The sequence below is a fragment of the Nuphar pumila genome, chromosome 16 (assembly GCF_984573655.1).
Source record: "Nuphar pumila chromosome 16, dmNupPumi1.hap1.1, whole genome shotgun sequence".
Lineage (NCBI taxonomy): Eukaryota > Viridiplantae > Streptophyta > Magnoliopsida > Nymphaeales > Nymphaeaceae > Nuphar > Nuphar pumila.
Genome location: NC_143264.1, coordinates 59,357,094 through 59,429,182, shown reverse-complemented (window position 1 = coordinate 59,429,182; position 72,089 = coordinate 59,357,094). Strand labels below are relative to the sequence as shown.

At 37.6% G+C, this 72,089-nt stretch overlaps 2 protein-coding genes across 3 annotated transcripts in view; both read right to left on the bottom strand.

Moving 5' to 3' along the window:
* The window catches only part of LOC149813292 (putative LRR receptor-like serine/threonine-protein kinase At1g63430), a 9,325-nt gene extending 8,547 nt beyond the window's left edge, over positions 1-778 (bottom strand). The window contains exons 1-2 of the mRNA XM_089992242.1: positions 542-778; positions 90-228 (exon numbers count right to left, since the gene is read on the bottom strand). Coding sequence (XP_089848368.1) covers positions 90-228; positions 542-647 — 245 coding nt within the window. The 5' untranslated portion in view covers positions 648-778. The remainder of the gene's footprint in view (positions 1-89; positions 229-541) is intronic.
* Positions 779-36,067: 35,289 nt separating this feature from the next.
* On the bottom strand, positions 36,068-58,345 carry LOC149813291 (uncharacterized). 2 transcript variants are annotated; one of them, XM_089990704.1, is made up of 7 exons: positions 58,250-58,345; positions 57,921-58,085; positions 55,069-55,595; positions 53,073-53,265; positions 37,956-38,020; positions 37,654-37,864; positions 36,068-36,523 (listed from the first exon to the last, which is right to left on the bottom strand). In XM_089990704.1, the coding sequence occupies exons 2-7, from the start codon at positions 58,056-58,058 to the stop codon at positions 36,167-36,169; spliced, it is 1,491 nt and encodes a 496-aa protein (XP_089846830.1). In that variant the 5' UTR covers positions 58,059-58,085; positions 58,250-58,345; the 3' UTR covers positions 36,068-36,166. The 2 variants fall into 2 exon arrangements, with proteins under 2 accessions (XP_089846830.1, XP_089846829.1); XM_089990703.1 differs by lacking the exon at positions 58,250-58,345 and having other exon boundaries at positions 57,921-58,118.
* Between the last annotated feature and the right edge of the window lie 13,744 nt (positions 58,346-72,089).

The window sequence follows — 72,089 nt, the reverse complement described above, 5'->3', positions numbered from 1 at the left end:
AATTAAATTCAAACACACAGAATCTACGGAGAAATTCAGAAATCAAACACGCAGAATCTACAGAGAAATTTAGACGCAAAGTCACATACAGAGATACAACGCTTCTGTGATCTGGCCGGCAAACAATGCCAAACCAATCGCAAGGATCTTCATCGAGATCATTCCAATTCGATAAACGTGAGAGGGGGTCGTCACATATTGATTTCTTGAAAGTCAACAATGCACTCACTACAAAATTTCCACACAGAACAATCTCTATTAGAACCGTTTACACGGAATTATTGCCCATTCTCCAACACCAAATTACTTTAAAAGAGGAACAGAACGAAATTCTCCAAACAAACTCATACTTCGCAGTGAATAACATAAAAAATCTCATCCCAATGTACCAAATGCACACGATTTCTTCAAATAGTACAGAAGGATTTAATTTCCGAAATGATCTAAGCAAATTCAAGAATCTATCACAACCATGAATCAATTTCAAGAGTACCAAAAACACAATCAAGAAAAAAAGATAGCGGGAAAGCAAGAATCATACCCTCACTCATGACAAAGGAATCAATGGAAGGGAAAAGAAATCCCGAAAAGGCTGCAATAAGAAGAAACACAGCAGCTGATCCACCCTTCTTTCTCTCTCTACCCATTCTGAACTCCGACTAGAAATGGAACTCTCCCTCTCTAACTGAAGAAACTACCAAAACCCATCTTCAGAAACCAGTCAAAAAAAGAACAAATTTCACTCTCCCTCTGTCTTCTGTCCTCTCTCTGTGCAGACCACGAGTAGAAAAAGGCATAAAGGAAGAAAGAGTTTAAGTACCTAAAACAAGAGCAAAGAGAGGAGTGTGCTTTAAAAAACAACTGTTGACTCTCTCTCTCTCTTATTTTTTTTTTAGTTTTTTACCTTTGGTTGGATAATTACTGTATGGTTGTATAACTGGTAGGGTCCGCCTAACCTCAGCTTTCTAGAGTCCGCAATCACATCACACGTTGGGCCCTACAACTGACAGGCTCACTCCTAAAATGGAGAGTGATCAGGTGCTTAATGCACAAATATTTTTTGCAATCATATTACACTTTAATCTTTTCACAGCTTTCTTTGCGAAAAATAAAAATAAAAAAAAAGAGAGAGAGAAAAGGAAGGTGAAGTTGCCCCCAAAAAGGTAAGAGATAGTGGAAGCGATATGGGCTTCTAGACAGACGATCTAAGTTAAAATTTTGGGAGTACGGGTCGATTCAGATATATAGTTGGATCAGGTTGGTTCGGGTTTGGGTACATAATCTGGTTGGGTTCATTTGGGTTTGGTTTTAAAGTATGAAAAACCATTTGGGTTTGAGTACATAATCAGATCATGTTCTTTCGGGTTCGAGTCTTTATTTACAATACTCAAGACCCAACCCGCTTTCATTTCAAATCTATATTTTGGACTAGTCTCAACCACACTTGTTCACCAATATGGTTTAGGTTGGGTATAATTGGTTTGGAACATTGGGTCGGATCAGGTATACCCAACCCAGTTACACCCCTAAGTGCACTACATCTTCAAATTTTTTTTTCCTTTTAAAGAAAAAATGTAATTATGAGGTGAGTTGTTATGAATCATGCTAAATGTATATTGAGTAAGGGGCCCATGAATTGCAAAACTTGAACATCAAATGATCAAGATTTTAACTTTTTGTCATAAGTCATAATTCATCATTAAGCGAGGAGGATTGTTTTGAGACCAAGTCGGCGACCATAGGTACGACAGGCTAAGTCCAAGCAATTAGGTCTCCCATTTCGGCGGTGATTTCTTTGTCATAAAAAAAAAAGTTGGTGAAGTTAATTTGTTAAAGGTAAAAGACAAGAATGCCCTTTCATTTTTTTTTTTTAAATGTCCTCCACATCTTCAAGTTTTTTTTTCTTTTAAATGAAAAATATGTGATTATAAGGTGAATTTTTAACCATGGTATTAGCATCATCCTCAGTATATCTTGGCTAAGGGCCCCATGACATGAATCGCAGATCTTCAAGATTAGATGATTAAGATTTTAACTTTTTGTTAGGGGGTCCTCTCTCTAAAAAATAATAATAATAATAATAAAATTTGTTAGGGGTCATAATTGACCGTTAAGCAAGGACCCAATGAGGATTGTTAAAGGTCCACCGGTTCTTTTTAGCGAGTTTGTTAGCTTAACAAATTTTCAATTAGTCCGCTCAAAAGAAAAAAAACAAATTTTCAATTAGCCTTGCAGCGATTTTGTAAGTCAATATTTTGACACTGTTAATAATTGTAATTGTTTTCTTATCAGCATTGCAAGCATTGATTCTTTGAGTTGAGCCAGTATCTTTATAAAATAGGTACGGACAATCACTAACTCACCAGCCCATCTTTTGAAGTTTTTGAGTGAACGCTTCCAAGTTGTCTCCAAAACTTGAACAAAGAAAAATGTTTTATCAGGAATACAAAAATCTAGAAAATTCCGGATATTCTAAAGAATCGTCAGGTTTGTTTCAATTTCCCAGAAAAAAACTAGCAATTCCTAAAGTTTAAGCACTCTTAGGCTGTGGTATGGGAACACAGTTTTGGATTGCATGGGCGTTGTTTTTGGGAATTACCAATGCAACAAGGTGTTTGGGAACACACCACCTTTTTGGCAAAACATGGGTGATGGGTAGGGATGGCAGTGGACCGGGGGAAAGCGGGCCCTGCCCCGCCTCGCCCCGTTTGGACCGGGTATGAAACGGGGATGGAGGCGGGGAGGAAGGTTAAAATTCATCCCCGTTCGGGGATGGAGGCGGGGATGGACATACATTTTTCCCTGCCCCGCCCTGTCCCCGACCCAATTTTTTTTTTCGCAATGTGGGGGCACAGCCGGCCATTTCTCATCCACCCACCAGTCAGGAAATGGCCGAGATGGTGTCGCCCATTTCCCCTACCGGTGGGTGGCCGGAGAATAGCCCTTTGTGGGCCTCTTCTTTTGTGTGTTTTTGGGTGGCAGATGCATTAGCATCATGGTCTTTTTAAAGCTTCTTGACAAAAGATGGGCAACACGATCTTAAACTACGATATTGTCTCTACGCAATTAAGAGAGTTGTTTACCAACGGCTTGCTAGTGCACCTTGTGTTGGGACGTTGCAAGTTCAAATCCCAATGGTAGTGTTGTATAATTGGCAGGGTCTGACTAACCATAGCTTGCTTTTCAAAATAAAAATAAAAAAGAGTTGTTTCAAAAAGTTATATTAATTTTCTTCTTTTTTTTAATAATCACCAAGAACCAGGTCACTTAATGAGCGCACCTATACTTGCCAGGCAGGTGGTGTACCCAAATCTAAAGCTACCGGTCGCCTGTACCGACCCAAACCCGAACTCAATTTTCACCCAAAACGATTTCAAGTAATGTGCTTTTAACCCATACAGATTTACAATTTCAGCCATATCTAGACTTGAACCTGAACCCGAGTCAAATCGGGTCAAGTCCTTGTCCAATTTTTGGTCCTGATTAAAAATTAAGTTGGTTTAAGACCCCACCCATTTATGTCGGATCCAGCATTTATTTAAGGTTAATAGTAAACTTGGTTTTATTAAAAATAATAAAACATAACAGAAAGATAAGCCTTAGGGCGATGAGCGGCCAAAATAGGATGCATCCATCCCAGGTCTTGCATCGGCCACTTAGGAGAATATATCTGTCTGTAAGCTAGTAGAGCGTTATAATCAGATGTAGATATGATGTTGATTTTTTTCTATTAAAATCCAAGAAATATCTGAATTTGATGGACATCTTGTTAAGTAATAAAAATATGGATTTAATAAAAATATATAAAACCAGAAAATAGAAAAGAGAAAGGAAGAAAAACATCAAAATATAGTGGGTTGGCAAAAGGCTTATATCCAACGAAAAAAGCTCTCACACCCTCTTTCTTTCTCATTTATTTATACAGTTGAAGATTCAAAACAAGAAACCATAAGATAATGATAGATTGAATATCATTTAATCCATCAAATCTTCAAAAAATTATAACTGCAGATCTTATTTAGATTTGGAGAAAACATTTTGTATCTTGGTCATAGATTCCAACATATCAAAATCCATTTACATATGAAAAGGCAAATCTGGTATGAGTTTGTCACCATCCCAATCAAAATCTAAATTATAATCCGTTTAGCCAACATCCAATTAGTCCAATATGGTACTAATCACATCTGATTCTAATCTGAACTGTTTGCAGCCCTATGTGACATTGACATCGTATCTGTTGATAAAATCTTTGTGGACATCATTGGCAATGCACATGGAAACCCACACTCTCTTTGCACTTTTAAATTGGACAAATGCAGTCTAACTATGAAAAAGGTAAACCACTTCAATTTTATTTTATTTTTTTTAGAATTGAAACCACTTCCATTCTGGGAACTAAAGAAATGTAACCACCACTTGTCACTTGGAGGATAATTTTTGTCCAAAATAGGAACTAGGTGACCTAAAAATTATAGTAAAATGTATTACACATTGTTATATCTAATGGTCATCTTATTTTGCTAGCAATTCTCTTATGAAGGTAGGTAACTTGAAGAATAAAACTAGGACATGCAACCAGCTGTTTAAATACGGGTTTTGAAAATGGATCACTTATAGGCCCATGATCCTACTCAAATAGGATCATTTTTCCAAAAAAAAAAAAAGAGAATGATATAGATGTAGGATATAAATAGATCAGATCCATTCTATATCATTTCTAGTGCAACTGTGATTTTTTTTATCATGGATCAGAATACAAATATTTCACATCCAAAATATCCACGGGGTTGTGATCTTGATAAAATATCCTCTGGATTGGATCCTGATCAAGATCCAGTCGTTGAAAGAGCAAGCGCATTATGAAGAAACTTAGGTGGATCCACCTGGAACAGAATCATCAGACCCGTTGACTGCCTTACAAAAAAGAAACAATATATAAAATTTAGTCCTAATAAAAAACAAGGTTGGCCATCTTGAGAACAAAGTTGGAAAAAAAAAAATGAAAGGGGGCTTGGAGTAGAATTGCCGCAGTTGGTTGAATGGAATAAAATTTAAACTTCATCCTCATGAAAATTTATAACTAAGTTGTCTACGTTACATTAAATTCTGGCATTCATGTAAGGGGAATCTTGACAACAATTTTTTGTTTTTTTTGAAAGGCAAGCTGAGGTTAGGCAGACCCCTATCAGTTATACAACTATAGCATTGGGTTTTGAACCTGCAACGTCCCAACACAAGGTGACGTGCACTAGCTGCTTTTACCAGACAAGCGCAGCCTCTCTTGGTAACTTTTTTTTTTATTTAGTACAGGTGTTCATTTCATTTTAATAGTGGGATATCAATGTGAAGGCTCATGTATAAGGTACCGTTTGATTGCAGGTAAAAGTAAAAGTTTTAAGAAAAAAAAAATCTTCTAGAACATGTGGGACCCACCCACTTTTTCATGTCTAGCAACTGACCCTTTTGTCAGTTTTGGCCTGTTTTTATGGGGAAAAAAAAGGTCGGATGCAGTGACATTCAACTTTTTTTTCTCAGTAAAGCCTTTATCCTACTTTTTCTTCTTCCAATTATTTCTCATGTAAGTGCTAGTGCAAACATTTGTTGGTACGTTAATGGAGAAGGAAAAAAAGTAAGACAAGGCAGGGTGGTTGTGGGGTCCCACCCAGGGTTTTTCTTGCTTGGGCAAGGATTCTTTGTCATAAATAAAATTGCAATTAACATGTTAATTTCAAGTTTTTTTATCCCTACACCCAACAAAACCAAATAAAAAGGTGTTGATGATAAGAGACCGAATAGTTTTTCCTTGAATAAAAAGGTTCTTGATACCAAGGGGGGCTCGACTTGTCTGGTAGGAGCAGCTAGTGCATGTCAACACAACTTGTGTTGGGTCGTTGCAGGTTCAAAACCCAATGGTATATAGTTGTATAACTGATAGGGGTCTGCCTAACCCCAGCTTGCCTTTTAAAAAAAAAAAGGGGTTCTTGATATTGGTATCCAGAGATCTGAAACAATTATAAAACTGTTTGGTGGGCGTTTTAAAATAAGTTTTCCTTATAAAGTTATCAAAGAAAGTGTATTTTTTTGGAAGTTGGTCTAAGTGTCCAACTTGAAGAGTCAAGCAGAATGGGACAGGTCCTCCCTTTGCTTTCCAAATAACAACTCCATGTGCTTCCTTAAAAGCAAAGGACTGCTTCTTGTACCTTTTGTTCCAATACGTCCCCACCCAATACAAGGCTTCACTTTTCATCTACCCACCCATTGGTTGTTAAATACCAAATACATCTTGTTACTTGCACTTCGAGTGGATTGAAATGCAAGAAAAATTAGTAATCCGTTACATTTTTTATGACGAAGTTCTGAACTCCTGGTAGGTCACGGACATCGAACCCCTGAGCCCACCAGTGAAAAGTACCTGCACACCCGATAGAAGTCGAACCTTGGACGAAAGGGCCAAACACTTTCTTCATAAGCCCGCCGCTACCACTCGGTCGACCTAGGCGGGTGTAGTATTCCGAAACATTATAAGCAACGAACTCCATCCCCCAAAACACACACAATTAGGCAGACGTGTGGATATATAGGGATGGCCATCTGGCCGGGTCCGACAAGCTGTCAGGTATCCAGCCCTTTTCAGGCCGGATGAGCCCAACTAAACTTGGACCAGTCCCAATCTGATTACTTAATCAGGCCCGAAATGGGCTGGGCCCATGCGCAAATGCACAGAGCCCATCAAACCAAGCCTGTTAATTAGGGGTCAGGCTTGAGCCATATTATAACTGGGCCGGACTTGGGTCATAATATAGATCTGGCTTGTGGGGCTCTTATTGTGCCTGAATCAGGCCAGGCTGGCCCGATGGCCATCACGGACAGTCAGGGTATGCACAGCTGAGCTGATGGATGTAGATGAGACCATGTGAAGGTGATAACAATGATATACATTTAATGGTTCTAAGCCACCCACGAGGGTTCTGCCAGCTGGTAGAAGTTACTCCTAATCATCACCAAGCTGAAGGGATCGACGTTACAAGTTCGAAACTAATAAATGTGAATCTTTTGCCAGGCTGGATGTACTCCTTGATGAAGACAAGGGGGACCTGAGGTTTTTACACCAACAAGATCATGGTGGTTTTCCCCGTCATAAAAAAAAATAAGCCTTGTAATATTTTTTATCTCCTAATATCATTGCATCTAAAACACTGTTAAGAATGCTAAGAAAAAAGTATGTTTAACAAGTGATGGTGGATGGATAGATGAAAATATATACTTGTAATTTTAAGCTTAACGCTAACCACCTTTCATTCCCCGGTAAATGATGATAAACATTAGCTAAATCGCTCTCTCTGTGACCAGGTTAAGATATGAGAATTTGTGGATCAATCTTCAGTACAATTTTAAACCTACAACTTGAAAATTTATACACCAAGAGCAGAGATTCTCCGGAAGTAATAGAGTTCTGCTTGGCAACATGCTATTGGGCGGCGGCGGTTCCACTTATGCGGTCAAATCAATACGTTCTAAGAAAAAAGATTACAATCCTAAATATTTTAACAGTAAATGAAGCCAATTTTAGTTTTCATGCCATTGGCTGACCTAATATTAAGTATTAACACTAATATAAAATTATTCTCCTTGCTCTCAAATTATTCCATTGAGCAAATGTAAGATTAAACTCACATAAGTTTGACAGACATGGGACTAAACAGGTCGCAAAACTTGAATAGCTGAAAGGGTCCTAAATTTGTTCTTCACTCAAGTGCAAAGAATGAACGGTTAAAAACAAAGCAAACTGATAGTGTTTTGGGTGCCATTCATCGCATGAAAACATCCATGTTATATTCGGTAACTGGAGGACGCCGCCCTTGAGAATCCAGCCCATGAAGACTCCTGCAGAGCCCCTCTACCATTTTTTGTTTGGTCTTATCTTTATCTCGCCGATGGTCTTATCTTTATCTCTTAGTCTCCTCCTTTGGTTGGATATATGCTCATTGTGTTCCCTATATAAAGAAACGTCATGTATGTGGCTAGGCATTCGGCTGGTAATAGCATAAGGCAGTTTACCTCTTCTTCTCATAGATGTAGGCTCATATGGCCGAACCACATTAATCGATATCTCTCTCATGTGCGTGCGTGTGCAGTTAGGTTTTCAACATGGTATCAGAGCAGGTTCGTGATTCTTGATGGTGTTCGCTGGTTGTGGTCTCTCATGATAGAAGACAGAAGATCGAGTACCGACAATACAATGAGAAGATCGACAACCAATAATGATGGAGCGTCATCATCTAATACTGAGGATGCAAAGGTCAGTTACCATGATCAAAATCACCAACACCCTCTTCTCAGAAACTGATTACCTAAGTTGGGCAAAGGTTATAAAACTCTTTCTAAGAGGAAAATCCAAAGTTGGATACATCACTAAAAAAAAACATGAAGCCTAATCCCTCAGATTCCACCTAGGAAAAATAAGAATCTGAAAACGATATGGTCATGAGTTGGATATTAAACTTCATGGAACCGACCATTGCTAGAAGTTTCTTGTTTATAAACTCCGCAAAAGAAATTTAGGATGTAGTTAAAGAAATCTATGGTGAACAGTTCAACCTTGCAATAGTATATGAACTGCAGTTTGAAATTGCTAAGTATAACCGCGAAGACAAGCCCTTTAGCGTATACATTGGCACACTTAAGGGAATGTGGGATGAATTGCTCTAATATCATCCCCCAACAAGTGACATTCTTGAAAACAAGAAACGCCTCTAGGAAGATAAAGTTTTTAAAGTTCTGGTCAGCCTTCGGCCTGACTATGAGAACTTGCATAGCCAAATTTTAATGTTGACACCCCTACCATCATACAACATTGTCTGTGCCATGGTTCAACGTAAAGAGACCTGCAGGAAAGTTGCAAATCCAGAACCAAAGCACAAGGAAGAGCAATCTGAACAAATGGCATTTCAGGTAGGTTTCAAAAAACATCTTACTCATGTTGAGACAACCTACAGTATTATCCAGGACTGAATCAAAACAAGGCCTAAAACCAAATGCTCCTATTGTAAGAAAAGTGGTCACACCAATGATTGTTGTTGTGATATCGTTGGTTGGCCCAACCGTGACAAAGAAATGGGTACAAAAGGGGATTCAACTAATTTTGTCACTAAAGATTATTTGACTCGGTTCTTCTAGCATATGACCAAGACTAATCTGGCCACCGCGTCACCAGTCAGTGATGTCCCTGCAGACCAGTAAAGTAAGATTCAAACTTTTTTCTCGTGTCTCTCAAATAATGAATGGATTGTTGATTTAGGGGCCTCGGACCACATGACAAACTGTGTCAACAGTTTGACTAATTCTGAAAAACTGGTATATATGGCAGATAGATCTATTATGATGGTCTCTGGAGAAAAAAATATTAAACTTATCAATCATGACTCTATGGTTCTTATTGTCTCTAAACTTGCAACTAACCTGATATCTGTGAGTAAGATTACAAAAACTCATGATTGTTTGGCTATTTTTTCCTCAAAGGATGTGATGTTTTAGGACAGGAAAACAAAGAAGGTGATTGGTAGAGGCATTGAATGTGACGGGCTGTACGTATTCAGTCAACCAAGTAAAAAACTTTTATGTTGCATCTGTACTTATAGTTTATGGCACTCTCGTCTTGGACATGCACCAGCCAAAATTCTAAAACTCTTACTTCCTAAACTTCATAATGATAATTTATCGTGTGATGCTTGCGAGTTTGCCAAGGCAACTTGACTTCCTTTTCAAAATTCTTCTAGTCGCAGTAGCATGTTTTTTGAGGTTGTTTACTCTGACGTGTGGGGTCCAGCCCCCATCGACTCTATTCTTGGTTTCAAATATTATGTTACCTTTATTGAAGATAAATCTCATGTGACTTGGGTATATTTTTTAAAGCATAAAGACGAGGTGGCCAAAGTGTTCAAAATTTTTTATAACCCTGTACTCACTCAATATGAGCGCAAGATACAACATCTAAGATCAGACAATGGAGGAGAATACATTAATGAAGTTTTTGGTGATTTCTTGACCTAGCAAGGGATATTGCCTCAAACCACTTGTGCCGGAACTCCACAACAAAATAGAATTGCAGAAAGAAAAAACCATCACTTACTCAATGTTGCCCGATCTCTCATGTTTCAAATGAACATGCCGCAACAATATTGGGCAGATGCTATAGCTAACACATGTGTATTATAAATCGTGTCCCAAGTTCTAGTTTGAATAATGAAATTCCTATGGAAAGTTTAAGGAATCGCAAAATTTCTATCAATCATTTTAAAGTTTTTTGGTGCAAGTGCTTTATCCACTTTCAAGAAAAAAATCTGGAACAACTCAAAAAAAGAGTTGTTAAATACGTTTTTGTCGGTTATTCTGCTTCAAAAAAGGGTTTTAAGTGTTTTAATCCTATCACAAAAAGGCAACATGTTTCGAGGGACATGAAATTCTTTGAAAATGAAGCCTACTACCCGTGTCCCAATAAGGAGGAAAACCAACCCGATATGATCAGTCCCATAACCTTCTTACCTATCCTAGAGACAATTTTTGAATCCATCCCTAATGACCCAGATGACTCTGGAATCCAAGCAACAGTCAGCCCTTCTATACCAAATCCAAATCTCATTTTTAAACCTTATGCAAGTCAGATCACGTCCAATTCCATCCAAAAGAGTGGTAATATAAGGAGATCCTCTCGACCCACTCGACCCTCGGTCAGACTCAAAGATTACTACTCTTATTGTGCCACTGAAAATCCCAAAGCCTAGTCTATAGAACTTCAATTTAATTTCTCAAGGCTGTCCAAGACTTATCAAGCCTATCTATCTAAAATTTATTTTCAACATGAACCATCTAGTTTTAAAGAAGCTGTTGGAGATATCAAATGGAAAAAGGCAATGAACAACAAGATGGAAGCACTGCTAAAACACAATACTTGGTCTATTGTCAAGCTACCACAAGGAAAGAAAACGGTTGGATAGCGATGGATATACAAAATTAACTACAATAGTGATGTCTCTGTAGAAAGATACAAAGCAAGGCTCGTAGCAAAAGGGTATACACAGAAAGAAGGTATTAATTTCTCTAAAACCTTTGCTTCAGTTGCAAAAATGAATTATATTCGTATTCTTCTCTTAGTTGTTGTTAATAAACAGTGGGGTATTTATGATCAACTAGATGTTAAAAATGTGTTCCTCCATGGTGATTTAGAAAAAGAAGTTTATATGGACCCTCCACCTGCGTTTGAGTGTGATCTTGGAAAAGTGTGCAAGCTCCAAAAATCTATTTATGACCTTAAACAATCTCCTCGAGCCTGGTTTTCAAAACTTAGCGAAGTTCTTGTTAAAATTGGATATAAACGTAGTACTACCGATTATACTATGTTCATGCATATCTCCTCTCAGGGCACTGTTATCCTATTGGTCTATGTTGATGACATAATTGTAACAGGAGATAATCTAACTATGATACAAAAAACTAAAAAGGTCATGCACTCCAAATTCGAGATCAAAGATCTTGGCAAATTAAGATACTTCCTTGGCATAGAAGTGGCTCACTTTGATAAAGGGATTTTCTTGTGTCAACAAAAATACACATTAGATCTTCTCTGAGACACTGGGACAATTGGAGCAAAAGTTGTTGATACTTCTCTTGAACCTAATTGCAAACTCAAGAAAGATGATGAAGAAGTTGCTAATAACATTGAAAGTTTTTAAAGGCTCGTGGGAAAATAAATTTATATGACTATTACTCATCCCGATATCAGTTATGTTGTCAGTATTATCAGTCAGTTCATGCATCAGACACAGTCCACTCATGTCGAAGTTGCCCACAGAGTTCTTCGATATCTCAAAGGAAGTCCTGGAAAATGAATTCTTATGAAGAAAAATGAAAACTTTGACATTGTCTGATTTACTGACGCGGACTAGGTTGGTGATCCTAATGACCGAAGATCAACCACAGGTTTTTGTTCTTTTGTTGGTGGTAATATTGTAACTTGGAAAAGCAAGAAACAATCTATTGTAGCTAAATCCAGCGTTGAAGCCGAGTATCATGCTATGGTTGCATGCACATGTGAACTCATTTGGATTAAAGCTCTTCTCCTTGACATGAGACTGAAACTTTCTCAACCAATGGAACTCAAGTGTGACAATATGGCTGCTATATACATCAGTGTTAATCCAGTGTTCCATGAAAGAACTAAACATATTGAGGTTGACTATCATTTTGTGAGGGAAAAGATTCAATCTAAAGAAGTTTGTACTTCTCATGTTGGAAGTCAAGAGCAATTGACAGATATTTTCACCAAGTCCCTAAGTCATGAGCAGAACCACCAATTAAGTGACAAGTTGGGTCAGATTGACATTTGCGCTCCAACTTGAGGGGAGATTGTTATATTCGGTAATTGAAGGATGTCGCCCTTGAGAGTCCAGCCCATGAAGAATCCTGCAGAGCCCCTCTACGTTTTTTGTTTGGTCTTATCTTTATCTTGTTAATGGTCTTATCTTTATCGCTTAGTCTCCCCCTTTAGTTGGATCTACTCATTGTGTTCCCTATATAAAGGGACGTCATGTATATGGCTAAGCATTCAGCTAGTAATAGCATAAGGCAGTTTGCCTCTTCTTCTCGTGGATGTAGGCTCATATGGCTGAACCACGTTAATCGTTGCCTCTTTCATGTGTGTGTGTGTGCGGTTAGTTTTTTAACATCGTTCATCGCATGAAAACATCCAGGCAACTGCCTCTCTTCTGATCCCAACTCCAAAACAAAATACGCTGGCCCTTTACCGAGCCCACAAAACATGCACACATATTGAATTATACATGTCTTGGTGTCCAGTGGAACTGACACCTTTTTTTCTTTTTTTCTTTTTTTCTTTTTTTCTTTTTTTAAAAGGCAAGCTGGGGTTAGGCAAACCCCTACCAGTTTTACAACTATACCATTGGGTTTTGAACCTGCAATGCCCCAACACAGATGACGTGCACTAGTTGCTCCTACCAGACCAGCGGAGCCCTTGCTGGTGATGAAGAACCCTCACTATGAATTGGATCACTTAGTGGACCCACCCTTCTACTGGGTAATCTCCGGGTGGGGTCACCGACCCCCATGACCTTTGGGAACCTACCAGTTAAAGGCATTCACACACCCTATAGAAGCCAAACCTAGGACAAACGGGTCATCACCTTCTCCCCATGGCCTACTGCCACCACTGGGGTGACCTAGCGACACTTTTAATGTTGTGTTTGTGCAAATGGAAAGCAGACATTGTGCTTCACAAACAACAGCAAAGAGTAGAACATGGTCAGCCAAATTTTCCCTTTGCAACGTAAAGAGTTTTTTGCAAAGCATCCATACCATATCCCAATTTGCGAAAAAGCACTGTCTTTTGTGACATTAGGTTAATAAGGTTTTCTTGTTAAAAGGGTGTTAGATTCCCATAAAAAAAAAGGTTTTGGATTAATCATATGCCCATTTTACTCCCATGAACTAAAATGAGTGGTAACTCAATGTTTAGCATAAATATTTTTTAATGAGGGAGAAATAGTTATTTTATGAGCATTTAACTGTTGTCCACTTGTCATTAGAAGGTAAGGACGACTCGCAACTTCAAGAACTGCTTTGAAATGGTTAAGCAAAAGTAAGACACTAATTTGCAAAATTGTTTAAGGCAGGAACAATTTGGCAAATTCTTCATAAGACTGACTAATTTGCAAAAAAACCTAACATAAAATTAGGTAAAAACCAAGGAATGATCCCCACCTGTAGCAGAAAAAACCAGTTTGTTGCTAAGGCTATGTTTGGAATTCCAAATTTGAGAGGGAGATGATGATTTATTGAATCATTTACCCCACCCTTGTTTGGGAGCCCAGAGTTAGGAGATGGGAGTAGAGAATGACAATGAAAATGAAAGTAGAGATAGCCCTTTGTTGATTGTGGCTTGAATGAGTTTTTATTGGACTAGGACTCACCTTGTCATATAAAAAGTTTCTTTTGAACACTTGTTTGGAATCTCATATGGTATAAAAAATAAAAATTATATGAGGTTCCTTGATGAATAAGAACTCTGACTTTGAAAATTATAAATAGAGGGTATGCACTCTTTTGAAAAGGTGGAGAGATATTTCTTATCTCTATTTTTTTGTGTTGAAAGATGGTGGGTTTACTCTGTTGAGTGGTTCACAAATGTTGGTCGTCTCTTGGGTTTTGATAGGAGTGTGAGAAAAAAATATCAACTTTTTCTTGGTGATAGAGTGAAAGGTTTGGGCTACATGTATCAATCCTTTTAGTAGGTCAAATAACATGTGTGATTTTTTGTTTGTAGTTTTATTTTGTTCTCTCTTGTATCGATAACTGATTAAATTAATAAAGACTCTTGATACTCTCTCCATGAATGTAGGCATTTTTGTCAAACCATGTAAAACCCTATTGTCTTGTAGTTATTTGCTTTTTATTGTTTTATTGTAATTGTTTATGTTCTCTAATTGCATCAATATTAGATCCGACCTAATGTAATATTGTACACAAATCCCAAAATCATAATAGATGGTATTAGAGCTATTAGTTTTAGGAAAGATTAGATATGACTTCGAGAGTGCTGAATATTAAGTTTGAGGAGAAAAATTTTTATGGCAATGAGAACTTTTCATTATGACAAAAAGGGATTAAAGATTTGACGTGCTTACAAGGCATAAAAAAAAAAGAAACATTGTTGCAGGTGAAGCATAAAGTTGAGAAAAAAGAAAAAGGTGATAATTTTTCATCAAGATATTTTCAAATTCAATTGCGAGATATCTCACTACAAAAGGTGGTCAAATTCTAGAAGAAGTCTATTCAAACTCATGAGTCATGTGCACGGGATGATGATGTGATAGCCATTACAAAAATAAGTTTTTTAATGGTGTGCCAGTAAAAGTACATTTTTAATGATGCTATTTTATTAGTGCTAGTGAATAAGTGAAATTTACTAATGACCTAACGCTTAAAATTCATTTTTTTGGTGCAATGTAAAAGTGTGCCAGTGAAGATTCAATTTTTTTTGCGCATTGCTAAAAAACAATTTTTCTGGCGAACTCAAGTAGTGTGCCAGTAATTTTATTTTTACTGGCGCACTCAAAAAGTGCTCAGTGAAGACCACACATTTTTAGTGAAACATTTTCGCTGGACGGTTCCCTCCCTTCTTCTTTTCATTCCTTTCAAAAACTCTAAATCCTCAAAATGAAGGATGCCCTTTTGTTCCTCCCCCTTCTTCCTAGATTTGAAATGCAAACCTCCATTTTTTTTTCTTTTCTTGTCTCATATGCTTCACACACAAACACATGCACACACAGTTCTCTCTCTCTTTGTCACTCTGTCTGGGGTGGTTTCTGTTGTAGAGAGAATGGAGTGAGTGAGAGGGTGTAAATCATGGCTAGCAGCAAGAGCTACATGAAGAGGACTCTAAGGGGACAAATGAAGATCAACATGCCCCTCTCCGTCAACTTTGTCGTCAAGTCCTCTGCCACCAAGCCCTGTCAGCCCCCTGCCCTTCGCCGCAACACCATCTCCTCCCCCAAGGACGATTCTGGTAGTCTGTACCTCCTCCCTTTTTTCCTCTGTTAACTTTATGCAAAAGTTTTTCTGGTATTCAGCTTAGCCTTTGAATCTGATAAATGTTTTATATTCTAAATATTGTGTTCTTGTTTTTCTTTACATTCTTTCTCTATTTTCCCATTTATGTTTTCTAGATATTAATGTGTGCATTGCTATATGGACTCTTTGAAATTAAGTTTTCCCTCTTGTATCTTTTTTGAGCTACTCTTTGGCAGGATTACACTATCTAAAGTTTATGGAAATGCATGGATTTAAGAAAAAATGGAGCAGTATAAGGTGTTGGAGCAGATTGGTAAGGGGGCCTTTGGTTTTGCACTTCTTCTCTACATTTGCTTCAGAGGCATGTATAACATTTTATTTCATTATATTTTTTAATTTCTAAAGATATGTATTGAAGAAAATCTGCCTTGCTCGTCAGATAAATCGTTGTCGGAGGTCTGAACACCAAGAGGTGGGTTCTTGTCTTAGCAGTAGTGTTACTGGGATTGTTAGTATGGAAGTTGGTGTTTTCACTGGCTGCGCCATGAGCATACTGAAAAGAAAAGAATGTTTTGGTTGTGGATCACCAATTGCAGGATCCTAAACTTGAATTTGGCATTCCAGGATTAGTTAATTCCAATATTTTTTAGTGGTGATGCCTTGAAACAATTCACTCTGTATTTTATAAAAACTTTTTCAGTAATCAATTGCTTTAGAAGCGCATCCTTTAAGAGGTTATACGAGATATTTGTTTACTTTGTTCTTGTAAAACCACCCCTGATGATTTTGTCGAGTGAAAAAAAAAAACAGGAAAAGACGGTTCTTCCAAATTCAGGAACCGCCTTCGCCCAAATTTTGTAGAGAGGAGGGGGGATGAGGATAAACCTCACCCCCCATGATCGATGGGTGGGGGGTGAGGGTTATCCTCACTGAGCGTGAGGGCTCACGGTCCTATAAAAGCCCTCAAGGTGTGTCTCCTCTGCCCATCGGTAAAACCAGAGAGAGACAGAGAGGGGTGAGAAAAAAAATGAGGAGTTGCAGAAAAGGAGAAGCTTACCGGAACTGCCATCGGTAACACCAGGTATGTCATCTTGTTCCTTCCTTTTATTTTTTTGGTTAATCAGAGGGTCGACAGTCATGGCTATCGACGAGTTGCAGGTAAAGAGAGAGAGAGAGGGTCGAATGGCCAACTCCAACTGTCGGCCTCTCGGCAACAGAGAGTGAGAGAGAGAGGGTCGACTCCGATTGTCAGCCCCTCTACAACTGAGAGAAAGAGACGAAAGAGGTTGAGCTCCTTCCGCCCATTTTTATTAAGACCATGTCGGTCTAGGTTTGACCTAGACCACATGGTTCAGACCAAACCAGGTAAGTAAAAAAATATAAAAAAATGTGTGTACCAGGTTAAACCAGCTCAGACTAAACTGATTTAGACCGACTTAGTTAGACCAAACCGATCTGGGTGCAAACCAAACTAAGTTGGGTATGACTGGGTCTCGGTTCTTAGTTTGGATCTGATCTGATCTGCATCAGACTGAATCTGGTTCCAGTTCGATTCAGTCAGTTTGGATCAATCTAAATTGAACTGGATCCAGAAAAATCTGGGTCTGGATCATGTCTGACATATCTAGATCTAGATCAGAACTGGATCTAGTGCAGATCAGTACTAAATCCAGATCAGAACTGAATTTGGATCCAACTAAATGGATCAGAACTGAGTCTGGATTTAGTCTGACAATTCTAGATCCAGATCAGAGCTGGATTCAAATCCAAACTAATGGATAAGTCTGGATCCAGATCAGGACTGGGTGTGGATTCAGTCTAACAGTTTCAGATCCATATCAGAAATAGATTTGGATCCAGTTTGTGATTAATTATAAATTTTAAAAATCCAATTGAGTTTTGAACCAAACCCAGATGGGTTGAAACTAGGTTTTGTAAACCTAGTACTCTAAGCTCAAACCGGACATGTTTTGACCTAGGATGAGTCAGGTTAAATCATAAGAGTCAAAATGACTAAATTACCCTTGTATACTCAAGATCCAATTAACATGGGCATAACTTTGCACTTTGAACTCAGAATTGAGTGAGGCTTGGTGCGTTGGACTCGTATCGTAGAAAAAAATCTCCTTGTCCTCTGTTTTTTGTCAAATCAGGGGCATAAAAATTGAGGTCTGATGAGTCAACTTGAGAGGAGTATTTTGGTAATTTTGTCAATATATAAGAAGTTATGTATATTAATATGAATATGCTTGTGTGATGATCAGATCCTATTGTTAGAGCATCTTGAGCACTACAAAAAAACAGTTGATTAGCGACGGAATTTAGCGACGACATTATTTCGTCGCGACTTAGCGACGGATTAACGAGAGAAATGCATCCGTCGCTATAATTGGAGAATTTTACGAAAATAGTGAGAGATTATTTTCCCTCGCAAAATCTGTCGCTAAGTAGCGACGGATTTTGCGAGAGAATATTTTGTCGTAATAAATACGGCATTTAGCGACAGAATTATGACGGATTATATTCCATTGCTATTTAGCGACGACCTGGGCGACGGAATATTTCCTGTCGCCTTTTTCGTGTTTTGAATTACGATGGCTTAGCGACGGAAGTAATTTGTCGCTAAGCCGTCGCTAACTGTCGCATAACCCCTAATCCTAGCCCTCTTTTTCCATTCTTCTTTTGCTGCTCCCGCTCCCGCCCGCCGCCCTCTCCCTCCTGCCGCCCTCTTTCTTCCTGTCGACCTCTCTGCCGGCCACCACTGTTCGCCGGAAGTCGATCTCCGTCAACCTTCCGCCGTTGCCGCCCGGAGGAAGCGCAGGTATTTTCGGGCCCCACCGTTAAATGGATTAGGGTCGACCCCCTGCGTTTTCTGGCAGAGGGTCAACTCCGCGAGGCGCTCGACCCCGACAGGGGGTCGACCCCCTGCCGTGTCTAGCCGGGGGTCAACCCCGACAGAGGGTCAACCCCTTATCATGTTCGCCAGGGGGTCGACCCCGGCAGGCGCTCGACCCCGTCAAGGGGTTGACCCCGGCAAGGGGTCGACCCCCTGCGGTTCCGGCAGGGGGCCGACCCCTTGCCGTGTCCAGTAGGGGGTCGACCCCTTGCCGTGTCCGGCCAGGGGTCAACCCCTTGCCGTGTCCGGCTGGGGGTCAACCCCGGCAGGGGGTCAACCCCTTATCATGTCCGGCAGGGGGTCGACCGCGATAGAGGGTCAACCCCGGCAGGCGCTCGACCCCGGCAGGGGGTCGACCCCCTACGGTTCTGGCAGGGGGTCGACCCCTTGTCATGTCCGGTAGGGGGTCGACCCCGGCAGAGGGTTGACCCCCTGTCATTTCCGGCAGCGGGTCGACCCTCTGCCATGTCCGACAGGGGGTCGACCACCTGCCGTGTACGGCAGGGGGTCGACCCCGGCAGAGGATTGACCCCCTGTCGTGTCCTGTAGGGGGTCGACCCGCTGCCGGAAACGGTTTCTGGTAGCGGGTCGACCCCCTGGGGTTTTCGGCAGGGGGTCGACCCCCTGCTATTCTGGTAGGGGGTTAACCCCCTATGTTCCGGCAGAGGGTCGACCCCCTGTGTTCCTACAGAGGGTCGACCCCCTGCGGTTTCGGTAGGTCATTAGGTACTAGGCTTCTCAAGCCCTATGCAAGATGTTTTTATTTGCTTCGGTTTTTTTCGTGGTAACTTCATTTTAAAAGAGCATTTTTTTGTGCAGATTTTTCAACGGAACCAGCTCGTGCTCAGCCACTTGTGGTAAGTAAGGGACAAAAACAATGCAAATCGGGTAAATACTCGTGGTGAGTAAGTGATGCAAGCGTATCACATGTTATTTAATTTATTAGATGTAACACTTTATTGTTCACACACTCACTTAGTTGTTAATATTTAGGGTTGCTTTGTTGGAGTTCGGAGATTATGCTGAGCATGATTTTAATGTATGAATATTGAAGTGTTCTTATTTTTGAAGTACGGAGTCCATGCTAGGCATGATAGTAGTTAGTGAGATATTGAAGTGTGTTTGTTGCAGGTACATGTTTGGCATTTGTTTGATATGAATGATTACAATGTATTGCAATGTTTGATGTAATTGTATCCATGCTTGCATGTAGTTACTTTCAATTTGATTATGACTTCCATGTGAAATTGTATAATGAAAGCATTCTTCAAATGATTGTATCGTGTCATTGATAGTTTGCACATGAAAATATTAAGTTATCAATGCATGCATCAAAATTTTTGTTATTGTATGACATCATATATTGCATGATAAATTTGATACGTTCTTAATCTTAGCATTCTGATTGTTTTCTTTTAATTTGTTAAGCTATTATTCGTAACATCATAAGAAAATGACTGCAAACTGTGAATGGATGTATCGTAGGATAGTGGACAATGAGTTATCGCATGAATATATGGATGGTGTTAACAGTTTTATGGAATTTTCAACGGCAAGTGTCAGTACAATGGATCCCACAGGTCAGATTAGGTGTCCCTGCAAGATTTGTAAGAATAATCGATTTGTAGAACCTCATAGTGTTAGACATCACCTATACAGGAAGGGTTTTGTGAGTAATTATCAGAATTTAGAAACGATTTTGATGCACGGGTGAATGTGGTGCACGATAATCCATATACGGATTTGATATTTGATGCCGCAGGAACAGAACTGGGTTCTGCTATGAGTTCTAGTAATGTAAGAACTGTCGTAGATGAAGAATCACCAAACAATGCAGCTAGTAGATTTTATGATTTACTTAGAGATGCTGATGAGCCACTTTGGAACGGTTGCGAGAGTCACACTATCTTGTCTGCAGTTCTTCAACTAATGAATTTGAAGTCCGAGTATAATTTGAGTCAATCATGTTTTGACTGTTTGTGCATGATTGTGAAGAGTATGTTGCCCAAAGATGAGAAATTGCCACAAAATTTTTATCGTGCGAAAGTTATGGTCAACGCTCTAGGTATGGGTAATAAAAAGATTGATGTTTGTCTAAATCACTGCATGTTGTATTTCAAGGAGCAGGAAAACAACATATCATGCCCGTCATGTGGGCATCATCGGTTCAAGCCAAAGACAAGAGGCAATGGTAGCACGAGATCAAAGGAAGTTTCATACAAGTCGCTCCACTACTTTCCTATCACTCCTAGATTGCAGCGATTGTATATGTCTTCAAAGACAGCTAAACACATGAGATGGCATGCAAATAAAGTTCGACACGATGAAAACAATACCACGCATCCTGTTGACGCTGAAGCTTGGAAGCACTTTGATCGTACTCATCAGAACTTCGCAATGGAAGTGCGAAATGTTAGACTCGGTCTATGTACAGATGGATTTAATCTATTTGGGGGTAGATCAACTCCATACTCATGCTGGCCAGTATTTGTAACTTCATACAACCTTCCACCAAGCTTGTGTATGAAACGTCCAGATCTTTTCTTGTCTCTGTTGATCCTTGGTTCGACCTCACCTGGCCAAAATCTTGATGTATATTTAAGGCCATTGATTGATGAACTAAAAGTACTGTGGGATGGCGGTGTTACCACGTATGATGCCCACAAAAAACAAAATTTTAACATAAAGGTCGTTGTTCTATGGACAATCAGTGACTTCCCTGCATATGGTATGCTATCTGGTTGGAGCACACATAAGAGGTTGGCTTGTCCGTACTGCATGGAGGATTCCAAAGCTTTTAGATTAAGGCATGGAAGGAAGCCTTGCTGATTTGAGTGCCATCGTCGATTTCTACCCAGCGATCATCCGTTCTGACGACAAAAGAATGTGTTTAAAGCAGGCACAACAGAAACAGAAGGTCCATCCTCAAGATTGTCTGGCATAGAGATTCTAAGAAGATTGCGATACTTTCCAGATGTATTAACAGATGCCCGCAGTCCTACACCCTTCCGTGGATTTGGGAAGGATCACAATTGGATGAAAAAATCTATTTTTTGGGAACTACCGTATTGGTCGACCCTATTGATACGACATAATTTGGATGTGATGCATGTAGAGAAAAATGTGGTTGATAATGTGTTCAATACAGTAATGAATATTAAAGGAAAAACGAAGGATAATTCGAAGGCCCGTATGCATTTAAAATTAATATATAAAAGACCAGAATTGGAACTCAAAGAGTATAATGGCAAAGTACTAAAACTAAAGGCAAAGTACATGCTTGGACCTGATCAAATAAAACATGTATGTCAATGGTTGAGACAACTGAGATTTTCAGATGGATATGTCTCTAACATTGCTTGAGCTGTGAAGATTGACGATGGACAGTTATATGGGTTGAAGAGCCATGATTGTCATATCTTTATGCAACGATTGATACCCCTAGCATTCCATGATATGTTAGACAAACCTATATGGGGGATATTGTCTGAGTTGAACGGATTTTTCATAATATTGTGCGCATCGGAGGTCATAGTATCAGATGTAAAAAATCTCGAGGACTCTGTCATCACCACTGTTTGTCTGCTAGAAAAGATATTTCTGCCAGCATTTTTTGATGTTATGGAACATTTGATCATACATCTGCCATATGAACTAAGGGTTGGTGGCCCTGTGCAATATCGATGGATGTACCCATTTGAAAGGTATATGTTTTTTTATATTTGTCTCTTTAATGACAGATATTTAAAATTTGAAATGTATATTCTTGTCAGATGCATGTTCGACCTAAAAAAAAGGTTCGTAATAAAGAAAGAGTAGAAGGCTCTATTTGTGAGGCGTACACTTTAGAAGAGATTTCAAATTTCTCATCTATGTACTTCGAACCTCATATTCCAACACGTTACACATGCCCGCCCCGTAACGATGATGGAGAACAAGTAACTGTAGCTGACAAGTTGTCGATATTTCAACCACTTGGGCATGCATTTGACTGATCGAGAGCAAGACGCAGCACACATCTATATTCTTTTTAATTGCTCAGCGATCGACCCATACATCGAGTAAGTATATGTATATGCAATTCAATTGTGGTCCTCATTCACGGTATACAGTTGTTCCTCATAGTTAATGTGTTTCATATTTAATTTATTTAAGTAATGTCTACTAACTTTCTGAAAATATTTGTAGGCTTCGAATCACTTTGCAACTACGGTAGAAGAAAATTATGCAAGGAAGGTGTGGCAGAAGGTGGCTGCCAATCGATTTGTAGACATGTTGCACACTATAAAGACTGCAGCAAAAAAAGCATTTGGCGTAGTAGATGATCCACTACTGTGGAAGGGCCATGGCCCTATTACTATCAGGAGAGATTACTGGGATGAAATGTGCGATAAGTGGGTGGGAGATGCATTTAGAACTCGTTCTGCGAAGGCTGCACAAAATCGAGTGAAGATGCCTGAATCCCATCTACACACAGGTGGATCTAAGACATTTGGGAGCCACCTAAAGAAAATGGTAACTCATCAATATATAATATTAATTTTATAAGTATTGCAAACTTGTGTATTAAATCTTTTGTCATTTAACTTCGCAGGAAGCAGAAAAAGGAGGCAGTGTACCATATAAGGATGTGTTTGTTGAAACACATAAACAGAAGACCACGGGAGTCTTCGTATCAGAGAAGGCGAGAACAACGACGGTATGTATTTATTCTATTAATAATCATTGCAATATGCAAGTTATCATAATGTTATCATTAATTATTAATGCATACTTTAAACATTATTTTGTAGGAGGCATATGAGCAACAGATGATAGAGCGATATGGCGATGACGCTACTCAGCATCCATTATTTGATCCTACAGCATGGGTGACTGCAGCAGGTGAACCCAAAAAAGGTCGCATGTTCGAGTTTGGGAGTAATATGAACACTTCACCAGTTATTGCTTCTTCCAGTTACGGCTCAAAGGCTACTTTCGCCGACATAAGCTCCAAGCAGCAGCCTATTCTTTCCGGTGATGATGTACGCCAGATCATTAAGGACACATTGGATGACTACTTCCATGACACCGTCGCCCCCTTTCTTCGAGATGAGATCAACAATCTTGTGCTGAACAGGGGATCTTTGATTGCAGGTCTCTCTCAAGTATAATCACATATTCAGTTTTTTGACTGCCTTAGCACACATATGAGCATGATACAAACACATATATAACTTTTTGCCTGCCTTAGAGTACATATGAGCATGATAGAAGCACATATAGAGTTTTTTTATTGTCTTAGAGCACATATGAGCATGCTATAATAACATATAGAGTTTTTTTATTGCCTTAGAGCACATATGAACATGCTATAAGCACATATAAATTTGTTTGCCTCCCTTAGAGAACATATGAGCATGCTATAATCACATATTCAGTTTTTTGATTGCCTAAGAACACATATGAGCATGATAGAATCACATATAAAGTTTTTTTTACTGCCTTAGAACACATATGAGCATGCTATAATCACATATTCAGTTTTTGACTGCCTAAGAACACATATGAGCATGTTATAATCACATATTCAGTTTTTTGACTGCCTTAGCACACATATGAGCATGATAGAACCACATATATAACTTTTTGCCTACCTTAGAGCACATATGAGCATGATAGAAGCACATATAGAGTTTTTTTATTGCCTTAGAGCACATATGAGCATGCTATAATAACATATAGAGTTTTTTTATTGCCTTAGAGCACATATGAGCATGCTATAAGCACATATAATTTTTTTTGCCTGCTTTAGAGCACATATGAGCATGTTATAATCACATATTCAGTTTTTTGACTGCCTAAGAACACATATGAGCATGATAAAATCACATATAAAGTTTTTTTGACTGCCCTAGAACACATATGAGCATGCTATAATCACATATTCAGTTTTTTGACTGCCTAAGAACACATATGAGCATGTTATAATCACATATTCAGTTTTTTGACTGCCTTAGCACACATATGAGCATGATAGAATCACATATATAACTTTTTGCCTGCCTTAGAGCACATATGAGCATGATAGAATCACATATAGAGTTTTTTTATTGTCTTAGAGCACATATGAGCATGCTATAATAACATATAGAGTTTTTTTGCCTGCCTTAGAGCACATATGAGCATGCTATAATCACATATTCAGTTTTTTGACTGCCTAAGAACACATATGAGCATGATAGAATCACATATAAAGTTTTTTTTACTACCTTAGAACACATATGAGCATGCTATAATCACATATTCAGTTTTTTGACTGCCTAAGAACACATATGAGCATGTTATAATCACATATTCAGTTTTTTGACTGCCTTAGCACACATATGAGCATGATAGAATCACATATATAACTTTTTGCCTGCCTTAGAGTACATATGAGCATGATAGAAGCACATATAGAGTTTTTTTATTGCCTTAGAGCACATATGAGCATGCTATAATAACATATAGAGTTTTTTTATTGCCTTAGAGCACATGAGCATGCTATAAGCACATATAAATTTGTTTGCCTGCCTTAGAGTACATATGAGCATGCTATAATCACATATTCAGTTTTTTGACTACCTAAGAACACATATGAGCATGATAGAATCACATATAAAGTTCTTTTGACTGCCTTAAAACACATATGAGCATGTTATAATCGCATATTCAGTTTTTTGACTGCCTAAGAACACATATGAGCATGTTATAATCACATATTCAGTTTTTTGACTATCTTAGCACACATATGAGATGATAGAATCACATATATAATTTTTTGCCTGCCTTAGAGCACATATGAGCATGATAGAATCACATATAGAGTTTTTTTATTGCCTTAGAGCACATATGAGCATGCTATAATAACATATAGAGTTTTTTTATTGCCTTAGAGCACATATGAGCATGCTATAATCACATATTCAGTTTTTTGACTGCCTAAGAACACATATGAGCATGATAGAATCACATATAAAGTTTTTTTGACTGCCTTAGAACACATATAAGCATGCTATAATCACATATTCAGTTTTTTGATTGCCTAAGAACACATATGAGCATGTTATAATCACATATTCAGTTTTTTGACTGCCTTAGCACACATATGAGCATGATAGAATCACATATAGAGTTTTTTACTGCCTTAGAACATATATCATTTATGATAGAATCACATATAAATTTTTTTGCTTTGCCTGCCTTAGAGCATATATGAGCATGCTATAATCACATATTCAATTTTTTGACTGCCTTAGCACACATACGAGCATGATCGAATCACATATATAGCTTTTTGCTTGCCTTAAAGCACATCTGAGCATGGTAGAATCACATATAGAGTTTTTCTAGCTGCCTTAGAACACATATGAACATGCTATAATCACATATTCAATTTTTTGACTGCCTTAGCACACATATGAGCATGATAGAATCACATATATAACTTTTTGCCTGCCTTAGAGCACATATGAGCATGATAGAATCACATATAGAGTTTTTTATTGCCTTAGAACACATATGAGCACATGATAGAATCACATATAATGTGTAATTTATTTCATTATATTTTGTTTATCAATACTGACTGTTTTTTTCTTGTGTAGGCTGCTAGCGATAATCAGCGTAGCGGAGCTGAAGGGACAGATAAAGGCAATGAACAAGAAGACGCACAAAATCTTGGCGATGATTAGAGAACCGTGTTGAAGAAGATCTATTTTTTTATGTTTCCTAATTATAATTGTTGAATTGTAAATAATTAAATTTGTTAATTTTAAGGTGGAACGATTAATTGTTGTAGATTTTCTTTATATGGAATTTTTTGTGTGGTTTGTTTTTTATTTACAGGAAATATAAATTGTACCGTTCTCGGTATTTAATTTTCAAATAATTTTTTTTAAATTTTTTTTCGTGTTTGCGATGGATTAGCGACGGAACCATCAGTTGCTATTCATATAAATCTAGCGTCGGCCTAGCGACAGACGTAAATCCGTCGCCAAGCCGTGGTCGTCGTTTAGTACCGGCGGATTGGCGACGGAATACAACACTCGTTAGTCTGTCGCACTTAGCGACGGACCTGGCTACGGATTTATTCTGTCACCAGTTAGCGTCGAAAAATTCGCGACGTAAGCATACTGTCGCCTCGTCGTCGCTAATTCGTCGCTAACAGTTGTAGCGACGGAATATGGTCGTCGCTAATCTACTGCTTTGTTGTAGTGGAGACTCGATTGCGATTAGAGCACAATATTCGTATTCGAGGTAAGGGATATTATAAGTAATTTTAGTTGTTAATAAACCTTTTTTCGTTGCATGTTATTGTTGATGTTGTATATTAGCATAATTAAAAATATAACTCTTGAGTGTGAACATGATATCATAAAATGACCTTGCATAAAATGATTGCAATGAGATTATTACATACACATGATAGTAGTGATATGTCATGCATATTAGAAAGAAAATCTTTTTGTGATAGCATATCTATATTATAATTTACAAATAACATGCATCATGATAAGATTATGATTAGACTTGAGTCTCTTAATTTTAATCATATCATGTAACTTTTACATTGAGATTAGCATGCATAACCCCTTAAATCCCAAAAGTGGCGACCTGTGAAAGGGTTACCTGGTTCGCGGCCAGAGTGCAGCCATCATGGAGAGTGGGTCGCCAGTGATTTAACGATGTAGAGACTCTATATCATTGCGTGCTTAGTATGAGATAAGTATGAACCCTAATGTCATTCTGAGATTAAGAGTGAGATCTGTCATGATCATTTTACGATATCACTCGTGAGAGAATAAGTGAAACATGAGCTTGAGAATATAGTTCAATGTAATGAACTTAAAATATAACTTAGGGTTATATTCACACAATATTTGGGACTCTAGACAACCATGGATGGTTGAAAGCCATTATGGTTAGGATGTAGCATGAACCATGCCAAGATTGAGTTTGAGCCTGACCTCTCGGCTAGCCACCGATGAGGTCCTATTTTTGTTTCACTATAGTGCCTGGTGATCTGGGGATCACTGGGAGTGTATGGTTCATAGTCTGGCCAAATATTGTAGAATTGGGGTGTTGTACGAGGGTTGCTATGCCCATAGATGGCTATGACTAATATATAGTTGACCTAGTATTTTAGTTTGGTGTGAGTGAGTGTTGGAAAGAGTTTAAAGGAGAAAAATTAAAACATGCAAACCTTGTGTGGTGTGTCAGAAACTAAACTCAGACTAGGGGCTTAGAGCTCACTACAGTTGTAAGTTAAAGTTCTTATTTGCTTATAAATATTCTTTATTGGATTATAAACTCACCTCTTATATAATTACAACTGTAGGTTCCAGGTACACTAGCATAGGTAGGACGTGACTGACTACTTCAGCAGAGTACTTGATAGTTTTTATTTTTTTATCATTGAATACTCATGTATTTGTTATTTTCTTTTATTATGAATGATGAACTTTGTAAAAGAAAGTGGGTTATTGAAAAAAGAATAAAAAAACATTTTTAATTGTGTTTTCTCTATGTGAACTCTATATGCTTTCTCTCTGGAAAGTAATACCAACCAGAGTTAGAGTCTCGAGGTCCCAGATCGAGGTGTTACAAAATAATATAATAGTCAGGTTCACACAAAAAGGTTCATCATTCATAATAAGTTCAATGACATAGAATATCATATAAGTCTCTGCTCGCTAAAAATATGTTAGTGATTAAGTTATTTTATAATTATGAATGACTAGCGAGCACGATAATCACAGAGACCCTATGGCGCAAGAACCTTTTGAGTTGCACATCGTAGGGAGAGAAGAATGCATCGCTGCAATGGCATTGGCTACTGGAGTTATGGTGAGCATGGCTTAAATAGTGAAAGAGTTAACACCATGACCCTGTTGATTTATTTCATAGCTTAGAAAAGAGATGTGTATCGACAAGACGATCCTGACACTATTCAAGGGTAATGGCCACTGTCTTACAGGCGACAACCACAGCCATACGGATGAGTGACTCACCAGTCCCACCGTCAAAGAGCTCGATTAGTGCGAGGGTGAACGACAAAGGATTGGATGGCGGCTCGAGGAGGAGTCACAAGGAGAGCATCCCCTAGCACAAACTTTGCATGTTGGAGAGTGTCTAGAATGACTAGTACATGGGAACGACATATGTCATGAACCAGTTATGCGGCTGCTATGAGCACAACCAATCGAAGAGTTTTGAATCTGACCGTGAAGTTTCTTGCTGAAGAAATCAGAAGAGCGACAATTCAGACCGCAGAAGCAGCATGGCACACTGCACAAGCGAATGAAAGTGGCTCAAGACTAGCATAGAGACGAATAACATCGAGAAGTTTGTGGGAAGGAGGCAAGGATGAAGATCCCACTCTTACGCCCGTCTCACCTACCTACACTCCGGCTTTGCCCCCATATAATATGGGTACTCTTCTTATGCTTGAGGATCACACAGTTGATCTCACGTCACCTATGTATACTCCTATTTTGCCCCCATACGACTTGAATATTCCTCTTATGCCTCACCCTCAGCAGACGCAAATGAGTTCAGGGAGAGAACCAAGCTTCGGATGGATTAAAGAGTGATATGACATCGCATTTAGAAATGTTTAGTTTTAATTAGTCTAGTTCGGTTATCTTTTCTTTTGTTTGTTTCCTTCTTACTTGTCTAGTATTATTTTTTTTATGTGTACTGAAATGATTAATGAAATAAAATGATTTTGACTAAATGAGTATCATAATTGCTTGCATGTGATGGAATTTTGTATAAATATAACTGACTTAAATAATAATAAATCAATTACGTGATCATTTCAATGTAGCACGTGTATTGTTTAACTCTGAAACTACACAGTTTTACCACCTCAATCATTAAAAAATGGTTACCAGTTGCACCTTCATGATTGATTGTTTCTTACTTGATATAAACACACATAGGTGAGTCCACCATAGTGAACACTATATACAACAATTGTATAGTAAAAATAGAGAACCGTGAGCTGCCTGTGAATTTATTGCAACTCGATTTCAAGGATATAGATGTTGTCCTAATTATGTACTGGTTGTTAGACCACCATGCCACCATTCATTGCAGAAAGAAGTGTGCCAGTTTTTAAAACCCCCAGACTCCAACTTTCATATATTAGGGTGTTAGAAAACTGCCCAGGCCAATGATCATATCATGTTTGAAGGCCAATAAATACATTCAAGAAGGATGCATTTGATTTATGGCTTACATGAAGACCGATGGGAGAGAGGACCTCACCATATCATATATAGACATAGTTCGAGAATATGCTGATGTTTTTCAGGAGGAACTACCAGGTCTCGCTTCTGATTGAGAGATTGAGTTCCATATTGATCTTGTCCTGGAAACAACACCCATTTCAAAGGCCCCTTATCGAACGAGACCTGCAGAACTTAAGAAACTCAAGAAGCAATTGCATGAATTATTGAGAAAGATTTTATATGACCATCAGTATCTCATTGAGGTTCTCCAATTTTGTTCATAAAAAAGAATGATGGATCACTGCGAATATATATAGATTATCGGCAAATGAATGTAGTGACTATCAAGAATAAATATTCATTATCACGGATTGATGACTTATTCGATCAACTTCAAGGAGTTGCATGCTTCTCAAAGTTAGCTCTGAGAATGGGTTACCATCAGCTGAAAATTAAGAAAGAAGATATAGCTAAGATGACTTTCAGATCAAGATACGACCATTATGAGGTTTTGGTCATGCCTTTTGGTCTGACTAATGCACCAACAACCTTCATGGATATGATAAACAGATTTTTAAAACCATGTTTGGATAAGTTCATAGTAGTGTTTGTTAATGACATCCTTATTTATTTAACTACAAGGAAGCAACACGAGAAACACCTGATTATTATTCTGCAGACACTTAGAGAACATCAGCTCTATGCCAAATTTTTAAAGTATGCATTTTGGTTGAAGCAAGTGTCCTTCCTTGATTATATTGTATCTAAAGAGAGAATTATGGTAGACCCTGCAAAGATTGAAGCAGTCACCAATTGGACTAGACCCAAAAATCCTTTAGAGTTTCGTAGTTTCTTGGGATTAGCTTGGTACTACCGATGATTTGTGGAAGGATTTTCTATGTTGGCAGTTCTAATGACAAAACTCACTAAAAAAGATGTAAAGTTTGAGTGGAATGATAAGTATGAGCGGAGTTTTCAAGAGATAAAAAAGTGTTTGACTACTGCCTCAGTTTTGGTCTTACCTTATGGATCTGGAGGCTTCACTATTTACAGTAACGCTTCTCATAAGGAAAGGGGGGAGGATAAACCTCACCCTCCACGAACAACGTGTGGAGGGTGAGGGTTATCCTTGTTAAAAGTGTACACAAATATAACTATATATAATATAATATATAATATTTTATATATTTATTTACTTTTATTTTCTTCTCTTTATATTTTTTTTGTCTAGTTCAATTTAAACTAAACCCTAAAGTCAAGATCCAACTAGATCTTGACTAGTTGATGTAGTCGTTGGAGCTAGCCCAACAACTATAATTAGAGTCGTTGGACTAGCTCCAACGACTCTCTATGAGAGCTCTCTAGAGCTCCTCTCTCTCCCTCTCTCTTTGTGTATAAATAAGAGTGATTCTCCTCTCCTTTGTAACAATGTTTTTTAATCATTTCATATGAATGAAATAAAGTTTATTATTTTATCTTTTGAGTTCTTTCATTTATGCCCTTTTGTGGGTTATGATTGAAGTGTCTCCAATAGACACCTATTACAAGCATTTATGTTTTTGTGGAAGATCCTCATTTCCTTACATAGTTCAGGATTGGCTTGAACTTGGTTTATTTTATAAGCTAGAATACTTGGGCCTGAGAGAGAGGGGGTGTTTAAAGAGAGTTGATTGAAGAGCATTCAAGCTAAGGTGAAGAATGTGGATTGTGACTTGAATAAGTCTCTATTGAACTATGACTCACCTTACTATATAAAGAACTTTCTTTTGGACTCTTGCTTAGAATCACATATGAGATGAGAAATATAAACCATATAAGGTGCCTTGATGAATAAGAACTCTAATTTTGAGAATTATAAATAGAGGGTGTGTTGTCTTTTAGAAAGGTGGAGAGGTACTTATTGGCTTGAGGGAGAGAAAAAAAAGAAAGGTATCTCTCTTTCTTTTGATGCCCTTAGAGGACGTAAGAGAAAAATATGGTGGTTTTGCTCTCTTGGGTGTTTCATCGATGTTTGAAGTTCTTTTGAGTTTTGAGAAAAGTGTGAGAGAGAAGGTATCAACTTCTTATTGGTGATAAAAAAAAGGTTTGTATTGTGTTCATTGATTCGTTTGGTGGGTCGAATGATAGGTGTGCTTGTTTTCGTTTGTAGCTTTATTTGTTCTCTTTTGTATCGATGACTGATTATACTAATAAAGACTTTAAGTACTCTCCTTGTAAATATAAATGTTTTTGCCGAACCACATAAAACCCTCTTGTCTTGTAGTTATTTGCTTCTTTGTTATTTTATTATAATTGTTTGTGTTCCCTAATCGCATCAATATCAGATCTAACCTAATGTAATCTTGGGCATGGGCCCCAAAATCATAACACCCTTCATCTCTTCATTTCAACTACATCCTCAAAAGGTTGTAGTTGATCGTTCTTCTTTCATTATTGCTGCTATCCCTGCACAACACCGCCCAAACAAAGACTAATTTGCTTAAGAGCATGCAAGCATGCTCTACGTGTAGAGATGTTAATTGATTCTGTTTGTCTCAAATATTGAACCGACATATTTCAGTTTGGATTCAGTAGAAGCATTCTAGATCTAAGTAAATGGGTTGGATTCAGTTTTAGAGTTTTACATCCAAACCTGAATCTAGCTAAAGTTTGAGACTCTTGAGTCTGAATGCATACAAACTTGTGTACAATTCGCTTAAAGAGCTAATTGGATCTGGATTCAATCATAGCTTTTCCATCCTTATCCTAATCTAATTCTAAGGTTGATTATGTCATATACGAGATTATGTCAGATTCACTACTGTGTATATAATACAAAATCTGGCTTGTTTACCGAAGCAGCGTTGATGAAAGATGAATGCCGACTAATCATGCATACATTTTGCACTTTTATTCATCTTATTTTATGCATGATTCATGTTAAAATTGCTTTAAAACCCTATTTTTATCGTTAATTTTGAGAAACCGCATTGAAATAGAAATTATCAGAAAAGCACGTATTTCATAGTTTGCCCTGCATTTTTTTGGTATTTTTATTAGATAGAATTTTTTTTAAATTTCATAATTTAGTTAGATCAGGACTTAATTATTTTGAATGAGTTTTACAAAAATACCCCTTTAAAAAACATGTTTTTCAGAAAGAGACCCTGTTTTGGAAATTGAGAAAAATCATCAGACTCTTTTTGAAATTTTGAATTTTAACCTAATTAGGGATTATAAATAATGGTTTTGAGGGCTGAGATGACATTTTTTCCAGCAGCCTCAAGCCCCCCTTTGCTCCCTCCCTCTCTTATCTTCCTCCTCCTTTTTTATCCTTGTCGATTTCTCCCCCGCTCTTCTTCTTCTTCTTTTATTTTTCTCTTCTTTTCGCATCCAATCTATCATCGTAAACCATGCTTTTCATTGGGGAGGCGTGTGTTCAGCTGAGAAAGACTACCTTCTCTTCTCATCCAATCTATCGGAGGTGATCCGCGACGGTTTGCTTCTTTCTCCCCCGTTTCACTGTAGATCTAGTTTGCATCATATAAAGCATTGCATCACATATAGTTTTAGTTGATCATTGCATCATCTGCATATTTAGATTAGTTTAGTTTTATTGCATCTGAAAATAAAAAGAAAATAACAAAAATATATTTTGTTTGATATAGCGTAGCCATTTCTTGATTAATGAATTGAAAATTCTTGATTTAGGTAGATCGATAGTTTTAACATAGGTTTTTATATTTTTTTCTTGATTCTTGGTTAGTTTAAGATTAAATCTAGCTTAGAATAGGCTGCATCAATTTTTTTATGTTCGTTTTTGGTTTTTAGATCACGTAAATAAAAAATTTTATTAGCCGATTAGTTTTTTTTATCATTTTTATGAAAGTCTGTTTTGATGTCAAGTAGATAGGGTCTTATGTATTTAAGTTGAAGTCTAAGTTAGTTAGGCGTCGATCAAATATTAGATTAGTTTTCTTTCGTTAGATTGCTTATTAGATTAAAAAAAAAAATCTGAAGCATAGTGCAGCATTTTGCGTCATTAGTTCTCTTTATCAGTCGATTCAACATTTTTTTTTGGTTTGATCTTATTTTTGTCAGTCACCTATAGTCAGTCTTATTAATAGTTTGATACTTATTTGTTAATATGTTTCACATTTTTGTTTTTTTATGTTTTTGTTTGTTGTGTGATTGATTTCCTTCTTTGTTAGTATATAGTATATTAGATAGGTGTAGTCAACATAGTTTACATAGATTAGTTGATTAATGTTTTTACACAGCATAGGTTAGCATACTTTATTAATTTTGATTTTTGTTTTTTTAGTTAACGTATATGCATAGTCTAGTTAGTTTATTTTAGTTTTTAATGAATAGGTGGTTAGTTCATTGATTCAACGTTGAGTCTTAGTATTAATTTTTTTTGTTGTTTAGTGAAAACAATCATAGTTAATATCTTTGTTTATTCTTGTTAGGTGATTCATAGATTAATTATTTAATCAAGATTAATAGTTTTGGATAGTTTGTAATTACTTTAGTAGTTTAAATCACGTTGGATTCATGTTAGGTGTTTTAGAGTTATTAAGTTTTATTTATCATGCATAGCTAATTAGATTAAGTTAGCCAATTTTCATTTTATTATTGCATTTGATTTTTTTAGCATAGTTTAAGGTAATTTTATGTTTTCAGTTTTAGTCATTAGTTTACATTCATAAACTGTATACCATATAGGTTATGCTAAATTAGTTATTAGTTGATTTCTTGAATTAGTTTGTTAGGAATTAGTTTTTGTTTAGTTAGTTAGGTAGTTTTGTTATTTTGTCTTTTAGTGTTAGGTTGTTACAAATTTGTTATTAGTTAGTTCATGTAGTAGTTTAGTTCATGTTAATTAGTTCATGTTTTTATATTTTTCTGCATATTTGCCTTTGATTTCTTCGTAGATTTCTTTTTTTGCTGTGTGTTTTGTTTTTATGTTTTGCAGAGAAGCGTTGGAACGTGCGATAGAGCCCTTTTCGTGCCCTCGAAGTACCCTCTAAGGTCCTTTCAAGCCCTCAAAAGTGTCTTCAAAAAGCCCTCAGGGCAAAACTCTCCCTCTAATTTATCAAACCAAACATAAAGGGAAGGACAAAGGGAAGCAAATCAATTCAAGAAGGGACTAAAAGCCTCAAACACTGAAGACTCTTTTGCTTTCATTTTTAGAATAGGCTTTATTTCTTTACTTCATTTGGGTTTGTAATAAGGCACTTTAATTATTTGTTTAAGCCCTCTACAGGGGCAACACTCTCTTAGTTATTGATTTAATTAATTCTTTTTATTTTTTGCAATAAAGCATAGTTAGATTATGTGATTGAATACAAAGTGTTTCCCATTCCTTGAGATCGACTAGGACTCCACCACTCGTGCGAGCCGATTTTTATTATTTGGTGTCTGGTTTTCACACTTATTTTCATTAAAAAATTTATTTTAAAATTATTTTCATAAAAATCACACCATCGACATCGAAAAAAGAGTGCCATTAATGGCATTATTGTTGAAGGAGGAATGTCACTAAATATGCTGCATTGATAGTTGTAAGGCAGCCAACAAAAGGATAAAATCATCACAAATACCCACAAATTCAATTGCAAACATGTAGGTGGACAGCCCCAAAGGGGTTTGTCGTAAAGAGATGGAGCCTAGGCCGCTAGGCAAGCGGTTTAGGTTCCAATCCCATGGGCATCATCCCTTACACAAGCCGAAGCGTGGTGACTCCCTGAAGGTAAGGGGTAAGGTTATTAAGTTTTATGTTGCCAAGACAGTGAGCATAAGTATGGCAGACAAAGCCAACACAGCTAGGTCTTTGATCCTGAGGGTAGTTTTTCCGTGTAAATATCAAAAAAACATGTAGGTGAATGTAGGAGGAACATTGCTATATTTTGTGAACATGTTGAAAAAATATCATTATTCTCAAGGGTGGTACAATCATTTTTTATAAAAACAAATCAGCCATGTTTGTCATATCTTTTAGTTTGCAACCAATTATGGTATTGTGTTAGAGATTAGTGTCATTTATGTCATTGTTTGAAAAATTATATAAATTTTTAAGCCATAAAATTTTGATACATTGTGGAGGCATTGATGTTGAAGTGCTTGTAAAACTAATTTACATATTGCAAAAACATGATCCAAAACAAGTTTTCTACTAAATACAAAAACTATGTATATCACATCTATACGATTAGACTACACAAAATGTGTGGAAAGAACAAAAAATGTGGTTTCTCCTGCATTGTATGTATAAACAATTGCAGCAAATTTATGTCCTTTTTCTCGTGGCTTGAATGTTGTTTTAAGGAAAGGTGAGAGAGAGAGAGACCCAAAAAATAATGCCATTATTACTTATCACATCCAAAGCCAAACATACATATTTATATGTGACTTGTACAATGCACCAAATTATTGCTATCAATGCCTACCTGTTTTGCTTACTATCCCAAGCTTGCTGCTCCCACCCTCGTACTTGTTCCATGGATTCCTTCCTCTTTGAGGTCAATGACTGCATAGCATTAGCATCAGGGGGAGGAAGAGTGCATGCTCTTACATCTCTTGGGCCTTCTGCCAACGATTCCATCATGAATCTCTCCACCAGACCGCTTTCCAGGCAAACCATGGATTTCGAACAGTACAGCTTTGCTGCTGGAGGAATGGTGGGCTTGTACCTCAACAGTTTTGCATATTCAGTTAATACGTGAAACATGTAGTCGTATACATACTCCATTCTCAGTTCATTTTGGATGAAGCTGCTTCCGACCTTCCCCATGCCCTCAGCCTGCATAATACACTCCCGCATTTAGGTGCGTTTTCCATTCAGACACTATTGGATCCAAAGTATGGCTATTGAGTATCAGCAAAGAATTCAATGATTACAAAGGTAGTGGACCCTTAGTGTGCAGTTAGAGAGGTGGCTATTCGAGAGTGAGACATGCAGTGACAAAAAAAATAATGATGCACAGGATGAGGGATTCACTCCGGAGGATAAAGAGGGCTGAAATAGCTTAATGGCAAAGCATGTGGTCTCATAAGGTTGGAAGCTCAACCCCTCCTTCCGGTGCACATACCCCACCGTCCATCATCACAACCTAAACCAGCTTATGGAACCCACCAAGGTTCCATCAGTGGGATCAGAACAGTGTCCATTGATCTAATGAGCCCGACCGCTACTGCATCTACACGAAGCTAGGCCATCAAACACCGTGCCAATTTTTTTGCTCCAAACAGCAAATTTGTAATGATTGGCGCAATAAGAATTTAACCAATGTGTTGTTTTATTTATTCTTTATCTTGTGTAAGGGAGAACCCCCTAGCATTGGGGTGCTTATTGTAGTACAACACCAGGCACGTTCTTAAAGTTTTCTATTTTCCCACATTTTATCAGGATAATCCTTGCAGAATAAATAAATACAACTATACAAAATATGAGATAAATAAATGAAGTAAGATAAAAAAAAAAAAAATTCTATTCCCTAAGTCCTAACATGTTATTTTCAAAATATTACAATATATTAAAAATTAAAAAGCATAGTATTAATTTTACAAAGTACTCAGGCCACACGAAACAGAAAAATGCATGTAGCTAAACACAAACACAGAAAATCGCTATGGGGTAGCGATTTTCTGTGTTTTGTGTGGCCTGAGGCCGATCACTGGATCTGCTAGGATTGATTTGTTACAGAGGTTAAATCACAGACCATAATTGCCAAAGTAAGAAAGTGACTGAGAGAAGCAAACCACATTTCTGAAATTGAGGGGAGTTATTTATATTTCAGGGATAGTATGGTCATTTTCTAAAGCGATTAATAACAGTTGCAGGACAGTTTTTCAGATTAATCGGGTCGAATGAGAACCACAATTCTTAAAAAGCAACCACATGATTATCAAATCAAGTATAGGCAGGATTACCTCTTGTTTGTGGCTATTCCCCCAGTCAACAGCAAACTTGATGGAACGGCATTTATCATCATCTCGTATGGGCCAAAAATGGTAGTTTGGTATAAGGGATCTTGAGAAGAAATCATAGTATCTAGGGTTCACTACTAGGTTTGGAGAGTCACATGCCTGTATGTACTTCCTGCTCACAGACCATGCAACCCCTTCAATGTAAATCTTGTACCTGCACAAGCAATGCAATTTGGATCAGTTTAAACCAGTGTTAAGGACTTAGCCATAGAGTTACCTGGTAAAAACTTAGTGACAGAATGGACCTATGAGCACATTGTTTTGCTAGGTTTGATTCGTTGAATCCTCGTCGAATTTCTTCATCCCAATTCTGTGAACACAACATTATTAAGTAAGCAACCAGAGAAGAATTAATCCCTAATTAATCAAAAGATGTCTAGCTTTCATACTTTTATAGGTATAACCCCGTGGAATTCGAACCCAAGACCCATTGGTTATGACAGTGAGACCTAACTATCTAGATATATATGTCATTTGATCTACAATGGCTAGCTTTCTTAATAAACATATAAGGGCTTGGGTGTCTGTGACCCTACCCACGATTTACCTCTCATGGGGGCGGGCCCATTAAGTGCCCCGGTTCTCAGAGAGGGTCTCTCTCTCTCTCTCTCTCTCTCTCTCTCTCTCTCTCTCTCTCTCTCTCTCACACACACACACACATGGGCACACACAAATATATTTGTAAGTTTGTAACGGTAGGGTACTCCAGGTGTACCTACAACCACCTAGTCTGATGTGCATGTAGGGGCTTTTTAAGGTCTTCAAAGATCAACAGCCTACAATGTTCTCAAATTTCACGACTTTATAAGGTCTAACTAAGAAGATGCAGTCATGGCTTTTGCTTTATACGGGTGGAGTGCACGTACTCCAAATTAAGTGCATATATGTGAGCAAGGCTAGCATAAGATCAACTAAATATTAGAAGTTCCAACAACAAACATTCCTGTTTATTTCATGCAACTTTCATGGGATACTGTTGAGCTGGCAATCTTAATTTTTCTTTTTCTTTCACGCCATAAATGCACCAAACATTAAATTATCATGGTAGAAAAGTATCATGTTTGGGCCCACATCATTGATTCAGTGTGGCCCATATTATATAGAGCCAAAGGTTGCATCCATTGACATGGATTGTGTCTTTTGGCATCTTGCCAAGATGTACTAATGACAAGACCAACGGCCGCTCCGTGTGGTTGGTAGGAGCTGTATGTGCACATCTCCTTGTGATGGGATGTTGCATGTTCAAGACCCAACGGTAGGTTGAATATTAACTGGTGGGTCTGCCTAACCCCAGCTGGCCTTTCAAAATAAAAGGTACTAATGCCAAGAGTTGTATCTTTTAATAAAAGGTTGTTGACGTTAAAGAGTTGCAATTTTTTGGGTGTGGTGTTCAAGTTTTGTCGATTTTCAAGATTAACTCTTATTTTAATGCCATTATGGAGTTGATTAGAATTTAGAAACTTGATTATCTTTGGAGTAACCACAACATCTTAGATTTTCAAGTTGTATTTTTCTAATCAATATGGAGGAATTATTAATATGACTATCTACTACTATGAATAGCCACAACATCTTAGATTTTCAAGTTGTATTTTTTTAATCAACATGAAGTTATTAACATGACTATCTAATATACTATGAAATAGCCACATCTCCGGGCATTGGATAGTACAGTTAAATCATATAATAAATAAAAGTTAATATCAAATGATATTATAATTGCATCTTTATTAAGATGAGGTAAGATAATGAGTCATTTATCAAAATATTCTAGTCGCCCACAGGTATAAAATTTTCTTGATAAATGTTTATAACCCATTAGTCTTATTAAATCGTATAGTAAGTCATCTGCATGTTATAATTCGGCAGTCACAACAAAAATTATAATGATGCACTGAGTTACTAGCCAAAGTTGTTAGCGTGAGTTAGCACTTTAGATTGGGAAATGTGCTTAGATTATAGTTGCATGTGTAGTATTAGTATTCTTATATGAGCTTTAATGTGTAATTTTTGTAGATATTGTAAAACCCGCAACCTAAAAAGAGAAGAACGTTAAAAAAAAGGGGGGGAGTTGAGATAAACATAAGAGGAAAATCGTTCCTCATCGAGAAGAGGGAGGAATCGTGGAAGCCCCTCCCACGATTTTAAGAATGTGGAAGGCTCCCATGCAATACCCCCTCCACCCCATCGTCTCCTCAACAACCAAAAGAGAGAGAGAGAGATGGAGTTGCAGAGACAAGAGGAGGTGAAGGAGAGAGAAAAAGAGAAGGAGAACAGAACTGCCGATAGCTAAACCCTTTTTCCCTATGCTATTTTTTTTACATAGAGAGGGACAACACCAGCAACCATGGTGGTTGCCAGCGTCGGTTGGTCACAGAATAAGGGTCGGCAACCACAATGATTGTCGGCACCATTAGACGAGAGGAAGAGGGGCTGAGGCAGAGGGAGAAGCCTATGTCTCAAACCGGCAACCATTGTGGTTGCTGAAAAAATGAAACCTAGAAACTTCATGGTTGTCGACATTCCTAAGTAGAGAGAAGGGACAGAGGGTTGCATCCTCTATCTTAACCATGTGTTGCTCAGCCAAAGAGAGAACAAGCCGAACTATAACCATCAACATTGCGAAAAACAGGTTCAACCAACATTGAACCTGCCGGAAATACAAAAAAGGCCCAAGACAAGCCTAGAAACCCAGAAAAGAAAGCAAGATACAAATACAGATGATCGACGAGCATCACCCTAGTTCAGGAGGTGTTGATTGCGCTGAAGCTCAGGAAGGCTGATGCGCAGAATGGTGTACACATTTGCCAATATCAGGTTCACTAGTTTATTGAAAACTGCTGGAATATGCCAAAAAATGTGTTGTTGCAGGTCATCCAAACGGCCCACCAGGACGAGAGAAGCCAAGTTCGCCAAATAATCTGCCATTTGTTGCACTGACGTACTGGTTGAGGACCCCACAATAAGTCGTTGGTGAACGATTCAAGACGTACGCTGACCACCGACTTATTCCAGGTGACCTTAAAGATGTTTTAAAATATAGTGCACTCCCAAAATAGGTGAAACACAATTTCTTCGGCCGCCTCGCACAACACACATTTACTCGAAAGCTGGAATCTGATGGTTTTGAGGAAGTTGTCAGTCTGCACCTGATCGTGAAGGATGAGCCATGCTAGGAAACGAGTTCTAGGAGTCGGTCCCTTGCCCTAGATAAGGCTTGTCAGGAACCTGTCCACCCCCGAAGGAAGGAGAGAGAGGTAGCATTCTTTTGCGCAAAAAGAGCCGTTAGGAGCAAAGGCACGTCCTAAGAACTGGGACTGCGAGTCAACAATGCCATTATTTAAAAGAACCATAGACCAAGCTTGGATCCATGAGCGACGAAGCTTTGACATTGCTTGCTGATTCACGCGAGTGGCCCCAACCAACGATTTCACACACTTGTATTTAGCAAGAAGGACGCTTGCGCACGGGGATCCATGTTGGTGCGCAAGCCATCTCTGCTTCACGACGAGAATTATACTCCTCAATCTGGGGTTCTTGATTCCCAAACCCCCTATAAAGAGGAAGCCTTAGGGTTTCCCACCCTATCAGGTGCCGCTTGTTGTTGGAACCACTTTCAGACCACAGGAAGTTCGCCAAGACCCGAGATAGCTTCTTACTAACCCCCACAGGCATCAAGAACATTGACATAACAAATTCTGGCATGGCGTTTAGGACGTGCTTGATGAGAGTCACTCTACCCGTGATGAAAAGGTAGAAAGCTTGTCAGGTCAAAATTTTATTATGAACCCTTTGAAGAGTCGTACTCCAGGCTGCCTCTGTGACCCTGCTTAGCTGAAGCGGCAAACCCAGATAAGAAAAAGGGTTGTCAGTTACCGTGCATCCAAAAAATTGTTGGCCCATGGCTAGCATCGACTGAGGGGCATTTACCAAGGACAAATAACACTTATCGTAGTTCATAGATAAACCTGACATCGACAGGAAAAAAAGGACAAGCTTGAATCTTAACATTTGTTCAATTGAAGCCCTTCCAAAGATAATTATATCATCGGCGTAGGTCAGGATATGACACGGGAACTTTAGTATATTGAGTGGCTCAATTAGACCACACTCCACTGCCCTCTTAACGAAAACCACAAGGCCCTCAGAGACTACATTGAAGAGTAAAGGAGACAGGGGACAACCTTGTCGAAGACTACAATAAAGTTTGAACTACTTGCCCCTTACCCCATTGATCTAAATTTATTACTGAGCATTGGTAACCAGCTTCTGCACCCAGCTGGAGAAACGTCTGTCGGAGCCTAAATTCGCCAACGTGTTGAAAAGGAAAGTCCAATGAACCGAGTCGTAGGCTTTATGAAAGTTAAGCTTAAGAGTGAAGAAAGCCCCCCCGCTGATCTTGAGTGAATGCAACACTTTTATGGCTAAAATAAAAGAATATTGAAGCCTTCTATTAGGGATGAAGGCAAACTGAGTGTCCGAAAAAATCCCAGGAGCGACTAATCGCATCCTATTTGCCAAAACTTTTGCTATAATGGGGTATAAATCTCCTAACATAGAAATAGGGCAGAACTGCGAGATGTCTGATGCAACAACCTCCTTAGGAATAAGAGACACAATGGCGAGGCGGGAATGAATTGGCAATCGGCCGTTACGATGAAACTTCGTGAAGACACTAAGGATGTCACTCTTAACGCATTTCCAGAAAATATGAAAGAAATCAATAGGATACCCATCAAATCCTGGAGCTTTCCACCCAGATGAATCCCGCACAACCGAGAAGATTTCGTCTTTAAAGAACGACACCTGAATCGACTTTGAGAGAGCCTAATCCATGGACAAGAATAATGCAGTACCCATAGCGTTGCCTACCGTGCGGCTGCAGAAATACAGGTTAGTGAAATAGTTGGTGACAACATGAAGTACTTGATCGCCTGAGTAGGAGACACCGTCGATAGACATAGAAAGAATAGCATGACTTTTATGCCTATGAGAGGCGAAAGAATGAAAGAACCTTGTGTTCTCGTCACCTGCTTTAAGCCAAATCACCCTTAATCACTGCTTTCAGCGTATCTCATCTTTTAGACACCAAGATTGCAACAGTAGAGACAACTCGGCCGATGTAGCATTGAGGCTTTCAATATCGGATGCAGACATTGAGGTCATAACCAAGAGCGACTGATTGATGTTAGATAGCTCGTGCTCCCACTCCCCCATATTTTGGAATTTGATTATGTTATTGGAGACAAGCCAAGATTTGATGTTACAAGATAACCGAAACAATTTAACCATGCACCGTGAAGCCGCTCGGTCTGCATAGCAAGGTCTATTCCAAGATTGTTGGACTAATGACTCGAAACCTGCCTCCTTAAGCTATCATTGCTTAAATCTGAAGGTTATGTTGTCGGAGAAGCCTTGACCCCATCGGATAACAATTTGACTATGGTCTGAAACAGAAGGAGGAAGAAAGCAACAAGAAATATCATTAATAGAGTTCAGAAGATTCGGCGATACGAGCACCTGATCTAGCAGACGGAAGCACGTTCGAGAACGTCGATTGGTCCAAGAGAATGCTTCACCTACATGTAGGATGGGGTACAACTAGTTTATCTGAATAAAATTTTGGAAGCCCCTCATTGAGGCCAAGAAGGAAACCAGAAGGCTTGAGTCGGTTGGCAACAGAAGGCAGTTGTAATCACCCATGATAATATGCTGGTCCCCGAAAATAGCAATGACCCTATTCAGGTCTGACCAAAACTCCTCCCATCGGTAGTTGCGGTTGGGACCGTAAACCATTGTGAACACAGCTGGCGCTGGCTTAGGCGGCAGTGGAAGAGCGATGGATATATAACATGTTCCTACGTCAACCTGGTGTAAGTCTAGAGAATGCTTTCCAAGGATGAGTAGACCTCCCGCATAGTTAATCGCATGCTTGAAGAAAAAATCTGCACCATGCCAGATTTCAAAGATGATAGAGCGCGAGATAACCACCATCTTTGTTTCACAAAGGGCAATGAGATCGGGCTTTTCTTGACGGATTCAACTTACCAGGAAAAGACATTTAGAGGGGCAATTTAGGCCCTGAATATTCCAACACAAGAACTTCATAACTGAAAATCCAGAAATCCCCTCAGAGTGTGGATCCTCACAAAGCGCCTTAGAAAAACCCCCAACTCGCTGGATGGAGAAAGCAGAGGCCGACGACATCTTCTGATTGGGGGACCACTTTGCTCAGAAGGAGAGAACCCCTCGACCAAAATAAGAGGTTGGATGACGTCAGGGCTACGCCACTCAGTCTCGACCAAGGTCGGAAAGACATTAGCGATAGCGGCGAATGTTTCATGTATAACTGAATCGACGCTTTGTAACTGTGGTTGAGGAAGCAATAAGTCTAGACGCTGAGCAGCTTCGGCCACGGACAGACCCATATAGGATGAGATAGGATTGCTCGGTGTTGGTGTAGCCACAATAGAATGAGAGACCGAGGAGTGGTAGCTCCCGTGACTATTGAAGGGGCACTTCCCAGAAGAAAAAGAATTGTCCACAGTAGACGTAGCCTTGCAAATCACGGATAACGGAGGAGGACTGACAATACTAGAGGAGACCAGGGAAAGCGGGCAGACGATGCCTTTGACAGAGATGGACAAAACCAAGGTTGAAAGGTCGTCCACGAGCCTGCAAAAAGAACAATACCGGACCGAGGCTCCATAATAAGGTAATGTATTGGTCCATGCAACAAGTGAAGCCTCCGCTAGAAATAACCTCTAAGGCACCATGGAGACCCCTAATAGCTCCTGAAGCCCAACAACCATGTAGTAGGGAACAACCAGAAGTAATCGCAGCAATAAAAACCGGTTTGCAAACCATCCAGATTCCCACGATGGCAAGCAACTATGTGACCGAGTCAAAGATGCCTCGTCACACCCGCCAGACCACCTGAAATCCATCCCGACTTCTTGGGTTTGGGAGAGATGAATAAAGAGCTTACAGATAAACATGCTACCAGAGTTGTCACATGCACTGATCCCGATAACCAAAAAGGAAAAAGGCGTTCCCTCAGAAAGAAGAGAACCTTTGAGCGGTGAGCCCAGAAAGGAGGAGACGACAACGAATGATGATGACGACGAGCTCTCACCCTGAGGCAAAAAATAACTGCACCCAGACTCAACGGCACAGCGACTGCCTAGTTGCAGAGCGAGCCCATACGCCAATGCCACCAAAGGAGAGCAAAAGGTCAATAAAAGATGTTGAAAAACCCTGCATGCCCATGTGGACCCTGCGGCGTCAGATAAGTGCTCCACCCTAGCCACTGGTAGTTAGCGTGCACGGACACCGACGGTCTAGTGCGGCTACCAAAGCAAAGAAAGGCGAGGACTCGGCCTAGGCAACGTGGTGGGACCGCCTGCCTTACCTATATCCTTAACACCACCTCGGAAAAAGAAAAAAGGAAAAAGAATCGAAAAAGTACCTCCACCGAATGGAAAAAGGCGACTCTATCACAGCCACCCCAGAAAACGCATCCTGCAACCCTGATCTGCCAAAATCAGCGAAAGACGCACCCTCAGAAGTGGCGGCAACACAAAGATGAGGTGAAACCAGCAAAGTGGAGCAGGACCCGACCTGGCCCAATAGGTCGAGCGAACCACCGTGACAGTCGTGACAGAGGAGGTTGCGGTCGAAACGTTTCCCTGAGAATGACATCGGCGCGGCCGGCGACGAGAACGTCTTCACCCAAAAGGAGTTGATCTTGATACCCAAAAACAAGGATGAAGGATCTTGCAATTTGTCGATCTGGACCCAAGGCGAGAACGAGGTGTTGCGAGGGAGTTGCAAAATTCGCGAGGAGGCCCGACCGTTGGAGGAAGGAGAGGAAGCCATCGTAGAGCGCCTGGATACCGAGTGCCGCCTAGACCTGAACGACGTGGAGCAATAGAAGCAAGCACGACGCCTACGAAAGTTGAGAGAGAGACAATTCGCACACCACCAGTCACCCTGCATAGCCTGTGGAAGATGTGACCTAGAGAGCTTTTTGGAGAAAGAGTGCTGCCAGGATGCGATCACCTCCTGCCAGCCTCTGTCGACGACCAAATTGGGAGAGATGTGGTAGAAAAAAGGAGCCCAAAGCATGGCACCGACAGAGCAAGCCTGAAGAGATTCAACCCTGACGGCCTGCAAGAATCACCTGACGGCCTGCAAGAATCACCCGACGTCACGTGGGAGCATCGATTCGGATGAAATACAGGACGCGAAGGCCTCCGAGAGGGAGAAAAACACCCAGAAGGATAGGCGAAAAGGAAGGGCAACAAAAGCGCCATGTCGACGAAGAGTGAAAGTGAGCCCCTAATCGTTCAACGCCTTTTGGATTGAAGAAAGTGCAAGTGGGTTGACACGCAGGGGGTGGGATGGGCATAAGCCCCAAAAGAAGGGGGAAGGGAGAGGCATGGGTCAAAGATAGGGGGAGAGAGAGAGGGTTAAGGGTTTCAGCAAGCAGGTTGCCTCCAACAACAAGGGTGACCTCCGGTTTAAGCAATGTGGCGTACAACAATAGAGGGAATTGGGTTTGGGGAGAGGAAAGAGAGAAGAGTTGGGTTTAAGGTTTTTGTGGGGTCACACGTCTTCAGTCGACATCTCCAACGAAGAAGTCTTGTGCTTGTCTCAAGCGACTCTGATGTTTCCTCTTCCTCCTTTTCCCCCTTTAAACTTCTTCTTCCATGATGGGAGTGGAGAAGCAAAAGAGAGAACAAGGGCAAGAGATAGAGGGCAACACCCTCTGTCTCAACCACTAACAACCAAGAGGTTGTCGGCATCCTCTACTGTGGGAGAGAGAGAGAGAGAGAGAGGTGGCAAGTCGCTGGCAACCAAGGGTTGCCACCTCGTGCAGAGGAGAGACTGAGGGTTTGTCTCAGCCACAGTGGGCCGACACCAAAAAAAAAAGGAGTGTCTATTTTGGCCATTCCTAGGAGAATGCCTGAGCAACTCGGTCCAGGTTGAACCGGACTGAGTTGGCCTAACCCAAACTAGTCTAGGTGTGAACCCAGACCAAGTTGGGCTAGATTGAGAACTGACTTGATCCAAGTACATCCAGACTAAGTTTGGTCACAGAGTTTTAAAAAAATATATATACTGAAACAGAAATTGTCCCGGTTTTCTATCATGAACTGAACCAAATAGACAAGTCTGGGTTTGGGTCCAGTTTGAACCTAATTAAGATTGATTTGAGTTTGAATCCAGTTTGGACCAAACCTAGACAAAAATGGGGTCTGGACCCAGTTGGCACCAAACCCATACTGAACTAGGTTTGATCCACTTGTACCAAACTAGATGTGGATCCAGTTTGCTAACTTGAGAGAGACAAAAACTAGATCTTTGTCTGAGGTCCAGTTTCAACCCAAACGAGACCGAATTGGGTTTGGTTTAATTTATACCAAACTGGATCTGGATTCAATTTGCTTAACTAAAAAGAGAGAGAGATTGAATCTTTCAGATTCATTTTAGACTGAAACCAAACTGAGTTTAGTCTGAACTTGGACCGAGTCAGGTCAGACTTGCATGATAGTAAAAATAATAAAATACTCTTATAACATGGGATTAGTAAAATGGTCATAACTTCTCACCCTGAATTCAGAATTAGGTGAGGTTTGGTTCATTGAAATTGAGACACAAAGAGGAATCAGCACGTCCCTATCTCATGACCAAACACACACCACAAAAATAAAGGTAGGGCAGACCACCTTCAAGATGAGTAGTTTGATAATTTTACAAAATATAAGAAATATTGGTTTAATAATTAAGTGGTTTTTTGTGTAATGTATAAATACGACTACTAATATGAGAGACTCAACTGAGATAGCTTGCATGAGACTAATAATGTTTGAGAACACTGTTACATCCCACATATGATGTAGATACTTGTATATTGTTAAAGATAGAATAATTGCTTGTGAAATAGTTACAATACAAAGAATGATTTCATGTATCTTTGAGTTTCCTATGCATGTTAGTAAATTATGTGATTTTTAACAAAAATTCATATTCAATGCTTCTGGATAATATAAAATTACATGAATGCGAATTGAGTTGAGTACTTGAGTAATTTTCTTGAGTCACTTCTTTCAGTTATGTTTATTTACAAGATTTGATTTATCTTAGTATGTTATACTTAATCCTAGAAGAGGCAATGGGTGCAAAAGGCTACCCGATGGCCATTAGAGTGAGAGACACCATAAGTGTGGGCTACCAGTGATTTATTAGCATAGAGACACTATGTTGATGTAATGACACTACATCTTCTGCATGCTTAGGTATTTGTAAATATCAAAACTCTAGAAAAACCTTAAGAAACTTAACTTGAGATAGAAAGAAAATAAACTCAAGGAAGTTCACGTGAAAAAACAAGAGTTGTATATATATATATATATATATATATATATATATCTTAGGGTTATTTTTATACAGTGATTGGAGACTCGAGGAGAAGTAAGATGTAGCATGAAGCACAAACCTCGAAGCAAGTAAAGCTCCTCTAAGACCCACTCTCGGCTAGCTACCAGTGAGTCCTTTTTTACTGTAGTGCCTCTTGATTAGTAGATTATACCTAAGAATGGTTCATAGTCTGGCTAACAATATAGAATTTGGGTATTCTACATAGGTTGCTATGCCTATAATAGGCTATTATCAATATATCTAATCTAATATAGTAGTTAGCATTGAGTGAATACTAACTTGTGAGTTTGAGAAAGTTAATAGAGGAATTTAAAAGAAACAAACTTGTGTATTCTATGATAAAAACTAAACTAAGACTAGGGGCTTAGAGCCCATTACAGCTGTAAGTCAGAGTCTTCAATTGTTTATAACTATTCCTTACTGAGTTTTAGACTCACTCTCTTAATAAATACAATTATAGGTTCCAAGAGATCTACCTAAGGTAAGTTGATGTAACTGCTTCCATCCGCAGGTGCTTATTGACGGCCAGAGAACCGTGCAAAGACTTTTATTTTATTAAACCTTATGTTAATTTGTGCTTTTAAGATGAATGATATAACTGGTATGACCTTGGTTATGATATTATGATGCTTTAATGTTAAAAAAAAAATTTATAACATATTTTTATACGCTTACTTTATAATTTTCTCTCTAAAAAATAAACTAACCCAAACTCGAGAGGTCTTAGATCAAGGTGTTACAGATATCACTTCTTTTATGTCTACTTAGTATAATATATTGAATTTTGTTTCTATGTTGAATGGAAGTAACTTCTTTGAATGAAAGGGGATGATGCAATTGGCATTAAGGGTGCATGATTTGAACTACACATTTTGTGAGGTTGAACCTTAGAAACCTACATATAAAAGTATCTGAAAATGAAAGTCTTGTTATGAATGATGGAAAAATCCAATCCTTTAAGTTTAATGCTCATGCAAACTCAAATAGCTAAGAACATTAGGGATTCCATCCCTGAGTGTATGTTAACTAAAGACTTTCTTAAGGTTTGTGAGAAGTAATTTGAAAGTTTGGATAAAGCACTTTCCAGTGCCCTAATGTCAAAGCTATCTTATATAATATATAATGGATTTACTGTAGTACGCGAGCACATAATGGAAATGAGTAACATTGTTGCTCAACTCAAGTCATTAAAATTAGAAATATTTGAGTCATTTTTTGTTCGTTTCATTCTAAATTCCCTACCTTCAAATTATGGGTCATTCAAGATTTCTTACCGCACAAAGAACAATGAACATTAAATGAACTTTTGGCCATATATGTGCAAGAAGGAAATAGGTAAAACATGAGAAACTAGAGAGTGTCCATTTGGTCACTCAAAAGGGAAGTGATCATTTTAAGAGCACAGAAGAAGAACAAGACTTCTCAAATCATAAAAAAAAGAAAATGTTTCTTTTGTAAGAAACCTGAGCATATGAATAAAGAATATCTCAAAATGAAGAAATGGCTCAAGAAGAAAGGTAATCTCTATTCTCTTGTGTGTTATGAATCAAATTTGATTAACGTACCTAGTAACACGGTGAATAAAGCATCTATACAGAAAATATGATATATTTACATGTCGAAATAGTTGGGACGTTCAGGCTTATTTTGGATACATACTCTTTACTTGATTTAGAGAATACATTTTATATACCATCATTCATAGAAACCTTATTTTCATTTCTAGACTAAGTGCATTTGGATATTATTTTATATTCAAAAGAAATTATTTTGAATTATTAAATATTCAAAATTAGTTGGTTTTGAAATTTTGGTAGATGGCATGTACAAATTACATCTTAATTCAATATTTGCACAAATTGTTTGTATGGTACATAGTGATAAATGTATTGGCAGGAAACTTAACAGAAATGGTGAAAGGTCATCAATGTTATGAATATTAGGGTATATCTACATAAAGAGACTCAAAAAATTAGTAATTGAAGGAGTTATTAGTACTCATGATTTTACTAACTTTGATGTTTGTATAGATTGCATTAAGGGTAAGCAAACTAACAAACATAATAAGAGTGCTAGGGAAAAGCACTGAAGTTCTTGAGATCATGCACGTGATGTTTATGGTTCTTAGTACTCCATGCTTAGAAGGTTAAAGATATTTTATTACCTTTTGTGATATATTTATCTCTATTTGTTGCATTAAATATTTGAAGCATTGAGTACATTTAAAGACTATCAAGCAATAGTATGGACATATAAGAAAGAAAATTAAGATAGTGATATTTAATAGAGGTGGTAAATATTATGATAGGTATTCAAAAGTTGGACATAGACCAGATCCAGTAAGGCATTAATTATCAATATTTTCCTGATGAGCCATATCAAAATGGCATTGCCAAAAGTCAAAATTGTATGCTCTTGGATATGGTTAGGAGTATAATTAGCAACTCCACTCTCCCATTGTTTCTTTGGGTAAAGCCTTCAAAATTGTTGTATACATTCTTAATGAGTTCCCACTAAAGTTGTTTCATCAACACCTTTTGAATGATGAAAATGATGGAAACCTAGTTTAGAACACGTATGCATTTGGGGTTGTCCAACAAAGATTAAGGTTTTTAATCAACAAGAGAAGATATTAGACATGAAGATATCTAATAGGAATTTAATTGGTTATGCAGATGAGTCCAAGAGATTTTATTGTTCAAATAGAACTCCACGTATTGTGGAAGACATGAATGCTAGATTTTTTTTAGACGAGTTAGGTTAGTGGGAGTGTGTAATCTCAACATAGTGTTCGAAGAAATGAAAGATATAGTAATCCCACATATAAGAAATTATGACATGGTTGTTATTCAAAAATCACCACAATCTGTTTAATGGAATGAGGCTTCAAAACTACATTCACATCAAGATGCTATTGTGAATGAACAATCAGTAATAGATTTTCAATTTCAAGAACAACCCATACTTAGCGATGTTTTTCCTCAAAATCTACAAATTATGGAACAAGGAGTTGGAACGACAAGATCTGGCAGGGTTATTAAGCCAATAATTTCTTCTAAATTTTTTATATACCTATTAGAATTTGACTTTGATATTAGAATTAAAGAAGATTCATTATCGTTTTCACATGCCATGAGTGGGAGTGATTTCATGAAATGGTATGATGCCATGAAAGATGAGATGGATTCAATAGCTAAAAACCAAGTTTGGAATCTTGTAAAATAACCAAAGGTATTAAAAGCCAAAGGCTATAAGTGGGTCTTTAACACCAAATTGAATTTTTTGAAAAATGTGGAAAGATATAAAGCTAGACTTGTAGCCAAAGGATTCACTAAAAGAGAGGGCACTGACTATCATAAAATATTTGCTCTCATTTAAAAAAAAAATATTCATTGGGATCATACTAGCTTTAGTAGCTCATTTTAATTTAGAGTTACATTGTGGAAATAACATTCTTGAATGTGGTCTTGGACAAACACCTTAAATGAAACAACTTGAGGGCTTTTATCTCATATAAACGTAGTCATTTAGTTTGCAAGCTTAAGAAATCTACATATGAGCTAAAGCAGGTTTCTTGTCAATGGTATATCATGAAATAAAGTATCGTCAAAATGATCTGAAAAAAGAGCATATGAGAAATATTCCTTGTGCATCTACAATTGGAAGCACAAGACCAAACATTTGCTTTATTATTGGAATATTGTATAGATACCAAAGCAATCCAGATTATGATCATTGGGTTGCAACAAATAAAGTCATGTGATATGTATAAGGCACTAAGGACTACATGCTCACATATAAATGATATGATCATTTGAAAGTGATTGGATATTTGAGCTTGGATTATGCGGAAAACAAGGAAGTTACGTAATCAACATGTATCGACATTAAGTATCTTATGGTTCAGGAAAAGGCTATTTTGGGATCATCAAATGTTAATAGAGCACATAGGTACAAAGTTCATGATGGTAGACCGTATGACAAAGGGATTGGCGCCTAAAGTATTTGAGGATTATGTATTTGCTATACTACTTGATTTTATGTATGATTGACATATTGTTTGATGATTCTGATGATGTTCTGTTGTTTATATTGAGGCATGCATGTAAATTTAATTAGCAAATATAAGGTATTTGGACCCGTGTATGCATTTGGTTGCCTACACATAAAGTCAATAACCACCTAAATTATGTTTATCATAAGAAATTAATGGCTTTGTGATACATGGAAGGTCGTACTCGTTATAAGGGTAATGGACGACATGATCCATACCATTGGGATCTTGTGACCAATAACTTTAAATCTTGCTTCAAAGGAGAGAGGTTTATCAATATGGGTCAAGTGGGAGACTGTTGGACCTACATCATTGATGTAGTGTGACCCATATTATATATGCATGGGTCGTCTTTTGACGTCTTGCTAAAAGTACTAAGGCCAAGAGTTGCATATTTTAGTAAAAGGGTGTTGGAGCTCATGAGTTGCAGGTGTTTGGTGTCTCTCCATGGTGGATAAGTGTAGTGTAACCTTTTGCATCAAGGAGTGTTTCTCTTTGATGGGAAGAGACACTTACGCAATTATAAATAAGAGGGTCTCCATACTCACTGGGCAATTCAATCACAAGTATAAGAACTCATCTTTCAATCACATAAAGAGCCTAATAGAGATAGGAAGATCCCTTCCTTTCTTGAAGTGTTCTTGTTGGTGAAGAAGAAGAGACATTATATCATCATAATGGCTTAATTACGATATGTTGTAATTCCGTCAGGCCCCAATATCTTCCACCACCTACCCAACATAAAAGAATTCTGCTGCAAGGATTTTATTTGAAAACTGAACCCCATCCCAAGGAAGGCCCTTTCCCTTCCATGAGAATGAAATTAACAGGCTCAATAAAATGGGATAAGGAAGCTAAAATGAACCTGGATATAAAGGCGAGCGTTCCAATCTTGTGATTGAGAAACATTGCACTTGAGAAGATCCTGCCTGCCATCAGACACATAAGGATTCCCTCTCCAATAAGCATTAGGGTCTCTGTCCTTCCATTTGGACCTTCCATTGTTTGCTTTAATTTCCTTCAGCAGTGGTACCCATGGCTTGATGTTTACCTCGGGCCTGAAAATGTATATTTAGCAGTACCATGAATATTTATGCAACCCTCTCTTAGGCACCATGATAAATGAGCATGACATGTTCTCAAAACCTCAATGATTTGTGTTGGGTCGGATCAATCCTGGATCTTGTCTGCTGGTTCCATGCATTTATACATGTTTGGATCTGGACATGGATCCATTTTGGCAGAGAAAAGCCAGTTGGACTTAACATCTTAGGGATAAATCCGGATTCCAGACTCATACCGTCCATTTTCACATAGGCTCCGGTTGGACTGCCTATGTAACAAACATATATGTAACGACACAATATGTGAATTCAAAATATTGAAAAATAGGACATGCAGGCATTGATTTGGTATCAACAGAGGCTCAGCTTGTTTGGTAGGGGGGAGTCAGTGCACGTCACCTTGTGTTGGGACGTTGCAAGTTCAAATCCCTATGATATGGTTGTATAACTTGTGGGGGTCTGCCTAACCCCAGCTTGCCATTAAAAAAAAAAAGGATTCGGGGAGTGGGAATTGAAGCAGAATTGTGAAATAGTCATTTCAATCTTTCAGAGGATTCGGGGACCGGGTAGGAATAAGTGTGAAGAATCATTTAGGAAATAATATGTGAATTCATATGAAATACTAATAAGAAAACTTTGAAAAATGAAGGTCGCTGTCAAGAACCATATCATTTTATTAGAAAACCTTCATATCACTTTGTTAAGAAAATAGCACACGAATATACATTCAAAAAAAGTACACAAATTTCAAAATGTAACTTCTTAATAAGTTTACTTTGGATACCTATATATTGAAATAATAAAGAGTTTTTGCAATAATTTATGCATATTTTTTTGCATTATTACAAATATATGAAGCTTTAACCAAGTCTAACAATAAATATATGCTAAAATTAGAAAGTTTTTATTATATTCATACCTCTAAAATGATATTTAATATCAATCTAAAAAAGAATTATCGTTTATTCTTTTCACCTAAAAGACAAACTTATGAAGCAATGACAAAATATATTCATGGTATTTCAAATTTGCAGAACAAACATTACGTCCAAATAGTGTCCTACTTATATATTTGTAATTCTAGAAAAATATTCTGACATTCAAATAGTGTCATTGACTTGGAATCGGGATCCTCAGTTACTTTAAGGGATTCCGGTAACTATGGGTTAGACCTGTTCCCATACCTGGACTCATCTTGTTGGGCCTGTTATGCATCGGTTTCAATATGAAAGGATCCAATTCGTTCTGAAGATTGGATCCATTTTATGTATTTTCCAACCTGAATCCCAACCCAAGTCTGTCTAGCTATATTTTTGGATAGGACGGACCTGCAGGCTAATTTTTAGCGGATCTTCTTGTTGGATCCAAATAACAATCCTGACAAGGGTACTAACACTCTAGGACGTATTTATTTCTACATGTCTAACTCGATCTCACCTAATTCCCGTCCGTCTTTGTTGTGTCTGGATCCTTAGTCTGACCCTTACTGAGCCATAATGTATTCAGGTTCCCAGAGAGTCGGACTGGACCAGATCTGGATCCGATTGAAAAACCAGGCAGACCTTATCAAAGCTCCTTTACAATCAGGTTGAGCTAATAAATTCTATTTGATCAGATTGGCTCATTCTAGGTTTGGGCTTGGTCAGATTAAGAGGAGAACCACTCCCTACAAGAAAGTTCAGAGTAATCCAGATCCGACCCAGAATCATCGGGTTTAAGAATATTGATGTCATGCTCATATCTTATGAGAAAGAAGCTGAGATGGGAGATATCCGAAATGGATGCACATATATTTACCAACCCCAGAAGGACCAATCTGGGAACACGATATCTTGTGTGGCGTCGTCCCCACAGTAATGAAACACGGGCGGCGGCACGAGCCCTTTATCTCCATAGTCCCGTCTCGGGACCACCGGGACATCGCCACAGTTGAACATGAGATCCAGATCCGGAATTCTGTCTGAATACTGCCGGAGGAGCTGAAGGATGCCCCATATTGTGAACACATCCCTGGTCTGGAACGATCTCCGGTACGTCTCCACGTATGCCTTCCCGGCGATGACAACCAGCCGGAAGTCGGCCAATTTCTTCCCCGACTCCACCATTTCCATGGTGATCCCACTCGCATTCCAGGGTTGAAGGTCCTCATGAATCCACCGGAAGTATTCGGGGCAGGCAGGACCCGGCGGGAATTCCTTGAATGCTGAAGGAGTCGGATTGGGGCAGATGACACGATCCTTTTCAGCAGGGCATTGTTGTAATTTCTGGGTTGCAGCAGTCCACTTCAATGGGTTCCGTAGGACCCGGTTGCTTGATGAAATGGGCTTCACAAATTCATACGAAAACAAGAAACATATGTAAGAAGTAGTGTCACAAATCTCATAATTTTCTTGGCAAAGAAAACACTATAATTTTTGAAAAAAATTTGTTTTATGAAAATTTTAGTGAGATTTTCAAAATCTGGGTGCAACTTTGTGACCATGGTCTGCTGTCAATAGTTTGGGTCTGGGTGGGATGTCTGAACAATCTTGAACCTGTGTACTCAGACTCGCTAAAGGAAGTCAAAATCATCTCCAGATCCAGTTTTCGATTTAGTCGCAATCTACAATTAATCTAAAAAACCACAAGATCAGTTGAATAACTAGGATAAATAGCTCACTGTATCTGGATTGGATAAAAGCATTCTGCATTGCATCCATAATGGTTCTGTTTGGGAACTGGTAGCTGGGATGGAAATTTATACATTTAGTAGAAACTTAGTCAATCTACCTTGGTGGTGACTATTTGGAAGAATGACGTTGAAGAACCCCCTTTTTTAGTTAGCCCGGATCCGAAACTTCTATGCATCAGGGAAAGGAGGTGAGACTCCGTATCTCCCCTTTTCTTGGTTAGCCCGAATCCAAAACTAAATGGGTTGGATACCATACCCTTTAATAGCCCCAGTGCCAAATAGCAAGTGCACACCACCGTTTGGTAGGAGAAGTTTGTGCAAGTCACCATGTGATGGGACGTTTCAAGTTCGAAACCCATTGGTACGAGTGGTTGAATAACTGGCTGCTGGTTGAATAGTCACTAATAGGGCTTGTCTATTGAAAAGGACGGGGGCTTAATCCCTCAGCTTGCACATGACCCAATTTAGAGAGTTAAAAGCTGGTCTATAAGAGAGCTGACTAGCTAGTCAGTGTAGGATAAAGAGTTCGGTTCCACTCATGCCCTATGTCATCCCCCATCTTCATACCCCTCTTAAGTCTTATGATGCAAGCTGTTTTCATCAAATCTAACCTTATACATGGATTCGATATGGTGGATCGTATTTTTCGATGAGAAAATATGATTTTTTAAAATTACAAAATCTTGTATTTTGACAACCGTTGATTTCATGAATTGCTAAAAAATCCTTCACACAAGTCAGATATCTTTACTAAATGAATGATGTAGATCGCACCTATAGAGTCTCATTTGATCAAAATAACTTAAATCAATGAAATCCCTAGGAGGGGTATGAAGATAGGGAAACGTTTGTTGGGACTTGGGAAGAGTTGAATAAGAGCATGAGGAGCCATGTGATACTCAGAATAATAGAGATTATCTTCTTGATCCAGACCTGAACCTACCATTCTACCAAAAAGTCATGCAATGACACCAATCCATATCAGATGAAAAGACCGGTTCTATGGCAAGGGCAATGTGGGCAAGAAAGAAAAGAGGCATGGTTAATTAGGTGATCGGCACACAAAACACAGAAAGTACTCAGGCCCAATCACTGGATTTGCTCCAGATACTAGGTCGGTCCTAGCCTTCTAGGCTTTGAACCTGTTGGGATATTCCAAGAGTATTTTAGATACTTGACTTGTGGTAGATCCAGACCCAAACCTACCAAAAAGTCATGCTACCACACCGTCCAATTTAGAGGGTTAGCTGCCAAAAAGTTACTTTTCCTTTGACATTGAGGCATGATGTTTGGCGATGAGTGGATACCATCTTGATGGGTCCTACCCTTTTGCTGGGATGAGAAAATGGGAAAAAATGCTTCTGATGAAAGCAAGGTTAGTGACTGCCAGGAGGATGCCATAGAACCAAGAAATTCATGATATTGACAATGTTGGACAGTCTGATATATTGAATCCAAGGGTCATGCTTTTTCTTTCTCTTTTAACTAAAAAAGAAATCAGTGGGCAAGATCTCATCTTATAGATTTTCATTTATTAAAAAAAAAAAACTTTCTTGAAGTGTAGGTCTGCGTGCATGCATATTCAGAAGGAAAGTTTTCTCATTTCCTTTTGAGTTGAATAATCAAACAAAATTGCACTGCGGTCCTAGCTATAAGGAAATGAGTTTTATGATTAGAGAATACTGTGATTAAACTAAAAGTTCAACAAAAAGATCAATAAGGAGATAGGACTATTGGAGTTTTTGGACCAGTGAGATCTCCAAACTCCGATTTGCTTTAGGTTTTATAGGGTGCTCGATCGGACAGAGTGCCGTTTGGCTGGGAATCCCCCATTAAAAGGGGTGCAAGATGAGGACTTCCTGAGAGGTTACCCATCCTCGTACTACTCTTGCTCAAGCACACGAGATCCAGCTATATGATCACCATACAAAAGTATGATTTAGGACTTTTCTGTGAGAGAAAGAGAGAGAGTCCTTACCTCATCGAGCCACTCGAAGGCCAAGAAGACACCAACAACAAGCAAGAACATGAAGACAAGAGACGCCTTAGCCACTGGACTCTTGAATGACTTCAAACTCCCATGCCACATCCCATTAGCCAACTCCTCCCACCCCATCTTTTCTCTTTCTTTTCTTTTTTATGCCTATTTCCAAAGCAAAAAAAAAAAACTCCCCCCCTTCAGAAACAGAAATTCCATCAAAGGATTCCAAACAGATGGATTAAGAAGCGTCTATCTAATCATCATCGTCCTTAAAACACACTAAAACTCCATGATCCTGTATGAATGATCGAGGGAGGGATACTGACCTGCTTTGTAACTGCTGCTATGCGTTTGAAATGGACTCTGCTTCCTTCTTTTTTTATCTTTCCCTATGTGCTGCGCAAGTTAACCATGGAATTTTGGCCTTCGGTTGATATGACACGGCTCTTAGCCCTTCATATGCAATCTCCATTGACTTTGCCTAGTACCTCTTATTTCCTTTGTTGTTTTGGATCTTCTCATTGGCAATAACAATTGGTCATCTTACCACAGGTGTGGTATCCCATGCAGTAAGCGGGGTCCTGTGCCAAGCTGAAGGCCCAGGTTCTAATCCCTCTGTCACATGGGGCTTAAGAGATATCTGGTAGGGGTCTGACTAACCCTAGCTTGGTTTAAATAAAAAAAACTAAATTGTTACAACGGGGTTTGCCTGTGCGGCCAGCTGGGTGGTTGTGAAGGCGTTGAGTTGTGAAGTCTCGCAGGATCAAACCCGGCAGACACCACCCTACCTTTTCTCAAGGGTCTGTGGCTTGAATCGTGCTGGAGAGAGAGAGAGAGAATTCTTTGATCAGTTCTCTAGGTTTGTTCGAGCACATGGAATTTGATCTCTTTAGATAAAAACACAATTTGCTTGAGGGGCATTAAAAAAACTCTAATTTTTATCCATGATTTTTTTTATGTGAGGAAGCCCGCACGATGCTTATTTTAACTTTCAGTCATTGATCTTGGAACTTTGGTCAAGAATTGGTGGGTCCATTTTTTGTTATATATATATACACACAATGAGAACACACTCTTTTAACGGCTGAGTTAAAAAAGTCTCCCCCTTAGTGACCCAAGACAGAAATTTCTATATAAGAATAGTACACCGTCCTTTATTATGGATATGACCTTTTTAACAAATATGATTTGCAAGAGGGCCAATGGATCCATTGCTTACTATTGGAATTTAGAAACTTAACTTCTAATGTGGTCCATATACTTTAATTTTAGCAACTTTGTTAAGTTTTTACTAATTTCTCTCTTTTTTTGGTAATATAACGTCCCTATAGGGCTCTTTCTATCTCTATAACGTCCCCATCTAAACAAAATTTCCTACTCTCTCTTGGGGTAATATAACGTCCCTAAAGGTCTCTCATGGTTTGTGGTGCATCCCGCTTATCGTGCGGGACAAAAAAGCCAAAAAGAACATGTAATGTTTGATTAGAGTTTTTCTTGGTAATATAACGTCCCTATAGGTCTCTCATGGTTTTATTTGATTAGAGTTTTTCTTTGATTTTCTTTAATTACAGCTTTGAATCAAATTTTTATAATTAAGGCTTTTTATAATTAATTTGATTAAGGTTTTTCTTGTATTTGACTAGGGTTGTTTTTTATTTTCTTTGATTATGGTTTGAATTTATTTTCTTGTATTTTGAGGTTTTATGATTTATTTGTGATTTTTACATTTGTATATAAAAACTATGAATTCTTATTTTTTCTCAAATTACTTAAAATTTAAACATTTTTTGGTACTTGAATCCAATTTGAGATCCATATTCGAGGTTAAAATATATAATTTTTTGATGAACTTTCATGATTAGATCTAATATGACATTGATTAAAGCATTTATATAAAAAAATATCAATTATTATTTTTCTCAAATTACTCAAATTTTAAAAAAAATGATATTTAGATCCAATATGAGATCCATATCTGAAGTTAAAATCCACAATAAACATGTTAAAATACTCATATGGTTGGGTGGATCTAGTCGTACAATCCAAAATGAAGTTATTCGACTCATTATCCATGTGTGTCCATGTTGTCCATCCAATGGATCTAACAAACGTTGGACTTTGGAACACAACTTTTATGTATGATAGAAACAAACGCAAATTTTGTTGGTCATCAATGCTTTTCTTAGGTCTTTAAAAAGTAGTAAGATAAGATTGTCATTAACCAATGAAAAATTTAGTTAATAACTACTTACCTTAGTTTATTTATATTAAGAATAAACAAAAAAATCTCAAGAGGTTAAGCAAGAAGGCAATCCTAAATACGGAAAGCCGAGCCAAGTCGACTAAATCGCTGATACTGAGGTAGGGATGGTGCAGTGGACCGGGGCGGGGGCGGGGGCGGGGGACAAGGTTACCACCCCCACCCCGTTTCAAAATCTGAACCTCCATCCCTGCACGGGATGGATTTTAACCTCCATCCCCAGTTCAAACGGGGGCGAGGAGGGGCGGGGCCCATTTCCCTTTAGTCTATAGTCATCCCTTAAAGGATTGGGGACGGGGTGGGGCGGGGCGGAGCTAGGGAGAAATTGGGATGGGGACGGGGACGGAGTGGGCTGGGGAAAAGCGCACAGGGATAGATTTTAAACTTCATCCCCACCTCTATCCCCGTTTCATGCCCTTCATCCCCGGTTCAAACGGGACGAGGCAGGGCCCGTTGTCCCCCGGTCTACTGCCATCCCTATACTGAGGGTGCTTTTCCAGTCCTTGGAAAAAAAGTGATGTCACCACAATGAAGATGCTAAAGTTGACTTGGGCTTATCAAAGAACTGTAGGCCAAGCGTAAGCCACGATTAAGAATTCAAAGAAGGCGAAAAAATCAACAAAATAACCCACAGAAATAATATAATACCAGGCTGATGACATTAATTATGAGTTACCAAGTCCTTTTAACTAATAAAATACTCATCATCATCATAATAAGAAAGAGTGAGGTTTGAGTCAATGCGTGAAAGATAATACAGCATACCTTTATAAACAAAAAAATTGTTCTGTAAATTTCCATTACCATAATTTGAAAGCACAATATGGACATATCTCCATAAGAGAAACTCGATGGATGAGTTTGCATCATCTCAAACATGAGGTGCATGACAAAGTTAATGAATTCTGCTGTAAATGATGGCCCAGAGATGCAACCTGTTTGGCAATAGAGCACAAGCCAGTAGAATTGATACAGCAGGATTTTGTGCTAAATATATATATTTTGAGTGTAATATATAAAAGATATATATTAACATGAAATGTTTCTATACGAGCTAGAATTTGGGACTAGAGATCCATGAATTTGGCTCTCATATATATATATATATATATATATATATATATATATATATATATATATATATATATATATATATATATATATATATATATATATATATATATATATATATATATATAGAGAGAGAGAGAGAGAGAGAGAGAGAGAGAGGGGGGGGAATGAAAACCTATCCAATAAAAAACCTCCCAAACCTACTCAATAAAAAACATTTATCATATTTTTGGTATTTTTTTGAAATTCTGACCTTATAGATGTGATCTATGTGTTTGTTTTTATAGGAATCAGTTATTGGAGCATTTGATTATGATGCATGGATATGTTTTTATAAATCAACGGTCTACAATTTCATAAATTTATGAGTCTTTAAATATCATTTTTTCATCAAAAATGCATGATGTAAGTATCGATTTCTAGTAAATCAATCATGCTGAACACATCTGTAAGGTAAGAATTTTGAAAAAAACACTGAAAATTCATAAATATTTCTTATTGGATAGGTTTGGGAGGTTTTCTATTGGATAGGTTTTCATTTTAATACTGAAACACTAACCAAGTCTATTTTTGATGCACGAACCCCATTTTCACAAACGGGGTGAGACCCTTTGATGGCACTGGAACAGACACCCAAGTCAAACGACTTCATTTTATTATTTCTTTTTTGCAATGAGCAAACCAAGGTAGAACGTGCCTGGGTGTACAAGGATCAGATTAATTGGTTGACTTCATCAGGATCCAACACATTCGTTTTGAGTTTGCATCTTTTAGATTTATATAGTTGGTGAATCAGTGCTCAGATCCAAATCAGGTCCGATCCAATAGCATTTCAGTCCAGATTGGAATCTACTTGGACAGGTTTATTTCTGATCTGGATTTGGTGTCTTTAGCATTTAAATTCAGATTTGTCTCAACCATGATCAGGCCCATAATATAACCATTTGCGACCCTATGAAACCAGGAAAGTGTGGAGAAAAAAGGGAAAAGCTTTGGGAATCTACGAGGGGCTGAGATGGATCCACTTGATTTGTCTCTAATCCAATTGGGCCTCAACCTGGTTCAACAAAGACTGACTTGTTCATTCACCTAAACCGCATGGATCCTATCTTGGTTAAACCAATTTGGATCTGGATCAAGCCAACCTAGGTCAACTCTAACTGACAAGCACTTGTACCAACTTGGATTCATAAATTCAACCCACCAACCCTTAAACACATAAGAAATAAATAAGCATCATCCTATTTGAAAAAAAAAATAACTGACCATCCCTTGCTGTTTCAACTTCAACTTTAAGCCATTTCCTTTTCCTCAACTGTTTTTCTAGCTTTCTCAGTAGAAAAAAGAATAAGAAAAAGAAAAAAAAAACTTTTTTTTTTTTGGACAATCCAAGGGAACCGCTACACAACTACGAGAAACTTTTTTTCCTTCACTTATCCTATTATTTCAGTCCATCCTTGTCAATGTCCATCTTATTACTGCTATACTTCCAGTGCTACATGGTCAATTATCATCCAAAACTATTAGCTGCTGCACAAACAATTATAGGATATGACTTCCAAAGGAACCCTAGGGTCCGGGACCCTTTCCCCAGCCCTATGGAGTAGCAGGAAAAATATTATTTTATGCAACTCAAGAATGAAGAATTTATTGGAGCAACCAATTAGTCATGCCATTTGCACAATCCTGAGTTGGTCATATGCTCACAGCGAGCAGAAGGTACATAAACGAGCACAGGAAAATAAATAAAAATAGGAGATCAATTACACATTATAAACGATTTACCGTGGTTCGGATCTTAATGATCTTATGGCCACGACCCTTCACCTTAACATTTTTCTCTCTTGGTGAGGGTTAAACTTCATTAACACATATTTTACAAGAGAAAGGTGGCGAGAATGGCCTACAAGATTATTTTTTTTTGTTACATAGGACGGTTTCTCATGTGAGGAGTCTTTGGTGTGCAGGAGATGGTGTATTATTTTTGAAATGTATTTTAAAGATATATTTTGATGAAAATAATTTGTGAAAGTTAGCCACTAAATAATAAAAAATCAACTCACTAGTAGTGAGAACCAGGTCGAACGGTTTTTGATAAACTTCTTATTCCAATCAATGCAATTTTTTATTGCCTTAAAAGAAAAATTAAAAGTAATTAAATGCGGCCAAAAGGTCTTAATTAACTAGAAATTAAAAAACAAAAAAAAATAAAAATTGAAGCTTTCGCCTTTCGCTTTTGAAATCTAAATCATCTTTAACTCAGCACACTCCAATCAGCAAATGATGCACACCTATAAAAGAAGTAAACAAAAGCACAAAAAATGTGAAATCTACACTAATGGGGTTAGCAAACAAAATTACACTTTTGTCATTCACATTCTAGAATTTTTTATCAAAATAGGTTTCTGCATTTTAGCAAAACAGGATATCAATTGGATTCGAATCCTTCTAAAAATTTACAGAGATATTTCTAATAGATGTAGGAAGAGAATTCAATTTACGAAATTAAAAATTATGTGTGAAATTTCAGTTACAACTAAATGAACAACTAAAAAAACAAAAAATCTATTGTCAACTATCTGATAGCTTCACGTATTTGGCATTGGAAACATAGCCAACAAGATCGAAACTAAATAAAAAATTTACAGTAGAAAGTAGACTTGTTCAGTGATTCAATCCCATTTAAAAATAACACGAAATTGCAGAACAGAAATTCTGAGATTTCTAGACAGGTCACCGGAAAAGTCCATGACAGGCCATGAAACGAACTCCGATCTTGCTGAAAATATCTAGAATGAAAATAGACTTAAGCAAGAATTAGATCTAATTTACGGATCTCAATTTAAATTTCAAAAACTCAATTTATGCTAAAAATAAAATGAAGTAGAAAAATTAGAAAAACAGAATTCTAGAATTAATGAATTTCACACTTTGATTCATTGAATTGGATCAAAGAATGAGTAATTCAAAATTCATGGAATGAAATCTAAATTCTAAATCAACTAATTACAAAAATGAGAATCAATTACAAAAATGAGATATGCAATTTGTAGAGTGATTTGATCATGTCTACAATTGGATATAGGCCAATTGAGAATAGATCATCATTCTCTTTTTGAATTCTTGCAAAGAAGGAAAAGAAAGATCAGATCAAACATAAATCAATTGAATTTGATTCAATCTAATTTGATCTAAAATAAAAAAATACTACTGAAATTCAAATCAACAACTAGATCTAATGAAAAGATTGATCAGATGATTGAAATTGGATTTGCGCCAATTCCAAAATTTGATTTAGCTTCTTCTTTTTGTGCTTTTCTTGATTAGGAATTGAAAATTAAAAAATAACTAATGCAAGAACAAAAAATTGCTGCAATTACAGCAATTAAATCAACACATTAAGATCTAAGAAAAAATGAAAATGAAATTGGAAAAAACACACAATTCTATGCAGGTAATAGAGAAGAAAGAGAAGAGATGACTGAATTGAGCATCCGACAATTTAGTTGAGAAAATAATGATCCTCACCTTCTTGTTGATATTCCAACACCTTTCGACTTAGCTCTCCATGCTGATCTTTAATGGGGAAAGGAAAGAAGAAGAAGAAGAAGATTGAAATTGAGAGAGAGAGAAGCATATAAAATAGAAAAGATGGGAAAAGGAGGAAAATTTTATAAATCAAGTTTCATTATTTTACAATATTTCAAAATACACCTATTCTCTTAAAAATGAATTTTCAAGCTGCCGCCATTTTAAAAGGGTTTTTTTTAGAAACTTTAAAAGTGGATTTGGATTGATGCATTTGTTGAACACATTAACATTGGATCCAAGATCCAATTAATGTATTTTTTACTGGATCAAGATCTGAATTGTCTTGGGATTCGCTCTAAAACCATAAAATGGCTATAATTTTTTCGTTTTAACTCTGAATCGCATAAAATTCAAATTGTAGTTCTGTGATACCTGAAACATCATAAACATGGAATGTAAACCAACAAAAGATATATAAATACATGATTTGAGTGTTGATTATGAATGCATTATCAAATTTCCCTAAGCTTATTGTTGGTTAGTCCTCGAGCAAACACTACTCTCAGATTAAAATAAAATGAAAGCTCCATTATAAAGAATGTAAAAAACTAAAGTAAAATGCCTAAATTACTTTCGTAGAAATCACAGTTGCATTTAGCATATACAACAAGCCCTTTAAACCCCTGAGTTACCTCAGCGGACGAGTAAGGTCTCTTGAAGGTTTTTAGTGATGATACCCACAAACAACTTCATCATGTATAATTTTTTAAAATTATCAGGCAAGTAAAAGCTATTTTTAACAAATATATATCAGGTATTGACATTCTTTTTCATTTATTTGAATCATCCATGCCTCCATAGTAGAATTTTTTTCTATCTCTTTAGACTTTTAGATTATGTATGTTTTATTTTTAGAAAAAAATTGTTTACTCATGTCATCCTTTATTTATCATTACACAAAATGTTTTTACATTGTTTTGTAAAAAAAATTCAAAGAAATATTTTTCTTTTCTTTAAGCTTTTTTTTTTCATTGATCACTATGTCAATTTTTAGATTTCATGACCCATGTAACGAGCTTTAGGTCAGTGACTCCCAAACTAGACATCCTTAGGGCACTAGACACAGAGTATTCCTCAGACTTAATCACTCGAGTCACTACATCTTGAATTTTCATAGTTGCATATAGTTTTTTCTCTCTGTTTTTAGTAATGCCTCTACTAACCGAACTTTATAATGGATCCTTGTAGCAAGATTTAGGTTGGTGGCTCTCAAACCAGATAGCTTTAGGGCATCATGTGTATAACACCTCTCGGGCTTAATTACTCGAATCCAAAAGGCCTCATGTGACAATTGCATAGAGAGTTTTGATATTCCTAACTGCCCTATTTGCTTGAGTACAAACACTTCAACTCGTGTCTAGTCCCAATGATTAAAAATTCAATCACATATGTGCAAGCACTTCAACTTATGCCTGAACATTGCTTTTAAATGTGCTACAACTAGAAGTGTCAAAATACTATTTGTACTTTCTTTTTCTTTTTCTTTTTCTTTTTCTTTTTCTTTTTCTTTTTCTTTCTTTGCTGACATTACTTATTTTCAAAAAATTCAATGCATTTATATTCATATAAATCATAATAGACTTTAACAGTTATAAACAAATATTTTCTTCAAATGCCACATAAGTAATCTTTTCATCTAAAATGATTTTGGAAAAAAATTTACATGGGGCTTAAAATTCCTCTCAAAATGTCAAAGATATGCAACAACCATCATATATTGTTAAATTTTTACTTTAAAATGCCCAAATTTTTTGAGTTTTCAAAAAAATTTACATGGAAAAAAAAATTTAGGTATATCATACCCTCGTTCATGCTTGAATGTCATTGTCCTTGGTGACACTCTCCCATGCTTGAATGAAACTATATAGATGCATGAATGCATATAAAGAACATAGGAGAGTGAGAGATGAAAAGGTACACCTGAATATAAATGTTAGAGCTCCTTTGATAAGATGTATCTAGGTGTGCAGCTCCAGACTGCTCTATTTCTGTAACTGATTATGACGTGTATGCATGATCTATCATTTATGCTCAAGAAGAAAGAAAGAAACAAATAAGCAAAAAAGTTACTAAAATTACAACACTAAGATGGGTTGCCTCCCAACAAGGGCTAAGTTTTAGGTCTTTAGTCAGACTTCAGATAGTGCTAACCCTCGTACTCTATAAGGTAGATGGACTCAATGTCCTGTCCTTCACTAATATCTGAAATGTAGGGCTTCAGCCTTTGCCTATTTACTTTGAAAATCTCTCCCATTTTGGGATCTACTAATGTGGCCGCACCACGGGGAAAATTTGTGTGGACCACAAATAGACCATCCCATCAAGACTTAAGCTTGCCTGAAAAAAGTTTCGACCTAGCATTGAATAACCAAACTTTTGTTCTGGCACGAAATCCTTCCTAAGATTATGCTTGTCATGGAAGCTTTGGTTTGTGCTTTATAAATTTTGGCACTATCATATGCCTCATTGTGCAGCTCTTCCAGCTCACTCAACTGTAACATGTGTTCCTTACCAACCTGGGATAAATCAAAATTGAATGCTTTGATGGCCCAGTAGGCTCTATATTAACTCAACGGGAAGGTGGCATGCTTTCCCAAAAACTAATCGATATAGTAACATGCCAATGGGGGTCGTGTAAGCGAACTTATATGCACATAAGGTGTCATTTAAGCATTGAGACTAGTCCTTACTCTTCAAATTCAGGCATCTGCCTAGATTTTCCAGATCTCAACATTTGGTATGGTCTTGACTCTTTCATGGGTGCCAATATAGCAGACTTGTTTTGCCAAATGGCTTCCATGACAAATGAAGAAATTGCTCAGATTCATCCTACTTGTAATCGTGTCTGGAGTCTATTTTGTCTTGTATTAGAGTTTGTAAAGAAAGTTTGAGTTAATAGATATTGTAAGAACACTATCGAAATATTCATTTTTTATTATTATTTGCCAAAGCTTTTTTGGATTCATTTAAAACCCCACAACAGAAATGATGTAATGCCCATAAATTTTTAAAGAATTTTCTTAAATTTTTGCATTTTTCTTTATTGAATGTTAAATAAAAAATTTAAAATTTTGGTAGGCACTCTTTATAGGGTTTGTAGGATTTAAAACAAATTTTAAGTATGAAGAAAATATTTATGCATGCTCAGGGGTCTCATTAATCTTATTAAGTTTCAAATTTTTTAAAAATTATTTCTAAAGAATTTGAATTAACCTTTTAAGAGATATTTAAAATGAATCATTTAAATAAGTGAAAGTTCAAAAATTTATGGATGAAAAATCTTTTCACTTTTAAGGTTAATGACATTTCATGTAATTTTATATTTGAAATTGTAAAGGATTTGAATTTGCATTTAGTTTGAATTAATTAAGAATTTTATTTAGTAGAATGAAACTCAAGAATTGATTAAATTATATAATCTAGCACGAATCCATAGGTGGGCCTTCCCATCCTATGTGAATAGTAAAAAATGCATGTTTCATTAAAAATATAAAAAAGTATTAAAAAATATTATTACAAAATTATTAAAATAATGTCCTGCATATCATTATCCATGTTTGAGCGTGTGTACTCAAAATAATGCCATGCATATCATTATCCATGTCTGAGTGTGTCTACTCGTGTCATTGTGATATAACTAGGGCTTTCAATGAGTCAGGTTTGTTTCGGGCACCCGATCTGACACAAACCCGAATTTTCGGGTATGGGCATTCAAAATGCCAACTTGAATAATATTCGGATCGACCTGAACCTGACTCCAGCAATATTTTGGCTGGGTTTGGGTTATGATTTTTGCAAGGTACTTGACTCGACCCGACTTTTTTTGCTAGGTACCCGACTCAACCAGAGTATTTTATATACATTTTTAATAAAAAAATTCTGAAATTATTCGGGTCTAGGTTTGCAATTCCGTTTTCATGACCCGGCAAAAACCGTTCTTGAACCCGATCATTAATTATATGGGTGGGTCCAGGTCGACCCTGACCTAACCCGACCCGTTGACAGTCCTATACATAGCATGCATTCATATGACAAGGTATTAGAAAATCAAGATAAACGAGTCAGGTTAGGTTTGGTTTCAGGTTTAAATTTGATTTGGATCTCACAAAATGATCCAGTTTTAATTATATTATGAGGTCATGTAATACTGAATTTGCTGTAAAACAGGCAAACTCTGCAGTTTTTCAAGTGAAGAAGAAAGACAGATTATGTTAGAGCCAATCCGAACCTAAAATCTGATTGTATTTGATCATCTGAATTTGACCTGGATCTAAGTGGATCCAACTAAATTTGTTTTATAATAACCTAGACTCTCTCTCTCTCTCTCTCTCTCTCTCTCTCTCTCTCTCTCTCTCTCTCTCTCTCTCTCTCTATATATATATATATATATATATATATATATATATATATATATATATAGTACGACCACCTGTTTGCATTTTGAAGAGGAAGGGTCAGGCTGTCCATGATTTGTTTTAGATGTTTAAAGAAGAATTGAATTCCTTGGCTTTTATTAGAAAATGTGATTCTCAGGGATTAAGTGCAGTAAGATTCCAATGCAACATGCATTAAAATCCAAACAGACAAAAAAAATAGGAAAATGGATCCCAATTCCCTGCATCCAAGGTCATTTTTGTTAAATTACTCAAAGAATAGAATCAATGTGATGTACGTACTTATGTATGACTAGTTATGATGGTATTTGGTCAGGTCAGCATGACGTACGAATGATCTTTTCTTTTTCTTTTTTTTAATGTGTTTTTTCACTTTTTTTCATATAAATCAAAACACTATAAAAGAAGATAAGTTTATGGTATTTTCCTTTTTGACAAGCATCACAAACTTTAGAGTCAATATGATTAATAAAAGGCAAACTAAACTTAGAAATCACATGATGAACGATTCTCAATGTCAGGTGGTCCAACCGACGACGCCATTATGAGGTAGTTATTCACTCTCTGACATAGGCTGCTTTATTGAGACTGAGTTGAATGTGGTATAGTCCATTCTTGGTCGTTCCTCAAAGTATTTCTTTTTTCATTACTGAATCCTTAACATAACAATGAGATGGGTGAAACTAAAAAATAACATTATTATCTTGAATGAATCGTTGAACAGATAGAAATTGCTTTTTAATTTAAGGAACATGTAATATATCTCATAAAACAAATTTAATACCATTATTAAAGAAATTAGAATCACCAATATGAGAGATAGGCAAACATGTCCCAATACTGATTTTAACAATGTCACTGCCTTGATAGTCAGAGTTGACTGATAAAGAGTTCAAGTTTGGCATCATATGGTGAGAGGCACTTGAATTCAAAAACCAACCTTTAATTGAACAATTAGAGACATATACATGATATGTCATGGGCGAGGACTCAAATATAAGCTCTCTCTGAAGAAGCCGACACTAACGGATTGTATGATTTGGTTTTTTGCAATACTAATTGGTAGCACCTAGAGTGTTTTGTGAGCTATTGAACTATCTCCTTTGGCGCCCATGACCGCGACCCCTAAATCAACCTTCTTGTTGAAAGTTTCTACCACATCCTCGGCTAGAGTTATTATTGTTGAACCTCTAGTTAAAGTTCGCTTCTGGAGCAACATCATGACTGGATGTGATGGAGTCGGCTATATGAACTTCCTCTGAAAGAAGTAGGTTGCAAAGCGGGCTTATGAAGGTGGGGTCAGAACGTGTAGATATGGAGACTCTGAAGGGCACATACTCATGGAAAAGAGCTCGTAAAATAAAAAAAAAAACAAGGTCTTCGTGTAGGACAAGTTTGTCTACCATGATCAACTGGTGGGTGATAATTTTTGCTTTTTGGAAAAGCTCATCAATACTTTTCTCTCCTTTTTTTAGTGTATGCAATTGATCTTTTAATTACCAATGGGGGGCTCCACTTGTTTGGTAAGAGTTGTTAGTGCACGTCACCATGTGTGGGGACATTGCAAGATCAAAACCCAATGGTATGTTGTGTAACTGGTGGGGGTCGGCCTAACCTCAGCATGCCTTTCAAAAAAAAAACAATTGATTTTTTAATTACAACATGGGAGATCGATAGTGGGCAGCATAGGTTTCTTTTAAGGCTTTTCAGACTTCATATGAGGTTTTCAAACCAATGATTTGTGTATTAACAAGTTTAGATAGAGAGGAGATAAGCCAACTAAGAAGTAGCTGGTCTTGATGTTGTTAATGAACTTAGGGTTGAGTGTTTGCTTTTCATCTTGCATGATGAATTTGGCTCGGCATGGTTTTAACCCATCAATGAATCCATGCAGATCATACGAGATTAATAGTTGAATAAATTAAGATAGTTGTTTGTAGACAACTTTGTACTAAAAAAATATTGTAATGTAGTTGGAGCAGGGAAAATAGAACTTATCTATGAGGTTGAGCATGATGTTGTCGGTGAAGACATGACGCCCAGGGCTTGCTCATAAAAAAATAAATAAAATAGGAGATCAATTACACTTTTTGCACATGATTTAACATGGTTCGGATCTTAATGATCCTACATCCATGACCCTTCACATTAACGTTTTCTTCTCTTTGTGAGGGTTAAGCTCCATTAACATATATACAATAAAAGAGGAAGTGGTGAGAATACATGACCTACAAGAGTTCATGGTTTGGAGGGGTCTCATTGGGACCTGAACATTTGGATGGTATCTCATGTGAGGAGTCTTTGGTATGTGGGAGACTCACAGTACAATCTTGAGTTGATTTGTCTTTCTTGGACTCCTTGATGAATAAGGCTTCTTGATTCATGTGAACTTCTTGAGTCTTCTTGAACCTTCTTGGTGTCAAGTTCTGACTTGGTTATTGGATCCGGGTGTGGTATTCTAATAGTACATTCGTAGCTTGATGTCATAAAATTTATCAACTCATTAAGCAATAGACTTTTCAAAGAATAAATCCTATATATATATATATATTATGAAGTGATAGAGAGTCTTCAAGAATTGCCTCTTTAACAAAAAACTAATAGGGTAAATATTTGGTACTAATGAAGGTACGAAACTATTGAGTAGAAATATAACTTCCCAAATTTATATTGAGAAATTTTAGAGATTTTTTTTTTTAAATCAGTGAAAGTGATATACAAGTTATATGCAAACCTGAATAAACTTGAGCGAGTTACAATCAAACCACAATACGCACACCCGCATGATTAAAATATAGGTTTAACCAAAACCATTTATTTAAATTTAAAATATTCAATCGTTAATGAAAT

What these genes read in the sequence shown, in the direction of transcription:
- LOC149813291 (XM_089990704.1), bottom strand. Translation starts at nt 58,058, where the DNA reads ATGGGGTGGGAGGAGTTGGCTAATGGGATGTGGCATGGGAGTTTGAAG. An exon ending in GATTGGTCCTTCTGGGGTTG is followed by an intron (nt 53,266 to 55,068) that starts GTAAATATATGT and finishes ATACATTTTCAG; the next exon opens with GCCCGAGGTAAACATCAAGC. An exon ending in GGAATAGCCACAAACAAGAG is followed by an intron (nt 36,524 to 37,653) that starts GTAATCCTGCCT and finishes TGTATTATGCAG; the next exon opens with GCTGAGGGCATGGGGAAGGT.